This window comes from Lissotriton helveticus, chromosome 3_1 (genome assembly GCF_964261635.1).
Source record: "Lissotriton helveticus chromosome 3_1, aLisHel1.1, whole genome shotgun sequence".
Lineage (NCBI taxonomy): Eukaryota > Metazoa > Chordata > Amphibia > Caudata > Salamandridae > Lissotriton > Lissotriton helveticus.
The window spans coordinates 1,961,301,982-1,961,374,070 of NC_136061.1; the positions used below are offsets into that span (position 1 = coordinate 1,961,301,982).

Sequence of the window (72,089 nt, forward strand, 5' to 3'; positions counted from 1 at the left end):
AGCATCTGAACCAATCAAACATTCACACCCAGTCAAAAGATCTGGGTTTGATCCATCACCGTTCTTTAGCCCACTCTGCCACCCCAGTTCAGACATGGCTATATGCAAATCAGTCTGACCCTGTCCCTCATGGGAACAGTCCAGCCCGAACTACCAAGCCATGCCTTCCCTGGATCGGAAACAAGCTTCAGAGGACCGGTTTCTGGCATTCCAGCCGTCTTCAGCCCGGCTTGCTTGAATCCAGTGGCAAAGTGAGCAAGGGACTTACGTCTGAGCATACCCTGCCACACTTATGGCGGCCAAAGCGGTACAAAAGGGGGTGGTGATGGACGGAGCATCTGAACCAATCAAACACTCACACCCAGTCAAAAGATCTGGGTTTGATCCATCACCGTTCTTTAGCCCACTCTGCCACCCCAGTTCAGACATGACTATATGCAAATCAGTCTAACCCTGTGCCTCATGGGAACAGTCCAGCCCGAACTGCCAAGCCATGCCTTCCCTGGATCGGAAACAAGCTTCAGAGGACCGGTTTCTGGCATTCCAGCCGTCTTCAGCCCGGCTTGCTTGAAACCAGTGGCAAAGTGAGCAAGGGACTCACGTCTGAGCATACCCTGCCACAGTTATGGCGGCCAAAGCGGTACAAAAGTGGGTGGTGATGGACGGAGCATCTGTTATGTTATGTTATGTTATGTTTAGGTCTCTTTTATAGCGCACGGCTACCCCAAGGGGTGTCCCGGCGCTTTGGCAAAGAGAAGTGCGGGAAAAAAACACAACACAGCAGCTCACGGAGGTCCACCAACAAATCATACTGAGAAGAGCCAAGTTTTCAGCTCCTTTCTAAAAGCAAGGAGACTGTTTAACTTTCTTAAGGAAACAGGAAGCTCATTCCAGCAGCGCGGGACCAGGTATCGGAAGGAACGCCCTCCGATCCGGGCAAGTTTAATCGGGGGAACGACGGCTTTGGCCAACAAGGCCGACCGAAGCGACCTCCTCGGGACATAAAAAGCCAGGCGCTTCTCCATATACTTTGGACCAATGGAATGGAGGGCCTTAAATGCCAGGGTCAGCACCTTAAAGGTGATTCTTTTGACAATGGGCAGCCAATGCAGTCTCCTTAGAAGTTCAGATGCTTTTGCCCTGCGTGGGAGACCAAAAATGGCTCTAGCAGCCGAGTTCTGCACAATCTGCAATCGGGCCAGCAGATATTTAGGCAGCCCGATATACAGGGCATTCGCGTAGTCTAAACGCGAGCCAATCAGAGACTGCACAATGATTTTTTTGTGCTGAAGAGACAGCAAAGGAAGAAACTTCCGAAGCATTTTCAAAATGCCAAAGCATTTCCCAGATAGACCGATGATTTGGGGTCCAAAAGAAAGGCTGTCGTCACATTGCACCCCAAGGTTTTTTGCCTTCACAGAGGCCACATCAGGCGGAAACATGTCCTGGGGCCACCAGGTCTTCCAGTTGGGATCTGGCGGACAGCCAAAAAAAGCAGCTCCGACTTGTCGGAGTTCCATTTAAGACTGTACCGCCTGAACCAGTCGAAGACCGCGCCCAAGCATTCCCGGATCAGGCCGCCATCAAAAGCCTCTCCCTTTTTAGATGTAAAAAGGAGCTGGGTGTCATCAGCGTAGGATATGATCTGAACCATCCTCTGGGATAGTCTGATTAGATAGGCCAGGTTTTGCAGATGGTAACTGCCTAAAGAGACGGGCGAAACCCTCCTTTTTTGTGTTGGTTTTTTGGTAGTCTGCCCTTTCTCCTTTGCACTCGCCTTTGTTTGGCATTAGAAGTTACTCCTGGTTCTGCCAGCTCTTGATCCGAGCCCTGAGAGAGTCCTGTTAGTGGTTCCTGTTTCTTAGAGGTCTTGTCTTTTTTTTCATAACCTGTACTAATAAGGTTTGAGGTAAAATTTGTCAGACCTGGATCTATCATGTTATTTGTAATTGATCTGTGCTTGACCTCAGCAGAGTAGATAGCCTTTTGACTGGGCTCGATGTTTTTCCGTGATGGATTAAACCCAGATCTGTTGACTGGGTGTGAGTGTTTGATTGGTTCAGATGCTCCGTCCATCACCACCCCTTTTGTACCGCTTTGTTCGCCATAAGTTGGCAGGGTATGCTCAGGCAGGGTATGCTCAGACTTGCTCTCACCGCTCTTTCTGTACTATAGCGCCAAGACGCCGCGGCATTCGAGCGCTTTATAAATATTTCAGTCAGTCAGTCAGTCAGACGTGAGTCCCTTGCTCACTTTGCCACTGGATTCAAGCAAGCCTGGCTGAAGACGGCTGAAATGCCAGAAACCGGTCCTAGGAAGCTTGTTTCCGGTCCAGGGAAGGCATGGCTTGGCAGTTTGGGCTGGACTGTTCCCATGATGCACAGGGTCAGACTGATTTGCATATGACCATGTCTGAACTGGGATGGCAGAGTGGGCTAAAGAACGGTGATGGATTAAACCCAGATCTGTTGACTGGGTGTGAGTGTTTGATTGGTTCAGATGCTCCGTCCATCACCACCCCCTTTTGTACCACTTTGTTCGCCATAAGTTGGCAGGGTATGCTCAGACGTGAGTCCCTTGCTCACTTTGCCACTGGATTCAAGCAAGCCGGGCTGAAGACGGCTGTAATGCCAGAAACCGGTCCTCGGAAGCTTGTTTCCGGTCCAGGGAAGGCATGGTTTGGCAGTTCGGGCTGGACTGTTCCCATGAGGCACAGGGTCAGACTGATTTGCATATGGCCATGTCTGAACTGGGATGGCAGAGTGGGCTAAAGAACGGTGATGGATTAAACCCAGATCTGTTGACTGGGTGTGAGTGTTTGATTGGTTCAGATGCTCCGTCCATCACCACCCCCTTTTGTACCACGAGTGTTGTGTCGATGTCATCCCCTGCATTCATAACTCCTGCTCCCCTACGGTGTATATTCCCCCTTGTAACTTGATGTGCCTTATGGCTAATATCCCCAAGTTTCCGCAGTGCGCTTTCCTGCTCCCCAGCCACACACCGTACACATGCTGGCAATGACTCCGGAAAGCAGATTTCCATGAAATGCGGGCACTCTCGGCCCTTTTGCCACTCCCATTCTGCGCTTGGCAATTTGGGATGCTTAACCCCCCTTTTTAGGTCTCGCCTGTTGAAAGCAGCGCATGCGCTGCTCTCACCATGGAGAGGACCTTTTGGAATCGATTCAGCCAAAGCTGAATGCACGCGCGTCCAACTGGACAAAGATGGCTGCTTTCGCCATCCGCAAAGCTAAACATGCACGCGTCGGGACAAACAAATGCACGCGTATGTGGACAGCCCGACGCCATCTTTATGCACACGCGCGTGCATTTTTTGTCCCTACGCGTGCATGGCGGCCTGCTTTCTCTTTCCCAGACAGGTTGGAAGGCCCCGCGGCAGTGCTGAGGAATCCGCCACAGCGCGCGCAGCCACCGCTCGACCTCAGGAGCTGGCGTGAGGCTTCCTGCAAGCATTGCTTGTTTTTTCTTCCATTTACCTCAGTCTTCCCTCTCTTTCCTATCACCCTCTGCTCCTGTACCGCTTCCCCTTACCCTTGCTTCTCTTTCCTGCTGTCACTGCACCCCCGGCACACTCGCTCCACCTTTTCCCCCCTACTTTCTCCTGCCTGCACCAGTATGGGTTGAGCAAACACCCCACCCTTTCCTCTCGCCCACCCTTTCCACTTGTGGATATAAATCCGGGAGGCGAGTCCGGAAGTTGGTTCCCGCAGCATCTCCTGCCAGGACCTCTCCTCCTTGTCCATCTCGGCTCCCTCCGTACCATAAGCAGCAGGTCCTCCAACGTCAATGTACTCCACCACCGTGTCTGGGGGTGGTATCTACCGGCCCCTGGGCTCCAGCCAGAGCGTGCAGGGGTTCAAGAGGTTCGGGCCCCTGGGCAGCTCTGCCAGCATGCATGCGGGGGCCCAGGGGCCAGGGCTCCTGGATCTCCGTGTCCAGTCTCCACCGTGAGCTCGGGCTACGGCGGAGGCACTGGGGGCTACGGAGAGGGTGTGGGGGGCTTTGACGGGTCCAGCAGCAGCTTCAACCTGTCCGGCTCCGTGGGGGGCCAGAACGAGAAGGGGCCATGCAGGACCTCAACGACTGCCTGTCCACCTACCTGGACAAGGTGCGCAGCCTCCGGCCTAGAACTGTCCACTACCCTTTACCTCAGACCAGTTTCTCACAAACTGTGCACGCACTCGGGAAAGAGGCCCCACTGTCAGACCCTGGAAGAGAAGTTAGGGAGAGCAGCCCTTACCCCTAAAAGTCCAGCACTAACCCGACCTGCACAAAAAAGAGCACGCACAGGGATTGGGCCTCCATGCCTCCACTTCCGCACTCTTAAGAAGACCTCAATCTAAACACTAGCCCCTCCCACCACAGCACCTACCTAAATCCATACCCACTCCTAGCCCTAATCCTACCAAGAAAATACATGACCGGGCTGCTCTGGCAAAAGCAAGGGGACGAGACTTCCCATTTAAAAATAAAAACAAAACTTCAAACCTAGCCATATTCAACAGTAACCTTAATCTAAACCCTACTTCGAGGAGAAAGGCCTGAGCCGCTAAGATATGCGCCCAAACGTCTGCACACTGGACGAGAATACGAGGCAAATAAAGCCCACCCCATAAAAACCCTGCTCCTACACTCTATCCTAAGCCAAAGGACTGAAACGTAAACCCCAACCGGCCCACCCTAACAACCTTTCCTACATTGGTAAAGAAGCGTCAGCGCCTCAGAACTAAGGCTCCTACTGAATTAATTTGGAGAAGCTGAGGCAACAAGTGAGAGCCCACCCTGACCATAATCCACAACCCTAACAATCAACATCAGTCTTGCAAGGTCAAACGTAACCTCTAACCCTACTTAGGCAAGAAGATGCTATTCACCCAGCAGTGGAAACCCTCTCACTAGCAGATGCAGGAGCTCAATGATTGGTAAGAGGCCAAGTCCCAGTGATGCCCCCAACAGGAAAGCAACTTCAATCACCACCTGAGACTGAGCATCAGTGAGTAGAGCCCTTAGTTCATGCTCCTGAGGAGAAGCAGCGGAGACTAGTAAGTGTAATTCACCTCAGGTTATCTCACTGCCCTCCTCACCTGGTGAGCCTCCCCCACTCCACCCTATTGCTCTGCAGCCTCGCCATCTCCACCCTATCGCTCTGCAGCCGTTCCACCAAGGAAGGGTGGCCCACTCCACCCCAGACCACTAACCCATCTCATGGGCCTATCCGCTCACGTGAGGAGTGGCCCAACCACCTCATCTCTCTGCCTGCTCATTAGGGTACAGTATCCACACAATTCTACTCATCCCCTGCCCTTTCCCACAGGCCACCCACCTGATGAGTACAGCCCAATCTGCCCTTTGCCACTGCTCCCTCCAGGTGAGAGTGGCCCAGGCACTCTATCCATGCCCATTGGGAATACCAGACTTTTCCTGTGTTTTAGGCTGGCCCACTCTGTCCCAAGTCACTGTTTCTTTGTATGCAACCTTCCCCCAAATATCCTGCTTGCCCTTTGTCACTCTGCTGTCCCTTCATCGGCTGACTGTTGCCCTCCACAGTACAGTTCTTAGGGTGTGCTGAGGTGTTGTTCTTTTGCACGTTTCTCCCATTTGGATGTGAGTTTCTAAGGAAACATCTCCCATCAACCCATGCGGTGTTGGTGCTGGAACCGACATGTTGAATGATGGCTCGCAAGTTAGTTTTTTTATCACCGTCGCCCTCCAGAAAGAATCTTTCTATTGTGTGTATGTACGCCACAGGTGTCCTTCCCACTGTGTTCTTAGTGTGTCCCCTTGCTTGTTCCCTTTGCTGCGTCTCTCCAGCGTCACACGCTGTTTCCATTTCCTATGTGTCCCTGCACTGCTGGCCTGCACCCGTCCTCGCCTGTGCTGCGTAAGTGACCTTGGGAGAGAGGTCTCCGTTGGATACATTGCACTCCCACACTGGGCCGCCGCCAGTCGCGAGAGGCCGAAGTGTAATGGGGAACACGTGACTTCATGCCGCTTCTGCACGCCATCTTGTCAAACATTAATCCTACAGCCCGGCTGGCAGCCTGGCAGGTAGGCTCGGAGCCTGGTGCACCCCTGCCCTAGGGTCAGGATGGCGCTGGGCTGGGGACAGCACAAGAGACAAGGCCGAAGTGCAATGGAAGTTAATATTAGCCCTGACACATGTTCACACTCGGTCCACACTGCAGGAGGCCTTGGCTAGAATGTTGCCGTGGGGCCATAGGTGGGTCTTGCCAGCCCCTCCTGCGCTCAGGCCTGCACCCTAGGATGCAGCCCTCCGAGAAAATGCCAGTGTGGCAGGATGCAGGAGCCTCCAGCAGGGCCTTCAGTGCACAGGCCCCACCCTTCACGGCCCCCATTCAACGTAAAGCCTGTGAATATTTGTAAACCGCTGCCTAGCATTCCGCATGGCTGGCTTGTCCCCATCATATTAGGTTTCACCACTTGCAGTAGGGTAAGGATGGAGTAGACCAACAGAGGTGCCCGGGGAGGGCAGAAGGAGAGAGTTACGCGGATGTTCAAGGCTCAGGCCTGAAGCCAGGATTGAAAATGCAATAGGTCTCGCCTTTGATTAAGTTAAAGCCATTTGCTTTGCTAATGGTATTGTATAGCAAAGCAAATGGCTTTAACTAAAGGCGAGACCTATTGCATTTTTAATGCTTGTTCATTTTCTTTCCCCTCGAGCTTTCCAACAATGTCCGTCTGGACCCCAGACGCCCACCAAGCTCTTTTGCACCAATTTTCCCTTTTTGGGTATCGCCTAGCGTTGGAGCACTTGAGCTCCTTGCTCTTTGAGGCGTCTTGTAATCGATAACATTTCTGTAGTGGAGTTGAAGCCACGCCTATCTTTTTGATTGGCTGGCGTCATCGTTTATACTTAACGCTGGCCTCCGATTGAGGCTTCTTTGTTACCGCCCTGTTTCCTTTTAGGAAGGCCCATCCCGATTGGATGTTTTACTTGCTGCATTATACTCTCTTCTTCATTACTCGGTGTAGGCACTTTTTTTCAATAAAGTGGAGCTGCTTTTACGTCGCTGTGCATCTTTATGTTGTGTTGATTCCTAGCCACGGAAGCGTAGACTGTCCACCTATTGCCCCAAAAATAAGATACGGACAGGTTAGTACGCTGCATGTCCACTGGGATGGGGCAAGCCATGAAACAAACAGGGAGCTAGAGGCGCACACGGAGGCAGAGCGAGAGAGACCGAAAGTCAGTAAGAGTGAGTGTTGTGCGCCACTACTCGCCAGTTTGACAGGGTGTTTGTAGTTCACTCTACTCTTGCTCTGCGGTGCGTTCCTGTACAAAGTGCAGTCTTACAATCACTATTATTCACGCTGACTTGCTCTGCCTTTACCTTTCTATCACACTCACATGTCCACTTGCGTTTCTGCATTTTCTTCGCCACTTCACATTTCTCCTTATCCCTGACCTCTTTTTCTTTTTTTTGAAAAACTTTTTATTAAATTCAAAACTTACACAAACAGAAAGAAGAAAACAAAACACAAGGCATAACATTACAGATGTGTCACTTCAGTGTCTGGGGAGGGAGTATACATGCAGTCCAATCGGCAGAAACATACATGGAGAGGGGGGGAGAGGAGACCAGGAGAAAGCAAAATGTCTAATTAACCGTGGAGGAAACATCAGGGTGGGAGGAAGACAGGTCGTTCTCCAAATCTGTGGGATGGGGGGTACATATCTCACCACGGTATGTGTTCCATTGATTCCAGATCTTACCCCACTTACGAGGTGTGCCACGGGCAACATATACTGTCTTCTCTCGAAACATGCACCAATCCATGTTTTGTTGCCACAGCAGAACCGTCGGTGGCCTCTGAGCACCCCACAATTGGGCTATGTCTCTCTTGGCAATCATATTGCCCAGGGTCACCCATCGAAGCTGCGCCACGTCATAGTCATTCGGCTCCCAGACATTCAGCAAGCATCTCCTCGCCTCAGGCATTGACTGCACACCCGTGACCTCACTCATTACCTCGTGCACCCGAGTCCAGTAGCGAGCCACCGCTGGACATTCCCAAATGATATGGAGAAACGTACCCACGAGACCACAGCCACGCCTGCATAGACCATCCAAAGAGAATCCCATGCGCACCAGACGGGGACCAGTCACATACACCCTATGAAGAATTTTGAGCTGTACAAACCGAAGGCGCGCCGGGATCGCGACTTCCTTCGGGGAAGAGATTGCAGCCTGCCAATCCTCATCGTCAAGTTCCAAACCATCACTGGTCCAAACCTTACGAAGGTGACAGAGGAAGTCAATCCTGTTGTTGATCAACTTTTTATATATGAGCGAAATCGTGCTGTCCGGGACGTATCCGTCCAGGATCCGATCCTCCAGCGGAGACGCCTCCGGAATATCCGTGCCCAAGGGAAAGACAGATAACACTGCATGCCGGATTTGTACATAGCGAAAGAACTCCCTATCATTCAAGTCATACTCAGCTTTCAGCTCCTCAAACGTCTTGACCCTACCCTTGGTCCACACATCATTCACTCTGCTGATACCGATCACATCCCACTTATCAAAACCCTTTGACTTCCAAAGGGACCCGAGCTTATCAGACGCGTAAAGCGGAGTCGCGCGAGTCGGTTTATCAGCCCAGCCCAGAGCCGCCGTTGCACGATACCACACCTGTACGGCTGTCATGGTAGGGCCCGTGAGAGTCTTGCAGACAGATCTCGTGTACAAAGCTCTGTTATATTCTCTGCCGGGTAGCAGCCACTTGTCCATTTCAAATGCCGGGTTAGGCGAAGGACCGTAAGTACCATGGTTAATCGCCCCTAGCTGAGAGGCCCAATAGTAACGGCGTATATCGGGAAGCGCAATGCCACCTTCATACCATGGGAGCGTCATCTTCGCAAGAGCAATGCGGGAACAGCCCCCCCATATCAATTGTCTCTGTAGACTTTCAATCTCCCGAAAGTAGCTAGCAGGCACCGTGTCGAGAGTGTTTTGCAGCGCATAAAGGAATCGGGGCAGCGACATCATCTTGAACAACGCCGCTCTTCCCAAGGGGGAAAGAGGGAGCCTACCCCACGCGATAACATCAGCTCGAAGGCGCTGAAGCGGGGGCAGCAGATTGCGTTCATAACGAAGTACAGGGTCCAAGGAAATAAAAATCCCCAGATACTTAAAACCTTCCCGCACCACCGAAATAGGACAGCCACGGGGCAAGAGAGGAGCCTAGCCCGAGAGAACGTAGACACACGACTTAGACCAGTTGATGACGAGGCCAGAGTTTTTACGGAAAGAGGTCAATACGTCAAAGAGGACGATCAACGATTTCCGAGGTGACGTGAGGTACAACAGGATATCGTCCGCATATAAAGATACCCGGTCCTCAAATTCCGAGGTCCATCTAATGCCTTTCAAAGATGGCTCCCACCGCAACCAGGCCGCCAGAGGCTCCAAAGCGAGGGCAAATAAAAGAGGAGACAAAGGGCAGCCCTGGTGCGTCCCCCTGCCGAGGGCAAACGGTGCAGAGACATGGCCGTTTACGACCACTTGTGCTAAGGGATCGGTGTAGAGCAGTTTCATCCATTTAATGAAGGTCGGGCCGAAGCCAAATTTAGAGAGGACCGCCCAAAGGTATGGCCACTCCAGCGTATCAAACGCCATAGTGGCGTCTAGAGACGCCAAGATGGCCGGTTCTCGCAGTGTCCCCGCCCGCGCGAGGGCACCATGCAGGCGCCGGAGGTTCAGTGCCGTGTTGCGGTGTGGTATAAACCCGGATTGGTCCGGGTGAACCAGGTCGCCTATGATAGTTACTAAGCGGTTAGCCAGCATCTTCGGTTCAGCATTAATCAGAGATATGGACCTAAAGGAAGTGCAGCGGTCGCGTGGCTTACCGTCCTTATGAATCACAACTATGGAAGCCAATCTTTGGTCAGGAGGAAGGGAACCCGTCTCTAACGATTCCAAGAACATCGACCGTAGATATGGAGCAATCGTATCCGGACGGAGTTTGTAAAGCTCAATAGGGAGCCCATTGCGGCCCGTGGCCTTCCCGGAGCGAGTCGAGCGGATGGCAGTCGCTACTTCCTCCAATGTGGGGGGCGCCTCGAGGAGCTCCCTTTCAGGGTCCGACAAACAAGGCAGAGAGATGTCTCGCAGAAGCAACTGGGAATCATGCTCGGGTCTGTCGGAGACAGGGGAGTACACATCCCGGAAATAGTCCGCGAAACACTCCACGATGTCTGCGAGGTCAGTGAGACTCACTTCATTCGCATTCACAATCACAGGGACCACACGACTAGCGCGCTCCCTCTTATCCAGCCAAGCAAGCAACTTCCCAGCTTTGTCACCCACATCAAACATACGTCCCTGCTGTTCCCTGCCCATTTCTTTCGCCGCATCAGTAACCAGTGCTCTGTAGTCGAGTTGTTTAAGACCCAGGAGGTGTAGTCTATCCGGGGTGACCTCGGATTCCAACTCCCCCTCAAGGACAGTGATTTCGTTCTCAATTCGAACAACCACCTCCTGTTTAACCCTCTTAACATTGCTAATCAAGGAAAGTGCTTGGCCCCGAATCACAGTTTTGTACGCTTCCCACAATGTGACAGAGGAGGATACGGAGCTCACATTCTCAGCCAAGTAATGATCAAGCGCTTTAACTAGTTCTGTCCTCACCCTAGGATCACGGAGATACCAGGGGTTAATCGGAGCCACTCGTCCCCCAGTCCCTAGCTTCGTGTCTACGACCAACCATAATGGGGAGTGATCCGATATACCCCTAGCAAGGTGTTTTATCTCCCTTATAGAGGAGGCCTGCGAGGAGGGCATCAACACATAATCCAGTCTCGAGAGACTGCCGTGGGCCCCAGAGTGGAAGGTGTATTGCAACTGCCCAGGGTGGAGCAGTCGCCAACAATCAGTGAGCCCCAGAGTATCTAAGAAGTCCCCCAACCAAGATTGAGACCTTGCAATTTCCCGGGGAGGGTAGCGATCGCACATCCCCGACACTACAGAGTTGAAATCCCCGCCCACTACAAGCTGACCCTCCGGGACTCCGAGGATTACTCTTCCCAGATCGGCAAAGGTAGTAGTCTGCAATCCAGGCGGAACGTAGACGGAGAGCAGGGTGATAACCCTCCCCTCCCAGCGCCCCACAATGGCAGCGTACCGCCCCCTATCATCAAGGATGACGTCGTCAACAGCAAGAGGGAGGGAGTTCCGGACCATAATGCCCACCCCCTAGAGCCAGAAGTGAAACCGGAGTGTGCCAGGAGACGATACCCACGCCTATTCATTGCGTGGCACGTATTGCCAATCAAGTGCGTCTCTTGGAGCAACACTACATCAGGGGAGAAACGTCGCAGCATTTGCAACACCACTCCCCGTTTTATCCTGTCCCCCAACCCGTTGACGTTCCAACACAACAATTTAAGTCCCCTACCCCCATCCCAGAATCCGACCCCATCCCCAACCCACACCAGACGTAACACCATATAGCAGGAGCTCATCAATACTATGCCTTGAAGAAAACAAAGAAACAAAAACTGCAACCCCCCGACCCCCAAAAAGACCCTAAACACTGTACCCCCCACCCTGCACCCCTGCGTGAGACTCAAAAGCCACCCCAACTTGCAGTGTGCCTGTCGCCCCAACATCCAACTAATCTACGAAAAGAACCCTAGAGGAGGAAGACTCACCCACCCCCCGCCCACACCCCGAAAAGACAAAACAGTTGCTGGCAATAGTTGCATAGCATCAAACCACAGCTGAAAGTCAATACGGCGAACCTGGAGCCGGTGTCGCTCCCTATTCCTGCTCCACCGGGCCGCCCTCCGCTCCTCCGGAATGTCCAAAGTGTTCAGAGTGTTCCTGCCCCGAGGGCAGCGTGTCGAGCCAGTCACTTGCAGCCCCGGGATGGTCGAAGAAAAATGTTCGATCATTGTACACCACACGTAGCCGGGCCGGGAAAAGCATAGCATATTTCATATCTCTGTCTCTCAACCTCCTTTTCACCCCTTGGAATCCGAGTCTTTGCTTCTGCACCTGCTGGGTGAAGTCCGGGTAGAAACTGACTGTAGAGTTTTCAAAAGCAATCGGGCCCGCCTGACGCGATGCTTGCAGAATCGCATCTCTGTCCCGAAAATGGAAAATCCGGGCAATGATGGGACGTGGGGTGGCTCCTTGCTTAGGCGGGCCTCCCGGTATCCTATGTGCTCGTTCTACGGCAAAGAATTTGCTGAGGCCTTTGGGCGCAAGGTGATTCAGAACAAGATCCTTCACCAGCAGGTCCACCGAAGAGGCCCCCGATTTCTCCGGGAACACCAACCAGACGGACGTTATTCCTTCGTGCACGGCTCTCGAAATCTTCCAAGCGCCGAGAGAAATAGGCATGGGAGGATCGCAGGTTGCCAACTTCTACCTGTAAATCGGAGACGTCAGTAACGAGGCTGGATGTCTTTAGATCGAGGGATTTGACCTTCTCGTTGGTTTTCGCAAGATCTGCCCTGATCAGGGTAACATCGATAGCAACCGTGTCCAGCTTGTGGGCCAGGGCTTCATATTGTTGACCCAATGTGGCCTTCATGCCCTCAATGGCGCCCATGACGTCTTTTAGCGACAAGTCCTCACCCGTCGAGGAATCCTCTCCGACATTATTCGGGGATTTGGTAGGTCCCCCCGGAGAGCCTTTGGCGAGAGTGTATCTGTCCATGACATTCGACTGTACGGAACCCCCACGGAGAGCCGGCTTGGTCTTGCGCTTTTCGCCCTCGGGCTTGGTGGCCATCTTAGATATCGTGCCCCGGAGGGTAGCCTGAGACCTGGTGAAAATGGCTACACTCTATGCGCCCGCAACAGTTTCAAAAAAGAAGATGGGCACTTCACACCATTCAGTGAGCCGCAGTAGGCCAGGTCGGCAATTGTTGAGTCATGGTTAGGTGGAAGGCGACCCAGACGGGCCGATCCAGACAGAGTCGGAGAGGTCGCAGGGCGAAAAACGAAACCGAAAGTAGACGACAGAGCCGGGGAGACACGGGCAATCCGTTGTTGTTCGATTGCTGTCCGGCTGGCAGGGAAACAGAGCCCGGGGTGGCAACAGGGAGCAGGCCAACAAAGTTCAGAGACTCGTAACTTCGGCTCCCGGAGTCCAAATCGAGATCCGAAAACAAATAAATGATCAGCAGGGCTGTGCCATTAACTACCCGTCCTCTAAGTCAGGATAGGGTACAGGATAAACGGCGGAGGTGGCGAAGGTCCGGGAGCCCTGTGCTCATGCGACCATCTTGGTTACGCACAAAGCTCCTCCCCCTATCCCTGACCTCTTAAAACAAATTCTCTGACTCCCTTGCTGTCCTCCTCACCTCTCTTGTCTGTCTTCTCTCATCCAGTCTTTTCTCGCCCACATCTTTCCTCACCTCCCACATTCTCCCTGCTCACTCTTCCACATCTCTCACCTTGCCTCTACTCCCTTCCCTTACATCATCCACCCCTTCTCTCCAGTCCCCTCTCACACCCTAACCTGCCTCTCACCTCTCTCCTTGCCTTCCAATCGGCCTTGCATACCCCCATTTCACATCTGTCAGTTAAAGTATGTTTGCCCTGTCTTCCAATACCTAATAATCACACACAGATAGTGCCTTGTCTGTCCAGGCTCTTCCCCTTCATTGGTATGCCCCCTCCATCCCCCCTCCCCCCGAGGGCCCCCCCAAGCACACTACTCTTTTGTCAGCTGCTTGGTAGTGCCACAGCCGCACTGGCCCAACCCTGCCTCGGGAAGAAAGTAAAAGGCACACCCCTAGACGCCAGAGAGCTTGGGTCGAGTGCACACGACATGTGACACCTCTGGTTGGATTCTCTTTATTTCAGGTGTTGAATACCCAATGAAAATCACAACACATGATTGAGTTTTGTTAAGAATGGCTAGTTTTGTCTTTAAAAAAACCTTTTTGTTTGAAACGATTGTTTCTTCCGATGGTGCAGGTGGTAATGTGACTGCCTCCCTATGGGACTTTAAAGCACAGATGGAACTGTCAAATGTAAAAGAATGGTAGGACAACTTTGCAATAAAAGTCGAATAACAGATATCAGTAAGTGAAAATCATGCTATTTACCAAATCTAACTGGCTTAGTAGATTCCGCAAGGACAGTGCACAGCGGGGTTTTAAGGTGTGTACGCACTAGTCAGGAAGAACTGAGCTGATTGGGGAAATTGATAACAGTAAGTGCCCTGCATGCACACTCACGGGGAAGCAAGCATACAGAGAAGTGTGAGTTACACAGGGATTTCCATTTGCACAAAAGTATTGTATTGTATTGTAATTCCATTTTTTTATAGCGCTTACTACCCCTGACGAGGCGTCGAAGCGCTTTTTCGGCGGGTAGCACGCTACTCCGGGACCCACAGAGGATTAGTGGTGAATTAGTGTAGTGAAACATGCAAGTACATTTTAAGTGGTGGATAGGTTAGTCAGTTATTTGGATTTGGAATGATAGCAGAAGGATAGAGTAGGACAAAGGTTTGTATTTATTTATCGCTCGCTTGTTGACGCATGCTATTCAGGGAGCCTATAAAGGATTAGTGGTGAATTAATATGGTGAAATATGAGGTAATTTCAGTGGTGGATATTAGTCTGTTACTTGGAATGAGAAGGATAGCGGATGGATAAAAGGGGAAGAAAGATTTGCATTCATATAGCACTTGTTACCCCTGATGGGTGTTGAAGCGCTCTTCTGGCGAGTAGCACGCCACTCCGGAACCCATAAAGGATTAGTGTTGAAAATTAGTATAGTATAAATATGAAGTAATTTGAGTAGTAGATATGTTATTCAGTTATTTGGGCAGTATATTAGTATAGTTGAATATGGAATATGGAATTTGAGAAGTGAAACAAGTTAGTCTGTTAATTTTGATTGAAAAAGGATAGTGGAGGGATAAAAGAGTGAAGGATTTTTTTTTTTTAAATCTTAGCAGTAGGAAGAGGCTTTTGGATGAGTAAAAATGAGTTTTGGAGGGAAGGAGTTAGAGGGGAGAGTTTAGAAATGTTTGTTTTAGGGTATCGGTGTAGTAAAAAGAGGTGTCAGATGATGCAAGGAGGGGTAGAGCAGGAGAGAGTCTAGAAAAGGTTATTTTGGCGATCATAGTAGTGGTATGGGGTTTGGGATAAATGAGAGAGTGGATGTAGAGGATATATTGATAGATCTATAGGATGAGAGATAGGGTAGTGCATTAGAAGGGGTAGTAGAAAGAAGTTCGAGATGAGTCAGAAAGGTTGGGCTAGAAGTTATATTGAGCGAAGTATAGGCGGAGAAATAGGCTAGTGCAATGGAAATGCTAAATTAGAAGAAAGTGATAAATATATAGATCCATAAGTACATTGAAAGTATATAGATACATAAAAGAAGTGAGTATATTTAGATTAAATATATTGAGAGAGGCACAGGATGAGAAATAGGATAGTGCATTGGATATGCTTTTTCAGGAGAAAAGTAACAGACACACAGATCCAATACATGGAAGGTACATAGATGCACAATGGATGAGAGGCGGTTAGAAGAGAGGTGCTGTATTGCTGTATCTGTGTTAGGTGTGGTGGAAGAGTGAAACCTTGGCATTGGAGTTTGTTCCTTTGTGTGCTTTGAAAGGTGGGTATATGTATATATTTTGTGATGGTAAGTATTATGAGGTGTTGCGCTCTGAATCTTGTTGTGCCGGTGTGTGTGATATGTTTTGCTTTTGAGGTGTGGTGAAAAGGGGTCTGATGTATATGTTTCATGCACCTGATTTGGTTGTGTAGTATTGTTTGTGAGAGGAGGTTGTGACGTAGAGGGGGTGGTGATGTGTTTATGTGTAAAGTGTATGTTGTGTGTAGGAGGGAATGAAGTAGAGGTGAGAGTGTTTATCTTAGACTGGTTTGTTTCAAGAGTTACAAAGTGTGGTGGTGTGCAGTGTGTGTGTTGTATGTTAGTGTTATTATGGTAGAAGGGAGAGGAGGGTGTTTGTTGGACAACTGATGGAAGGATCATTATATATTTGTTAGTGATAAAAGGTGGACTGTTAGGTGTAATTACGGCAGGGAGAGTGTGTCTGAGTGGGATGTAGTTATTTATGGTGTTGATTGGCGTTTTGTTAGTAATGAGTGTATTGGTTAGTGGTATAGGATAGAGTTGTGTACTGTTTGTGGGTGATGGTGGATATGTGTGGTAGTTGGGATAGTAGGGTGTGTAGATGTGGTTTGGTTGGGTTGGTGGTGCATGCTGGTACATTAATCTGTGCATAGTGTTGTGCGTGGTGTATATTTGGTGGGAGTGTGTTGCTCTGTTTGTGGTTGTGGATGGTGTGGGCTGGGTATTGTTAAATGAGAAAAAGGGCAGCATTTCTGGCCCTAGTCCCGACCAGTCTCGAACAGGCCCAAACAGGCAACTACCCTTGTCCTCTCTGCCCTTAACAGGCTCAAACAGGCAACTTCCCTTGCCAACTCTGGCCTTAACAGGCTCAAACAGGCAACTACCCTTGTTCTCTCTGCCCTTAGCTGAGACGCCCTAAGCCCGGCCTTTTTTGTAGCCCTAGTAATCAGGTGACCCCTTCAGCCAATGGGAACCCTAGCCCTAACACTATCCAATCACAACACTAGCCCTAACATCTAGAACCAATAGGAGACCAGGACCTTACTGCCAATCTTAGCCCTAGTCCAAGCACCCAATCAGTTCAAAAACCCTGATCTCTACTTCCAATAAATGCCTTAGCCCTACCACTAGTCCCAACCCAAGTCCAAGCAGCCAATGGTACAGGTAGCCCTAGTCCCTACTTCAATAGAAAGCCTAACCCTACTCTTAGTCCCACAACTAGTCCAACAACCAATCACACCAGAAGCCCTAAATAGCTACTTCCAATTAAAGGTCTAACCCTAGCCCTAGTCCTACTCTACTCCCAACAACCAATAATATAGAAAGCCCTAGTCCCTACTTCCAATAGAAATCCTAACCCTAGCCCTAGTCCCAACCCTGCAATGATTGAATCACAGACCGAGAAACCAATCAGAACCCTCAAATACCCAACCAATGAGGACATTAACCCTAACCCAATAGAAATACCAGATACAACCACCAATCAGTGTACACATGTGCCAACCACTAGCACACCATATAAGGTACCAGCAACCTCAGACAAGGTTTGCTGGCCAGGGAGTTGGAAGCTGATTGCTCCTGTTCAGAATCTCCTAGAAGACAGACAAGCTCAATCCACAACTTTGGACTTCAGCAGGTAAAGGCTTCACTAACTCGAAATCTAACAATACTATTTGAATAAAGCTTTACTCCCCCTGCTGGCCAGAAAACGAAGTGCACAGGCCCCAGTAAATACAGTTTAAACAGATCACAGAAGCACCCTCTGATGTAGAAAATCCCTGTTGCGGGGGGTGGGGGGGCAGGGAGGCTGGCCTTACTGGCTTGTGAACACAAAATGGAGGCTTGGGGTGCACTGTTTGAGCACACAGGCCTAAGCACAGAGCAAAGGAGACATTTGGAGGGAAAACAGATTTGTAATCAAGGAATGAGAGGGACAAACTACAGAGGTTGGACTGCAAATCCCACAATTCAACACACTATATGAAGGCAGTCATGGGCAGGGAAAACCACACATTTAAAACACAACACAGGTGATAAAATATGCAATTACAGGCGGGCTAAAACTACATTTTTTAACTGTAACAACCACAGGCATATACAGTAAACGCAGAAAGTGAAAATCGTTTTTTAAACAACTTTTTGTCTTGGGAAGAGACAGCACTAGTCTGTCTCCTTACCACTTCCTGGACTCTTCTCACTGCAATCTGGGGCACATGTAGGCTGCAACTCACAAGATGGAGGAGAATGATTTGGGGTGCACCCAGCAAGGCCTTAAGGGGCCTGGGCAGGTGTGAGAGGAGGGCTCAGACTTGCCCGGTAGCTGAATAGCCAATGGTCTGCTGGCCTGGGGGTGGGGTCTGGGCAGCTGCTTGCTCCTGTTCAGAATCTCCTAGGAGACAGACAGACAGGATCAATCCGCAACTTTGGACTTCAGAAGGTAAAGGCTTCACTAACTCGAAATCTAACAATACTGTTTGAATAAAGCTTTACTCCCCCTGCTGGCCAAAAACAAAGTACACAGGCCCCAGTAATTACAGTTTAAACAGCTCACAGAAGCACCCTCTGATGTAGAAAATCCCTGTTGCTGGGGGGGGGGGGGGGGGGACACAAAATAGAGGCTGTGGGTGCACTGTTTGCGCACACAGGCCTAAGCACAGAGCAAAGGAGACATTTGGAGGGAAAACAGATTTGTCACCAAGGAATGAGAGGGACAAACTACAGAGGTTGGACTGCAAATCCCACAATTCAACACACTAAATGAAGGCAATCATGGGCAGGGAAAACCACACATTTAAAACACAACACAGTTGTCAAGAAGATCATTGACCTTAATATGATGGGAAAGTTGTTTCGCTACACATGTTTCTGTGATTTTCGCAAGAAAAGGGAGGTTAATAATGTGGCAGAAGTTGTTGAGGTCTTTCGCATCAGCGGTGGGTTTTTTAAGAAGAGGGGTAACCTGTCCTGTTTTAAAGGTAATAGGAAGGGAGCCTTGATTGAGGAAGAGGTTAACCAGGCTGGTTGTTGTGGGTAATTGATGATATAATGTACAGGAAGCCAAGATAGTTTATCCAAGATGTAGGTTTATTGGAAGATCAATATAAGTTCCATGTAAGTCTCAAGTTGTATCATGAATATAAGTAAATAGTAAATGGATAGTCTATAGAAAGTCCCACCAGGAGCTAGATGTTAGTTGCTCAGCCCCCTCTTCTCAACTGTCATTCCACAGACACACAGGCACACACACATTCTAAACTCTCTGACATCACGCACTCTAACATTCCACATAGACTCCACATTCACTTTGGCTTGAGCAACTAGAAAGGAGTAGAAACCATGTACAACATATCCCCTTTTCTTCACAGGGAATAAACAGGAATTAAACATAATAATTTACAACTAAGCAAACATAACATGAAATATAAACTTGCAAAGAAGCCGACAGATCAAAAGGAAAGGGAGAAAGAAATAGGTGAAAAGAATAAAGGAAAGAAAGAAACAAAGTAAAAGGATAAACCATAAAACATGGCACATATCCCTTTCTTTTGGAGGAATCAAACGATGTGAATTTGAAAAAATTTAAATTGCAATAACATAGAGTAGATATCTCACTGCATTATACATATAATGTGAATGCACAACTAATAAAGTAACCTCAATACTTAAACTTATCAATAAAAACGCTAAGGCGTATTCATACCTGCACTTCCTTAATAATAACGCTAATGCGTTTTGAAACCTGTGCTTCCTTAATAATAACGTATACGTGTCTCAATACCTGTGCTTTCATCTATGAAGCTAACACGTCTTAAAATCTGTACTTTATTTTATGAAGCTAACACGTCTTTATACCTGTAATTTAATTTACGAAGCTAACACGTCTTTATACCTGTAATTTAATTTACGAAGCTAACACGTCTTAATACCTGTAATTCCTAAACATTGAAGCTAACGTGTTTTGATACCTATACCGTGTTTTGATACCTGTATTTACTAAATTGAAGAATAACGTGTTTTAATACCTGTATTATCTAAATATTAAAGTTTGTGCTATAATACTTGCACCATATACTTGTACCATATAATAATTATAGAATTTCATTGTGTCTTACTACTTGTGCTTTAAAGTTAAATAGTACACACCTAAAGTTACACAAACTAGAGTGCACTATTAATAAATTAATTTAAAAACATGGCTAAAAGAACAAAACTTACACTACTGGATGTATAGTGAAAGTAAGTCAGGCATCACATAAATATGTAGGTATTGAACAGTTAAAGAGTGTGCGCATTACTCTCACTGAATAAATTAATAAGAGCAAGAAGACCAGCTTCTTCCTAACAATATCCTACGAATAAAGATGTTATATGTGTTCAAGAATAATAAATACAGTACCTGACTACTTTATGAGAAGGCTAAAAGAAGCAGTGAATAATATAACATACAGCTAGAAGGAAAATTGTGTTATATTATAGAAGACTGTATTATTTGCTAAAAAGTTTTTGTTGATTAGATTAGATTATTCATGCTCAAAATTAATGTAGAATAATTAATACAGTTTAAAAAATGTATATTACAACACCGGTGAGCGAACTCTCTCACCCGAGTTGACAACTGTCTCTGCATTCGGTTAATTTCACGAATGTGTTAATGTCTGCGCAGGATAAATACTTTCACTCATGTAGAAGCGAGAATTTCAGGTAATGCGATGTAGTTGCACAGTCTTGTAAGCAATCCAGATTACACACTGCGTCTGGCCATGTACATTTCTCTTCCGACGACACTTCGGTTGTCCCACTGCGACCTCTCTTTCAAAAAGGCACGTCGCACCGGGTGGCTCAAGGCCAGTGCGTGCTCCTTCTGCCTCGCAAAACATCTTAGTAGCGCTGAAGCTCTCAAGTGATGTCAGAAGCGTAAGATGTGGCACAATGAAAGTTCGCGCGACAGAGGCTCAAGGTAAGAACGTGCCTTCAATTCAAATATCGCATGTATAACTGCTGCAACTTCAACGTACTCCCATCGCACTGAGAATGAGTCTATTCGCTATAATAAATGTGAAAAAGAACAAACTGAAACTGTCTGACCTGCAGCAAACTGAAGAGATTTTGATCCGCTCGTTGTTGAACTTGCCGTCAGTGGCTCCGCACGAACACGGGAAGCCCCACCAGATGGCGCTTGTTCCCAAAACTGTTAGACATCAAAATACACGGAGCTAGTTAGAAGTGAAGGTTCAGAAATAAACAGCACAAGTGTTGCCGTTTCTATTAAGAGACAAACGTGCACTGTAAACATCCTTTCCACTTTTCCTTTCCTCTTTTCCGCTTGGCAGTTTAATTTGAATTACTCAGTAGACTGACTGGCGTTGATTTTTAACAGTTAAAACGTTGTACAAGCACTTAATACACAAGGTTTCCATTTCCATATGCGATTTTCTTTTCCTGGAGAACACACAGTTTATAAACGATGTTCAAAGTCAGTAAGCCATTTCTTTAATAGTCTTTCGCTCTCCACTAAATGTGATTTATTCATAAATCTTCCCAGTAGCTGTATTCATTCACAAGTTTCTAAACGCTCTTGCAGCTCCTTGTCAACCTGAGATCGGCAGGTATTATTTCATTTGTAAAGTCAGTGGGTTGCTCTCAGTATCATAACAGCACCAGTTCAAATACGAGCAGCAACAAAACGTGGCACACTCCACTGTTCATAACACCATTTAAAGATGACTTCACCATGAACAAGTAAACTTAATCTGGCACTTATTTTAGAGTTTAGGGCGACTGATTTCGGGGTCACTGGTGGGGTTTTGTAGTGCCAGGTAGCTTAAATAAAGTTTAATATTTAAAGTCTTTTACCTTAATTCATTTCATTTCCTTCTATTTTCATTGCTTGTAGGTACCTTAGTTCGCTTAAAAGTAGTATCTTGCACGCTTCTTCAAACGTTGCCAAAATGTTGTGGGTAATTGATGATATAATGTACAGGAAGCCAAGATAGTTTATCCAAGATGTAGGTTTATTGGAAGATCAATATAAGTTCCATGTAAGTCTCAAGTTGTATCATGAATATAAGTAAATAGTAAATGGATAGTCTATAGAAAGTCCCACCAGGAGCTAGATGTTAGTTGCTCAGCCCTCTCTTCTCAACTGTCATTCCACAGACACACAGGCACACACACATTCTAAACTCTCTGACATCACGCACTCTAAAATTCCACATAGACTCCACATTCACTTTGGCTTGAGCAACTAGAAAGGAGTAGAAACCATGTACAACATATCCCCTTTTCTTCACAGGGAATAAACAGGAATTAAACATAATAATTTACAACTAAGCAAACATAACATGAAATATAAACTTGCAAAGAAGCCGACAGATCAAAAGGAAAGGGAGAAAGAAATAGGTGAAAAGAATAAAGGAAAGAAAGAAACAAAGTAAAAGGATAAACCATAAAACATGGCACATATCCCTTTCTTTTGGAGGAATCAAACGATGTGAATTTGAAAAAATTTAAATTGCAATAACATAGAGTAGATATCTCACTGCATTATACATATAATGTGAATGCACAACTATTAATAAAGTAACCTCAATACTTAAACTTATCAATAAAAACGCTAAGGCGTATTCATACCTGCACTTCCTTAATAATAACGCTAATGCGTTTTGAAACCTGTGCTTCCTTAATAATAACGTATACGTGTCTCAATACCTGTGCTTTCATCTATGAAGCTAACACGTCTTAAAATCTGTACTTTATTTTATGAAGCTAACACGTCTTTATACCTCTAATTTAATTTACGAAGCTAACACGTCTTTATACCTGTAATTTAATTTACGAAGCTAACACGTCTTAATACCTAAACATTGAAGCTAACGTGTTTTGATACCTATACCGTGTTTTGATACCTGTATTTACTAAATTGAAGAATAACGTGTTTTAATACCTGTATTATCTAAACTCTCTGACATCACGCACTCTAACATTCCACATAGACTCCACATTCACTTTGGCTTGAGCAACTAGAAAGGAGTAGAAACCATGTACAACACTGGTCCAATAGGAAAGAGTATGGGTGTAGAAGTCAATATCAATGTCAATAGGGATGGGGTCAAGAGAATGGTTGGAGGGCTTTGTTTCAAGGATGCATTTGAGGAGGGCATCTTCAGAGATGGCATCAAAGTTCTGCCAAATGACTAAGGATTTGCGCTTCTCTAGGGGGGTAGGATGAATGATGTGATCCACCAATGATTTCACTTTTTAATCAAATAATATAGCGAATTCCGCTGCTTTCTTTGGAGAATCCTTCAGCTTGAGGGTTGGGGGAGAGCAGTTAGGATTTTTGACCAGATCGAAACGTTTTTCTGGGTATGTTTTTGGCTGAGAAGAGGAGGGTTTTGAAGTGTGATGCTTTTTCAAGGAAGAAGTGTTTGTGGTCCTTGGATCTTGCTGAACGTAGCGTAGAAAGATTAGTGGTGGATGGAGCTTGTCTGCATTGTTTCTCCAGGATTCTCAGGTTCTTCCTTCCTTCATAAAGGGATTTTTTGAACCAAGGTGCTGAGGGAATAAGCCTTTTCCTTTTGCTTTAAAGAGGAGCAACATTATCGATTTCGACTGCAAGGACTGAGAGGCATTGGGAGGCGAGATCATTGACGTCCAAGTTAGGGTCTAGCCTTGGAAGTGATATCATAGCAGAAACAGAGTTTCGAGGTCAATGATTTTGGTATTATGGAACCAGGTAGTAGTCCTTTTAGGTTGGCCAAGAGTTATAGAGTGTGATGGGTGAAGAGAGAAGGGGAAGAGGAAGTGGTCAGACCAGTCTACATGAATAGGCATAGCAATAGTAAGCATGCCTGCTTACTATGCCCATTGCTAAACCCTGCGACTTTTCTTTTCTGCTCACTAACGTTTCCCCAGCCCTCCCGGTGGTGCCAGGTGTCAGGAAGATGCAGGATCCTCCTCCCCTGATACCTTTATACACTCCCAGCTCTCACGCCCTATTTTAATCCCTGCCCACCTTGTCCTTCCAGCCATTGCGCTAAGTGCCGGGGAGGGGGGGGTTGAGACTCGTCTGTGACCTTAATTTCCCGGGGGCCGTCATTGGCACCTCCATAAAGCGAATTTATGGCCCTGCCTCTAAACCCCTTCTCCCACTGAAGCCTTTGATCCAGTCTTCTGCCCCCCTACCCTACACTTCGGAATCTGGTATACCTGAATCCTTTTTTGTGTCTTTCACACTAATGTTTTTGCTTCTATCTTTGATCCCGACTTTACACCTTGATAATTCCAGGAGCTCACAGGTCCATCTCCCAACCCTCCCTACCTGCACGTCGCTTAGACCCTCCCCCCCCCCAGGAAAAACTCTCTGTGACGTTGTGCGCAGTACACTTGAGGAGTTAGGGGCCTCCTCCAGGCTTCTAGTGTGGGGTTTCCTGTGTCTTTTGATGGGGTCAGATCGGGCCGGGGATAGGACGCTATTCAAGTTCCCGAAGTGACATTATACCGCGCATGCGCGACATTCAGTGTAAGGCACCTTCTCCTTCCTGCTAGGAGCTAGAACAATCCCAGGACACACTGCGCCATTCCCACGCCAAGCATTGCAGTACGCGCATGCGCAAGGTAGTGTCTATCTTGTGAACTGCTTCCGGGGTCTGTGGGTGGATACCACTCTTCTACGGGCCTGGTTTTAGAGTGGTCGCTCGAGCAAGCCCCGATCTGAGCCGCGTGCCTGAACAAACTTTTCCTGTGGCAATAAAGGTCCTTCATTTTGCGTCGTTTTTCAGTAAGTAGAAATATTTGTTCCAAATGAGCGTGGACGTGTCCATTAAGAATAAGTTATACGTGTTATACGTTATTGTACAGCAGACCTGAGTAGAATTTCGCTGTTTCAAGAGGTACGATGTTTATGATTTTTCTTAAAATATCCCTCCAAAACAAGTAAAGGGGCACACCATACTTGCCGTATTCACCACACAGTTTAAGAAGGGTTGTGTGAAGTGAAAGATTAAATTCACGATTCTAACTTCCGCTGTAGAATATTTGGAGAAAGCATACCCCCCCCCCCCCCCCCCCACCCACATACATACTACATGCCAACATTTTAGAAGAGGAAGGTGGGAGATAATCTGGAGAAAATATTTCCTCCATTAACGTAAAGGCAGTTTCCGGCAGGAAACCACCACAATAAAGTCATTTTTTAAAAATCGTGAGTCTCCAGCCTGTATTGGGCATGTATGCACATATTCCAGGTGGTAGTTTTTTTTGATGTGCAGATTTATATAGCGGGAACTCTACCCGAAGGTATTGGAGCATTTTACACAACCCTATTTATGTTACACAAGGAACCATTCTTTTTTGGTATGCGAAAGGTGCTGCCTCAAATGCAAGAAAAACTAGGAATACCATCAGTAGAAGGGGAAAAAAAACATTTTTTTGTAAGGATGAATAAACGTTATCTATATTCAAAACTCTGTTACCAGCTCATTCCTTATTTTCTCATAATATAACTTGGCTTTTTAAGATAAAATTGAAGGGTGACATGGATTGTTACTGGACTCATCAGACCCCGTGGGATGATAGCCAAGGTTCTGCAGGAGATCCCTTTGTGGACATTTTGGAATAGTTTCGTTTTAAGTAAAGTTACCTTGCTACACTGAGCTGTATGTAATTAGCTAAAGGCCAGAACTGATTTTTTTTTATCTTCCTGTCATGGAGAGGTGTAATGACGGACAAGATTTGTTTGTAGTAGTTTAAGGTCCGGTTAGGAAAGCTCCAGTAAAATAAATGTTTACAATTGGGGTATGTGCTGCGTTTTAAAGACCATCAGCCCTGTAACGGTGGCCGGAACTAGCAGCATAAAGCATTCTTTAGACCGTGATACTCATGGTGCAGACCACCAGCGGTCCGTGGATCTTGCAGGCAATGTCTTTTTAGGTCGAGCAGACTACTCTCAATGCGTGAGCATTGAGAGTCTGCTACAGACCTAATGTGGCCCGTATTCAGGAGAGTGGACAGCTACCAGACGCGCGCTTTGACGAGGTCAGATTTCACCTCGGGAGCGAGCGTCTGGTAGCTGCGCATGCGCAAATCAAATCCCTTGCTCACACACACACACAGGCAGCCCCCACCCCTCTGCATGCACGCACACACACAGGCGCGCGCATGCACACGCAGGCATACGACACACATACAGGCACACATACAGGCACACTATCCCCTACCTCGCATTCTCTCTCAATCACACAGTCACGCATGCGCACACACATTCCCACACGCGCGCACACTCTCCCCCTCCCCCACCCCTCCCAGGCATACACACAGGCACGCACGCACTTCACTTCAGCCCTGGGCCCCACTCACCGACTGCGCTCTTCCGGCGGGCTCCTCTCGCGCTCCGCGCCTCACGGAGCATCTCGTCTCCTCTTCACAATCGGGGCTCCCTCAGGTCCGAGGAGCCCCGCAACAGGCGCAACACTCCTCCTTCTCCCCGGCCCCCTCCTGGGGACCCGGGCTGATTCGGACAGGCAGGGCGCTCCATGCGCCGGCAGCTCGCGGACCTCGGGAGGCGGGACTTCCGGTCGGCCGCGACCGGATTGGCCGGCCAAGAGCTTCCGGGTCGCCGCGGGACTTGTATTTAATATACAGTCACCCTTCTTCCCTCATTGTCGTCCCCCTCCCCCAGCTGCATGCCTCCAGGACAACATACGCAGTAGATCTTGGATTTTGGCAGCACATTAATCATGTGCATCAGATGATGGCTTAGCGCGATAAGCTGAAAAACAGGTACGTGTGTGCTTGTTTTTATCAGCGATTGGCTCACTTGACTTACTGGTGTCGCAAAAGGATTCTTATCTTTATGAGCTCCGGCGGGATCCTCTTTTTCTTTTTTTTTTTTTTCTTTTTCGAAACAAAAGAGCTGCAATAAATCATGGCCCGCCCTCCCTGTCTGCGTCTGCAGCAGTCCCTGGCCCCTGCCTCTCCCCTGAGGAGAGGTCTTCCCCGCCTGACACCCCGTGTCCCACTCACAGCCACTTTAGCACTGTCTCTTGAGGTGGTGCCCTACGGGCGGGTTTCCCTTTCTCCCTCTAGCGCACGTCAGCCTCGCTCCATTGCCCCGGCTTCACCTCGTCTCCATGACAAAGTAGGATGTCCCTGCCCTCCACTACAGCTCTGCCTTGTTCGCGTTCTGGCACTAGTACAACCCCCAGCACACCCCAGGTTCAGCTGGATGTATTCCCGCACTGCTGACACGCTCTTCTTGGGGAACAGCCCTCACGCTGCGTGCCAAAGTTAAGTAAAGCAGCCTTTCCTCCCGGGACCTCCGGTAGGCATGTGTCCCACCTCCCGTAGTACACCCCTACCCAGAAAGCTGAGTGTGGCGCCTGTCCCATCTCCTCTTTCGAGGAGTTCCTCTGCGTGCTGTGTGCTCAGTGCTGCGGCCAGCACTGCACTTCCTCATGAAACTGTTCCTCTACTTCCCCACTCTGTCCCGTTGCGCTTCTAAAACTCCATTCTTACCCTCAGCACTCTGTTTCTTTCACAGTTCTTGTTCGTGGTTTTCCCGTCTCTGTCTAGTCTAGCCCCGTTTCTTATTCGCTCAACCAATTTCCCTTCGCTGTTATTTCTATTTTCCATCCACTCTATTTTCTTTTTTATTATATTTATTTTGCAGTTGTATATAGCGCCAACTCGGCCCAAGGGTATTAAAGCCTTTTACATGAGCTGTAGTTAGATTATGACCGAACACTGCCCGAGTTCCGCACCTCATGAGGAACGGAAGGGAAAACAAAGTGAACAGGCCCCACGAGTGTTTTACGGGGAGTCGGCAGCTGTGCAACACACAGCTCCAGAGGTGAAAGGGCAAACGAAGCAAGTGTCTGCTTGGAGAAGGGAAAGGAGACTGGGAGAGCGTGAGAAGCTTTACATGTGAGACGAGGTAGACTGCACAGGATACACAGAACATGCTCCGAGGACAGAGGGGTAGAGAGCAGCGGGTAGAGCGGTAGCTAGATTGGCCGGCAGCCATATGGTTGGGTTAATCTGCTGCCTGTCAGGTTAATCTGCTGCGTGTCATGCATGGGCGTGAGGTAGGCGAAGGGGAGGCATGAACCAGGTGACAGCGGCACTAGTAAGCAGCACTGTGACACCTAAACACGGGGTTAACCACTGGTTTTAATCTGCCTGTCCAAAAACCGGTTCCCTTCCCAGAAATCCCGAGGCCCACTCTCTCCCAGCAGCTTCTGAGTGAACACTGCGTCCTGGTGCCGCACCAGTTTGCTGCCATTTCTGAATCAATTTGGGACTGCAGAGATACTGAACGCTGTGTTTGGAAGCGACCACTTCTACTACGAAAGGGTGGCACAGGAAAAAGTAGGGGAAGAACTATTGCACGGTGTATTTGCACACATTTCTAGGAATGAAACTGTTAATGAAAGTAGTTGGGTGTCCGAATGCAGCATGTAACTGTGCCTGCCTCCGCCCAGCTGCCTGCAATGGATATGGGTTTCAAGTCAGTGATCCCCTTTCTGTAATGTTTCATTAAAATGCCGCCCCGTTATGTTGCATCCTCTGCGTGGTTCCCAGACGGAGTAGGAAGACGCTACCAGCAATCCAGAAGGATGCAGCTGCTGTCTAGTTTCGAAACTCTAAGAATAAGCACCGGCAGCCTGACTGTGATGCAGGCGTTTGTTTACACGCATCACTGAGGAGAGGAGCGGTCATCCCTCACTGCTCAACTCTCACAGTTTTAATTCATGCTAATAAAACCCTCCCCTCTGTCAGCCAGAGATTCTTTTGGCCAAGCAGAGAGGGTATAAAAAAGGTCTCTCATAAAGCTGTTTTATCATCATCTGTGCTTTTTGGTGACAGTGGCTAATTTTTAATTGAATATTGTAAGAAATGAGATTTGTTCCCCTGTCCTCTGTTTTGATAGTAAAAAAATACCCAATAATTAAGGTACAGAGGGCCCCTCACAGATCTCTAGGTTTCGCTGCCACTGTGCCTGCTGCACTAGTAATATCTACACTCCTTTGCTGATGGCACGCGACGCAGCTATAGAATTGCTGCAAAATGTTTAAGATGCGATTGTCAGATATTCCTTTTTATGACGGGCACATGCTGGTGAGCTTTGCAAGGGACAACCGGGGGTAACAGACATTGTCATTTACAACGCCATTACTTAATTAATGCTTCAGGAAGGGGAAAAAACAATAACATTTCAATGCCAATAGCTCAAAACAATGTCATTGCGAGACCTATTGCATTGTAAATGCTTGTTTTTAATCGAGGTTCGGATTAGAGGGGGCCACTGGACCATGCGCGATAGCAGCTTAACTAGGTGTGCTCCAGCGGCCCTCTTTTGTGTTAGCTGACCGCCTCTGTGACGTCACGCATGGCAGTGGCGGAAAGCAAGGGGCCTTCAAAAGTCATCTGTTGCGGTTTCACAGCCGACTTTTATGGGACCTTTTGGAAAGCTTCCTTTTTTGCCGATTATTCTCTGCCCGTAGCTCAGACTCTGTCTGCAGCTTGCTCTCCCTCGCCATTATGACTACCACAGCCTGCTTCACTCCTTGCAGAACTGCTTGATGGTCCATTCAAGGTAGGTTCGTTGAGTGCTTTCTGCTTGTTTTTCATTCATTTTTTACTGCTTTCTCCATCCATCCATCCATCCATCCAGTTTTCTGAGTGCTTTTTCCTTCCTTCCTTTCCGAGTGTCATTCCGCCTGCAAGTCTTTGCCTCTCAGTTTGGGTTATTCCCTGTTGCACTCTATCTGCTTTTTAGGTTGAGCTTCAGCACGCATGGGCTGTCTGTAAGACGCGTTGTAATTAAAAAAACAAAAACATTTTTCATGTCTGCTGCTTTTCATAGGTATTTTCCAGTTGTTGCTCTTCTTTGCTGCTTCCTAACTGGATTCTGCAGCCGATGGGTCTCTTCCGTCTTATGCTGAAGAGCACTGGCCAAGTACAGTTTCCTTTTGCTTCAGGGTTTATCTGTTGTTCGGGAGAACTTTTTCTCATGCTATCCTTCCCTGCACTACAAGCCCAGCTCCGTATCAGCATGCACTCCATAAACACTCTCCCGCCCCCATATCTATATCACACAGATACATACATTCATACATATATTTCATTGTTCCTTTAACTGTTAACTCATTGTTGATTTCACTCATTCACCCATGCCCACACCTGCAAACATGCCAGTCAGTATCAACTATGCCTTATGAAATGACTAGATTTGTTAACTTTGCCGGGGCTTGTTTATTTTTTCTTTATCGTTCTTAAATAACTGTCAGTCATTTTTTAATGTGATCTCGTCTTAAAAAGGCGATCTGTTAGTGCTTCTGTACATAACTCATAAATTCGTACCATGTGGACATCCTGTAATAATAAGAAAAAAAAATCCACAACGGCTGCCATTGATGTGCATTCATGCGCATATTGTATTGTAATTGCATTTATATAGCATGAGATGACCAGGCATATATATAGGCGCACAACAAGACTATGGCTTTTAGTATAACATTCACAGTAATGATGTATGCCTCAAAGCAAAGAATGGAAGGTCACCTCTCTTCCATACAAACCCAGAATAACAATTCCAGGCAAACAGTTCAAAATAGTTCCTTGCTGAGCAACACAATGAATACAATCCAAATGTTCGTGTATATCAAACGTTTTTTCAATCCCAAAATTCCATGTAGGAAAAGTAACTTCAATTATAACACCAAGGTACGTAGTTATTGTGCTGCATCAATCCAAAAGTTTTTGCAATCTCAATATTCCATATGGGGAAATTCACTTCAATTATAACACCAAGGTACGTTGTTGTTTTGCAGCATTAATCCAATTTTATTATAGACTTTCTTCCATCAATCAAAAAATTGGCAGCCAACACGTGTTTCGTCTGGCATTAATATCATGCCTTTCGACTTCTTCAGGGCTGCAAGCCAAGAAGATTACAGTAAGACACTATTTGCAACCTATAAAACTTCAAATTCTATCTTTTCTAAAGTTAATGGGTAAAGTCACCACCTACGTGCAAAGCCTACTCCCGATACATCATTGTAATTGAATTTAGTAAAGAAAAAAAGAAAAGAAGACACCCTGTAAAAAATGGTGCATACCCTGGTGTCAAAACAAGAAGAGACCCAAAGTCCCAAATCTGTCAGGGATAAATACAACATAATTTGTTTACCAGTTCGAATACTCTCTGTTCATACAATTTCCGTATACATAACCAAAAGCTGCGCTCTGAAACGAAAGGAGCCCACCCGTAGTCTCGCATCAGCCACTGAGTCACTTATTCATTAACTATAGTAATATACTCACTCAAACAAAGAAAATCGTAGCATGTAAAAATCTTCACTTATTTGTATCCAAAGTTATATCCAAAATCCAATAAATTCACGTTGGTTGTATCCTGAAATATAGTAATTATAAACTCCTCAGTAAGTGTCCCTTAACTGTAACGAAGGGAACACATAATGATCCACACTCGTCGTATCACTCACCTAATAATGTTCTTTCCAATGCCGACAAAAAAGAATCGCAAAGTATCGATGTCTAATGGCCAAGGACTGTCAAATATCCAGACAGATATCAGTATTCATGTACTTGACAGACCCTCCAGCTTATCGCGATTTGCAAAAAAATCGCGCGATCTCTGCAAATGCCGCGATATTTGGCATAAAGCCCGCGAAATTTGCCGTTTCCGCACCCATTTTCCATTTCATTTGCGGCGAGAAGAGAAGGAGCCAGGAGGTCGAGGATGCGCGAGGGAGAAGACCACGGCGGCCGAGAGAGGGAGAAGACCAGCACCACACCAGCAAGAGGGGGAGAGAGCACGAAGCGGCCGAAGACTCTTCCTCAGAGACTTCGCACCCGTCTGCCTGGACACGTAAGTGCGCCACCCTGCAGTGTCTGCTCTTGAGGGCACGCCTTTTCGTCACGGCGGCAACCTGTCCTGCCCTTCTGTGTGCGCATTTGAAAGAGCCCCGCACCCTTAACCTTTAGGACTTAAGCGATCTGAGAGAAAAGAGGATGAAGTGATCTGGTCAGGCTCATACAAAATTGCCCAAGCGAAGATACTATGATTAAATTCAGATTCAACTTGAATCTGCACACAGTGTGCATTCGATAGGCATCTGCCCAAGATAGACTTACTGTATACAATAGAAACATTTCACGGGGTAAAAACGAAGCAAGTTAATTGGACATTATATCGTATATTTTTCATGAAGATGGAATGTAGATTTAGGGCATTCTTACGTTTGGGGCATTTATTGTTACGTTTTCAATCGTGGCATAACTAGACCAAACGAAAGTTGGGCTGTCGTCGCAGATCATTAAGCAGACCCCCCAGGATATAGCGGCATGGATTGGCAAATTTAGCGGCATGAGGTAGTAAAAACTGTGAGCAACCAAAAATACATGAGGTAGTAAAGGTAATAGTGACAATCGTGAGCAAACAAAATACTTGAGTAAAAACTGTGAGCAACCAAAAATACATGAGGTAGTAAAGGTAATAGTGACAATCGTGAGCAAACAAAATACTTGAGTAAAAATTGTGAGCAACCAAAAATGCATGAGGTAGTCAAAAGTGCACAAGAGGAGATGAAAGTGACAAGTGTGCAGTTATAAGAGAAAACAGAGTATAATTTGAGGTATAGTACTGCAATAAGTGCTAGACACTCAGGCACAGGAACAAGCGTTACGTGGGCAAGGTCAAACAGTAAGATATCTGTGTTTGGTGTTGCAAAAACCCCAAAATAAAATGCCGCTAAATGCCGCTAAATTTCCATTTTTGTGCCGCTAAATTTGCCAATCCATGCCGCTATATCCTGGGGGGTCTGACTTGATTCTCGCTAAGGACAAGATAAATAAAGAAACAAAACCTCCTTAAGATATGGACCTAAAAACTGTAACTCGAGCTAAACTAAACAAGCATTCTATAAATAATGCTTACCTATCGTAACGAGCGTGTACGCTCTCTCTGGTGTCCGAGTCGGCTACTGGCATTTAACTCGGGCGCCATATTCTATAAATAGCCGGTTTCTAGACGTGGGTAACAAGGTCGCCATCTTGTAATGGTTAAGATCTCTATAGAAATAAAAGGATCTACCCTCCAAAAGCAAGTTTGGAAAATAATTATCGGTCTCTAATTGAACGTTTATGTCTTAATCTTTATACAAATAATAGTGCATTAGCTTTCAATGTCCGAAGCGATAAAGTTTCTTCAAAAATATTTCCTTTTCACGTATGTAACTCAATGAAACAACTTTTACAGACTCATTTCAATTTAGGTCAAAAAGTATTCTATTAGTTGAATTACTGACAGTATTTTCAAATTATCTGTCAAATATAAATTAAATGTCACAACGTGTATTCGAACCCGTATCCGGTCCATTTTACGATACCTCCGTTTGTCGAGTGTGGTCTAATCTCCAATCTAAAATCAGATAAGTCACTCATAGCAGCGCGAGACCCAAGGACTACTCCCAATCATTCCAGATGCCCAACCCCTGGGCCATACACGGAAATCACATAGATTGTGTGTATTTTAAATATACGGAGGAAAGAAGAAGCTGTTTGAAAGACAGAGAATGATCTCATTCACCTGATTATATTGTTATAACCGTAATTTCCTCAGACACTGTACATCACAATACATGAAATAAAATACAGATTATTTCAGGAAACAAAGGTTAAGTAAACAGAGGCAACAGTAGTTAGTTTTTGTGTATTTCAGGAAAAAACTGTATACAATTTAAATTGCAATATCGTTCATTTCTTAAAGAGCTCATATTTCCTATTTCAGATCATTAATCGCCCAAGAAAAATTGAAGTTCGGGGTCTAAGTTTAATCCCTCTTCAACTGCCCAGAGAACCATAATCCATCTTGCTTCTTTACGTCTAAGTTTCAGGGTTCTATTCCCACCTCGTCTATCTAGAGTAACATGTTCAATTCCATGCTAAGTAAATCTATGGTTGACTGAATCATTACCATTCTGGATAGCATGGGAGGCAATAGGGTACCTGGTATCCCCATTTTTAAGTGCGCGAAAATGTTCCATCATTCGGTCCTTTAATTTTCTGACTGTACTTCCTACATAAATTTTCCCACACGTGCAGGCTATAATGTAGATCACAAATGTTGTCTCACAATTTATGAATGAGGTAATTCTGAAGGTACCTGTATTATTGTATTCAAAAGAATGTATCTTTTTAGTAGCCCATCTGCAACAACTGCAGAACCCACAATAATAGAAACCCACCGGTTTCGTACGCAACCATTGTTCAGTTAATATAGGTTTGGTAGGTTTAGGGTAACTTGGGCTCACCATATTAGCAATTGTGGTACCTTTGTGAAATGTCAAACTGGGTCTCTCAGTTAAAAATGGTATCAAGTCACTGTCTGTTCGTAATAGATGCCAGTGTTTGTTAAGAATAGCAAACAGTTTATGGCTCCCTGTTCCAAAATTGGTAATCATCCTCACCTTGTTTGCACTTTTAGTTCCCACATTAGAGTTCTTGGGTCTCAATGTCTCACTTCTCTTAAGTTTAGAAACTCTGTCACAGGCTTTAGTAATAACCTCAGCTTCATAGCCTCTGTTTCTAAATCTTTTAGTCATATCCTTAATGTTAGTATCAAAGTCGGTATCATTAGATCAGTTCCTCCTGGCTCTCAACATTTCACCAAAAGGAATTGCTTGAATTTGGCTCTTAGGGTGGCAACTATCTGCCCGTAGTAATGCATTACAACTGGTTTCCTTTCGGAACATCCGACTACATAGTCTGTTATCTTGCACAAATAATTCTATGTCCAGAAAAGTAAGATGTTGTTTGTCAAATTGAGTGGTAAATGTCATATTCAGATTATTAGAGTTAAGATAGGAAAACAAGTTAAGTTCATCTGAGGAACCTCTCCAAATCAACAAACAATCGTCAATATATCTTCCCCAGTAATAGATATGATCTATCCAATTCTAACCTTTAGGGCCCCAGATCCACTCCGCCTCTAGACGTCCCATAAAAAGGTTCGCGAAGGACGGAGCGAATCTGGAACCCATAGCAGTCCCAAGTCTCTGTCTGTACCATCTATCATCACAAAGGAAGATATTATTTTGTAGTGCCATTTTCGTCATCTCTAAAAGCATCATAGTATGCTCTAGGTATTCAACCGGTCTTAGGTTCAAAAAATGTTCTAAAGCTTGAATGCCCAACTCATGGTTTATATTAGAGTATAAGGAAACAACATCTAATGTTGCTAAAATCATATCAGGTTCCCATGTTACATCATTCATGATATTGAGAATATGTTTTGTGTCTTCTATATGAGACAGTAGATTTTGGACAAACGGTCTCAAGTATACATCTATGAATTGTGAAAGTTTTTCCTTGGGTCCACCTATACCTGATATTATCGGCCTACCTGGTGGTCGCTGGCGATCTTTATGAATTTTCGGCAACGTATATAGGCACGGGGCCCTAGGACATTCCACTCTCAAATACCAGTATTCCTCATGGTCAAGTAATGAACGATCATACCATTCCTTCAACTTTGTGTTAATCTTGGCCACAGTCATTGGCAAAGGGTTAGTACTTAATTTCTCATAATACCTAGAGTCATTTAGTTGAGATAAAATCTCACTGTTGTAGTCTTCTTTGTTCATAACAACAATGTTGCCACCTTTGTCAGCCATACGTATTATCACATTAGATAGCAATGAAAGTTCCTTAAGAGCTAACCTCTCATCCTGTGTTAACTTACCTCCAAAATTTCTTTGTTTGTTGTTACGTTCTCTCCTTATCAGGTTATCTATATCCACAATTACTGATTTTATAAAAAGCATCAACCACATTTCCTGCTGATAATTGCGGTGTCCACTTAGATTTAATTTTAAGCCCACTAGTAGGCGCATAACCTGGATTAATATCCAGGTCCCTTAAGAGTGAGCTGACCGTAACTGGATCTTCCTCATTTTCAGTCAATGATAGCAGTAATTTAGTATCATATACTTCTTGTATGGTAAGATTGCTCATAAATGGTTTAAGGGATGATGTTTTATTGCTACTGTCATGTTTAGAAAAATGTTTTTTTAGTTTCAAAAGTCTTGAACTTATAAATTTTAGTCAAAAACCAATCCACACGTACAGTTGGACAATATCCCAAACCTTTCTTTAATACTGACATCATATTTTCTGATAAATCAACAGATGAAAGGTTAATAATCTCAATTTCATTAATATCTCCATTCATTTCCTCCAGGATCGTAGTCTCATCCCTGGTCTTACCTCTTCTGCCTTTGCCTCTGCTCCCTCTGCTTGTCTTTCTCCTGGGTTGTTCCCATATCTCCCCCTGGGTTCTCGATTTCCCATTCTGATCCGACGGACCTCCTCTAAAAAAGGATTCGGGGCTACACTAGCTGTTGTACTAGGGTCATTGTTCTCCTCATTTTCACTTGTCGATATATTACTTGAGGATGTATTTAATTCTGAACTAGTGGGTGTTAAACCCTGTTTAGTAGTTTGCCCTCTGGCCACCAGATGATCAAATTTACGAGCAAAGGGTGGTGGAGAGTGTTCTGAACGGTATTGATGGAATTAAGATTTATCAAGACAATCTAGTTTATGGGGTTGATCTAAAAGAGCATAATGAGAAATTGACCGTGGTCTTGAAAAAGCTTCTTGATGCTGGCCTCACCCTGAAGGTGGATAAATGCGATTTTGATGTTGGAGAAATGTAATATTTGGTGCACTTGGTCTCTGTGTTTCGGATCGGGCCTAGACCATCGTTGGTAGATGCCATCTCCAATCTGAACTATTCCAAGGATAAAGAAGAATTGGTGAAATTTTTGGGGATGGTGGAATTTTACAATATGCTTGTTCCCAACTCTGGGCAAAAACTGACTGCATGCGGGTTTGTTAAAAAAAGTATGGGTTTGTGTGGGGTCAAGCATGCAATGAGGAGTTTGATGAGATTAAGAAATAACCGAATGAGGCTCCTAGTCTGGCTAGTTTTGATCCTCCTAAGGATTCATATGTGATGATTGACGCTAGTTCCAAGGGGTTAGATGCAGTCTTATTACAAAATGTGGAAGGTTCTGCGAGGACTATTTTGTTCACTTCCGGACCTGGGAGGGGAGAGGAATGTAATTACTTGTGATGGAGAAAGAGGCGCTTGGAGTTTACTGAGCAATACATAAATTAAAAAAACTCTTGTGGAGTAAGTGCTTTGAGGTCATTTCTCGTCATAAACCTTTGAAAGAAGTCTTTGGGAAAAAGGTGTTGGTTTTTGTTTATCACAGGAAAAGGAAGTGGGTGGTTGCCTTGCAAGATATTGAATTCAAAGTCTCATACATACCCAGTTCTTAAAACATTTTGACAGACTGTCTATCCAGGCTGACTGGAACCAATGAGAGTCCTGATTTTGTCTGAGAATTGTGATATATATATTTTCCAGGAGAGGAATTTGATGAGGAGGTAAATGTCTGCATGATTAATGATGGGCGAGATGGGGAGAGAAACAGGAGTGTGAGGAGAATCTCAGAGGATTTTGGCATGTTAAAGATGATTTGGCTGTAATGAATGGGATATAAATGCGTCGAAGTAAATTGGTTGTTCCTGAGAGTTTGAGAAGCAAATTGGTGGCTAATGTCCATGAGGATCAGAGAGGCATACTTTTGGCCAGCTATGGTTGTACCTATATAGAGAGTGGTACGTGATTGCCCTCATTGTCCTAGAAGTGACAAAGTACTGAAGTGCAGGACTCCACCTATGGTGATCAGAGAACCTAACTTGTGGACATAGCAATAGACATTTTTGGTCCGGGAAAGTTGAAGTCTCAGGATCGCTATGTCTTAGTCTGTCTAGACATGTTCTCAAGGTGGCCAGTGGTGAAGATAGTCAACTCTGGGAACAGTAGCGGTAATCAAGTTTCTGGGGGATCTGTTTGAAAGAGAAGGCTTTCTTGCATCCATTTTATCAGACAATGGTGTTCAGTTCACTTCCTGTAGTGGAGTACTTTTTAATGGCAAAGAGGTATCTAGCATAAGAAGGCAGCTTGTATCCTCCTGAAAGCAATGGTGTGGTGGAGAGGTTTGTAAAGGTTCTTAAGGAAGCTATGCAATTGGCAGTAGTCTCTGGAAATGACTGGGAAGAGGTTGTAAGAATAAAAGTGAGAGTACAGGTTTACTTCACATTCCTCTACGGGGGTGCCTCCTTTTAGGTTGTTCAAAGGAAGAGCTGCCATCATGGAGGTTATTCCGTTGTGGGTGGAGTCTAGAAGGAAAGAAGCTGATAGTGGTGTGGATTGCACAGGTGCAAGGAAAGAGAGGGAGACAAGGAAGGAATTGTTTGAGGAAAACAGTGAAGACAGTTGTGGGGGTTGGTGGGTGATTGTTCAGCGTCAGGTTACCAAAGAAGGGACTGGGTAAGTCCAAGTTTGGAAAGCTCATGAAGATCATTAAGCTGTTTGACAGTGTTGCCTAAATCAATGACCATAGGATATGGAATCTAAATAGGATTGCCAAATATCACCCACAAGAAATGAATGGTGCGGAGGTTTCTGTGACACAAGAAGAAGAGGAGATCTCTTCGCACGATGACTCTTCATTTGCAAGATTGTGTCCACTAATTTATTTGTTTTCTTTGATTTGCTCCATCTTTATTTCTCAAGATTATCTTTGTTTTGTTAATCCTTTGTCTTCTTAGGTTGGTGTTATTAGGGGCGGGCGGTGATGTGGTGTTCTAGACTAAGCATCTCCTCTAAGTTCTGGTTGCCATGGAGATGATGTAGTAATTTAGAATGTAAGCACTTGCAGGGAAAATGTTGATTTATTGAAGTTTGTCAGTTGGTTCTTGCTCCTCTGTGGGTGAGGTCTCTAATCTACTCCCTCTATAATAAAACTTACTACAAACTTCACCTTGAAGATTCACAGTTTGCCGATTTACTCTATGGGCATCACCTCAGAACGACTTGTGAGAACTTCAAACCAAGGTACAAAGTTGTAGATCAAATCAAAGAATGAGAGCCCCTTGCAACTGATTCACCCAATTGACTCTTCAGCTGCAATATAGCAATGACTCTTAATCTGCTCTTCCCTCTGCTGGGTCTACACTGGCCTCACTCCTGTTGATTGGTTGTTCGGCTTAGTAGTGTTGTCTCAGGATATGTTATTAGAGTTAACTTGTCCTAACCATCTACGAGGACCAATTGTTGTGTGTGTTACCATTTCTTTTCCAGCTCTACAATTAAGGAACCTCTTCAAAGGAATCCCTTTTCACATAAGTTATTTTCACTGTGTAGTATGAACTAATTTGTCTGTAATGTGAAATGTATGTGTCTGATTGGCACCACTAATTATGTAGTCTTTTTTTTTCAGCGTGGTAACGCCTGAAGACCTTTACATAATTTGTTTGACGAAGAAGAGGTCTTGCACAGAACCCAACTTCCTGTGCTGCGCTTGTTGCAGCTGACCTCCAAGGTACGAACCCCAGGGTTTAAAGTAAAAAAAACTGATGCTAGGTAATTTGTAGGTCTCGTGACCTATCAATGCGCATGCGCATTGAGAGAAGCGAGACTATAGGGCTTTAAACAAAGTTGACCTTAAATGCGCGTGCACAGCATCAAATCGCCATCTGTTCCCCAGCAGCACTCCTCCCACTCATTTGAAGTGAAGCTTAGCTTCACTTCAAAGGCCCCTGCCGCTCTCCCCGCTCCGCCCCCTGCTGCGGCCGTGTCGCACTTCTCCTCCCCCCTCCCCACTCCCCTCATTAATGCCCTCCATTTGTCTCTCCCTATCCCTCTTACTTCACCTTTTTCTCTCCCCTTCCCTCTGCTTCGCCATCTCTTCTTTCCCTCTCGATTCCCCGTGTTTCCTCCTTTCCCCCGCCTCACTCTCTTCACTATGTCTCACTCCTTTCTTTCTCCCCTTTATATATTTTTTCCATTCTCTACTTCTCTCTGTCCCTTACCTCTGAGTTGTCCGCTCTCCCCTTTCTCTCACCCGCACACCCCTTCCCTCCCTCCACTCGTCTGTTCTCTCCCTGCCCCCTTGTTTTTTTTTCCTCGCACAAATGTGAAAGCACTGTACAGCAGCAGAGAACAGGCTCCGCTTCCCTTGTGTCGTGTTTCCAGTGACTGCGGTAGTGTCCCTTACCTAATGAATGAGTGCTAAAATATTAATTGTGCACAAATGCATCCCGGACGTTCCTATGGCAAACGACCAGAATTAACGGGCAAGGCAACAGGCTGTTATGCAGGCACATAAGTGTTTCATTATTAGCCAACAGTGTGAAGTCCAACATTATCAAGTGCAAAAATAGTATTTTACAGCATGCGGTGCACATATTCGCCGTAATATAAATAAAAGGGCTACATGAGAAATATATTTTAAGATACATCTTTACCAAATGTGCAGCTCACAATGTAATGTCCCAGTCCTGCTATATGCACGTGCACTCCTTTCTCCCTCTCTCACGCTGCCTAGTCCTCCCACCCCCTCCCTCTCCAGCGCGCGCTCCACTCGCATCTGCCTGCTGCTCCCCCGCCCACCCCCCCACTCGCCGAACCAGCAATTCACACACAGCAACGCCACTCACACACGCAACCCCACTCATCGACGCAACCCCACTCATCGACGCAACCCCACTCACCCACGCAACCCCACTCACCCACGCAACCCCACTCACCCACGCAACCCCACTCACCCACGCAACCCCACTCACCCACGCAACGCCACTCACCCACGCAACGCCACTCACCCACGCAACGCCACTCACCCACGCAACGCCACTCACCCACGCAACGCCACTCACCCACGCAACGCCACTCACCCACGCAACTCATCCACGCAACCCCACTCACACACGCAACGCCACTCACACACGCAACGCCACTCACACACGCAACGCCACTCACACACGCAACGCCACTCACACACGCAACGCCACTCACACACGCAACGCCACTCACACACGCAACGCCACTCACACACGCAACGCCACTCACACACGCAACGCCACTCACACACGCAACGCCACTCACACACGCAACGCCACTCACACACGCAACGCCACTCACACACGCAACGCCACTCACACACGCAACTCATCGACGCAACGCCACTCATCGACGCAACGCCACTCATCGACGCAACGCCACTCATCGACGCAACGCCACTCACCCACGCAACGCCACTCACCCACGCAACGCCACTCACCCACGCAACGCCACTCACCCACGCAACGCCACTCACCCACGCAACGCCACTCACCCACGCAACGCCACTCACCCACGCAACGCCACTCACCCACGCAACGCCACTCACCCACGCAACGCCACTCACCCACGCAACGCCACTCACCCAACGCCACTCATCCACGCAACCCCACTCACAAACCCAACGCCACTCACACACGCAACTCATCCACCCAACCCCACTCACACACCCAACCCCACTCACACACCCAACCCCACTCACACACCCAACCCCACTCACACACCCAACCCCACTCACACACCCAACCCCACTCACACACCCAACCCCACTCACACACCCAACCCCACTCACCCACGCAACGCCACTCACCCACGCAACGCCACTCACCCACGCAACGCCACTCACCCACGCAACGCCACTCACCCACGCAACGCCACCCACCCACGCAACGCCACTCACCCACGCAACGCCACTCACCCACGCAACGCCACTCACCCACGCAACGCCACTCACCCACGCAACGCCACTCACCCACGCAACGCAACTCATCCACGCAACGCAACTCATCCACGCAACCCCACTCACAAACCCAACGCCACTCACACACGCAACTCATCCACCCAACCCCACTCACACACCCAACCCCACTCACACACCCAACCCCACTCACACACCCAACGCCACTCACACACCCAACGCCACTCACACACCCAACGCCACTCATCGACGCAACGCCACTCATCGACGCAACGCCACTCATCGACGCAACGCCACTCACCCACGCAACGCCACTCACCCACGCAACGCCACTCACCCACGCAACGCCACTCACCCACGCAACGCCACTCACCCACGCAACGCCACTCACCCACGCAACGCCACTCACCCACGCAACGCCACTCACCCACGCAACGCCACTCACCCACGCAACGCCACTCACCCACGCAACGCCACTCACCCACGCAACGCCACTCACCCACGCAACGCCACTCACCCACGCAACGCCACTCTTCGACGCAACGCCACTCTTCGACGCAACGCCACTCTTCGACGCAACGCCACTCTTCGACGCAACGCCACTCTTCGACGCAACGCCACTCTTCGACGCAACGCCACTCTTCGACGCAACGCCACCCTTCGACGCAACGCCACCCTTCGACGCAACGCCACCCTTCGACGCAACGCCACCCTTCGACGCAACGCCACCCTTCGACGCAACGCCACCCTTCGACGCAACGCCACCCTTCGACGCAACGCCACCCTTCGACGCAACGCCACCCTTCGACGCAACGCCACTCTTCGACGCAACGCCACTCTTCGACGCAACGCCACTCACACACCCAACGCCACTCACACACCCAACGCCACTCACACACCCAACGCCACTCACACACCCAACGCCACTCACCGACGCAACGCCACTCACCGACGCAACGCCACTCACCGACGCAACGCCACTCACCGACGCAACGCCACTCACCCACGCAACGCCACTCACCCACGCAACGCCACTCACCCACGCAACGCCACTCACCCACGCAACGCCACTCACCCACGCAACGCCACTCACCCACGCAACGCCACTCACCCACGCAACGCCACTCTTCGACGCAACGCCACTCTTCGACGCAACGCCACTCTTCGACGCAACGCCACTCTTCGACGCAACGCCACTCTTCGACGCAACGCCACTCTTCGACGCAACGCCACTCTTCGACGCAACGCCACTCTTCGACGCAACGCCACTCTTCGACCTAACGCCACTCTTCGACGCAACGCCACTCTTCGACGCAACGCCACTCTTCGACGCAACGCCACTCTTCGACGCAACGCCACTCTTCGACGCAACGCCACTCTTCGACGCAACGCCACTCTTCGACGCAACGCCACTCTTCGACGCAACGCCACTCTTCGACGCAACGCCACTCTTTGACGCAACGCCACTCTTTGACGCAACGCCACTCTTCGACGCAACGCCACTCTTCGACGCAACGCCACTCTTTGACGCAACGCCACTCTTCGACGCAACGCCACTCTTCGACGCAACGCCACTCTTCGACGCAACGCCACTCTTCGACGCAACGCCACTCTTCGACGCAACGCCACCCTTCGACGCAACGCCACCCTTCGACGCAACGCCACCCTTCGACGCAACGCCACCCTTCGACGCAACGCCACCCTTCGACGCAACGCCACCCTTCGACGCAACGCCACCCTTCGACGCAACGCCACCCTTCGACGCAACGCCACTCTTCGACGCAACGCCACTCTTCGACGCAACGCCACTCACACACCCAACGCCACTCACACACCCAACGCCACTCACACACCCAACGCCACTCACACACCCAACGCCACTCACCGACGCAACGCCACTCACCGACGCAACGCCACTCACCGACGCAACGCCACTCACCGACGCAACGCCACTCACCGACGCAACGCCACTCACCCACGCAACGCCACTCACCGACGCAACGCCACTCACCCACGCAACGCCACTCACCCACGCAACGCCACTCACCCACGCAACGCCACTCACCCACGCAACGCCACTCACCCACGCAACGCCACTCACCCACGCAACGCCACTCACCCACGCAACGCCACTCACCCACGCAACGCCACTCACCCACGCAACGCCACTCACCCACGCAACGCCACTCACCCACGCAACGCCACTCACCCACGCAACGCCACTCTTCGACGCAACGCCACTCTTCGACGCAACGCCACTCTTCGACGCAACGCCACTCTTCGACGCAACGCCACTCTTCGACGCAACGCCACTCTTCGACGCAACGCCACTCTTCGACGCAACGCCACTCACCGACGCAACGCCACTCACCCACGCAACGCCACTCACCCACGCAACGCCACTCACCCACGCAACGCCACTCACCCACGCAACGCCACTCACCCACGCAACGCCACTCACCCACGCAACGCCACTCACCCACGCAACGCCACTCTTCGACGCAACGCCACTCTTCGACGCAACGCCACTCTTCGACGCAACGCCACTCTTCGACGCAACGCCACTCTTCGACGCAACGCCACTCTTCGACGCAACGCCACTCTTCGACGCAACGCCACTCTTCGACGCAACGCCACTCTTCGACGCAACGCCACTCTTCGACGCAACGCCACTCTTCGACGCAACGCCACTCTTCGACGCAACGCCACTCTTCGACGCAACGCCACTCTTCGACGCAACGCCACTCTTCGACGCAACGCCACTCTTCGACGCAACGCCACTCTTCGACGCAACGCCACTCACACACCCAACGCCACTCACACACCCAACGCCACTCACACACCCAACGCCCCTCACCCACCCAACGCCCCTCACCCACCCAACGCCCCTCACCCACCCAACGCCCCTCACCCACGCAACGCCACTCACCCACGCAACGCCACTCACCCACGCAACGCCACTCACCCACGCAACGCCACTCACCCACGCAACGCCACTCACCCACGCAACGCCACTCACCCACGCAACGCCACTCACCCACGCAACGCCACTCACCGACGCAACGCCACTCACCGACGCAACGCCACTCACCGACGCAACGCCACTCACCGACGCAACGCCTCTCACCGACGCAACGCCTCTCACCGACGCAACGCCACTCACCGACGCAACGCCACTCACCCACGCAACGCCACTCACCCACGCAACGCCACTCACCCACGCAACGCCACTCACCCACGCAACGCCACTCACCCACGCAACGCCACTCACCCACGCAACGCCACTCACCCACGCAACGCCACTCACCCACGCAACGCCACTCACCCACGCAACGCCACTCACCCACGCAACGCCACTCACCCACGCAACGCCACTCACCCACGCAACGCCACTCACCCACGCAACGCCACTCACCCACGCAACGCCACTCACCCACGCAACGCCACTCACCCACCCAACGCCACTCACCCACCCAACGCCACTCACCCACCCAACGCCACTCACCCACCCAACGCCACTCACCCACCCAACGCCACTCACCCACCCAACGCCACTCACCCACCCAACGCCACTCACCCACCCAACGCCACTCACCCACCCAACGCCACTCACCCACGCAACGCCACTCACCCACGCAACGCCACTCACCCACGCAACGCCACTCACCCACGCAACGCCACTCACCCACGCAACGCCACTCACCCACGCAACGCCACTCACCCACGCAACGCCACTCACCCACGCAACTCATCCACGCAACCCCACGCCACTCACACACGCAACTCATCCACGCAACCCCACTCACACACCCAACCCCACTCACACACCCAACCCTACTCACACACGCAACGCCACTCACCGACGCAGCGCCACTCACCCACGCAGCGCCACTCACCCACGCAGCGCCACTCACCCACGCAGCGCCACTCACCCACGCAGCGCCACTCACCCACGCAGCGCCACTCACCCACCCAACGCCACTCACCCAGGCAACGCCACTCACCCAGGCAACGCCACTCACCCACTCACCCAGGCAACGCCACTCACCCAGGCAACGCCACTCACCCAGGCAACTCCACTCACCCAGGCAACGCCACTCACCCAGGCAACGCCACTCACCCAGGCAACGCCACTCACCCATTTGCTAAACCAAAAGGTCAAACTCTTCTATTGCGAGACCTATTGCATTTTCAATGCTTGTTTACATAGTAGTTAAGGGCTTTGTACGTGGTGTACATAGTGGGTGGGATAGTATAATTTGTAGATGTATATAATCATTTTGGAAGACTGGAGTGTTGAGAGTTCAGTTGAGGACAATGAAGTGGCTGATTTGAACATTCTGCTCCAACATTCCAAAGTTTGTCTTTGTTTCCTCCTTTTTGAAGAAAAAAAAATTATCTGCCCTTGGTGAATGGAATGTGATAATAGCCTTCTGCCTTGGCTATACCGGTTGTTAAAGGCCTTCTTCCTCGTTATAGGTCCCCGCCTGTCTAGGCCTGTATCTCTTTTTCAGGGCCTTCCGCAACGGAATAGCCAGAGATTAGGCTTTGTTAATAAGTTGTATGGCACAAAGGAACATTGTCCAGGTATAATGCTAAAGTACCCAATATATGCATTTAAAGAGAAATGTGAGATAAATTTGCATAATCTTACACATTGTATTTTAATTTTACAGGTACCTGTAATATTGGTAAGAGACGATGAATACAGTAGAGCAGCTACTTGCAAAGCCATTCCTGGGACTGAGTCGTGAAAATAAACTAATGATAAAACGATTAGGACCTGACAGGCCAGACCTGCAACTACACCAATGTACCCAAGACAGAGGGAAGATATACAAACGTACTTTCTCAAACACCTGGTACGCGAAAGTTGATTGGCTTACAGGAAGTACTTCCAAAAATTGTGTGTTCTGCTTTCCCTGCTTGCTGTTTGGTGGTGACCTTAAGTGGGCACGACAAGGAGTGACCGACTTGAAGCATTTGTCAGATAAAATAAAGAAGCACGCACACTCGAAATGTCATATGGAAAACCTGACAAGGCTGGGAATGTTGGGAGATGCAACCATTGAAGCCCACATAAGTGACACATACCGAAGAGCAATAATGAAACACAATGAAGCAGTCGATAAAAATAGACGCATATTGTCAACATTAATTGATTGTATTCGTTTCTGTGGTACTTTTGAACTTGTGTTACAAGGGCATGATGAATCTGAAAACTCCTTAAATCCTGGTATGTTCAGAGGCCTTGTAGATTTAAGTGCAAGCTTGGACCGTGAAATGGAAGCACGTTTAGCAAATGTTGCAGTGTTAAAGGGAACCTCTAAAACCATACAAAACGAACTTCTTGAATGTATGCTCGAGATTGTAAGAAGCTACATTGTTCAGCAGTTAAAAACAACAGACTTTGTGGCTATTCAGGCTGATGACACCACTGATGTGGCCAATAAAACACAGGCCGTATTAATCTTTCGCTATATTGAAAATGACATTAAAGTAGTAGAGAGATTCTATGGTTTTATACATTTAAAAGACTCCATTGCAGAAACTGTTGCTACAGCTATGCTCACTGAACTGGACGTGATTTTTCCAGAGCACTCTGAAAAGCAAAAACTAATTGCACAAAGCTACGATGGTGCTTCAGTTACAAGGGGAATTTTTGGTGGAGTACAGAAAAAAATTCAAGCTGTGTACCCTAATGCTCATTATGTACACTGTTACGCCCACCAACTAAATCTTATTATACAGCAAGCAGTAGGCAGGATCTCTGAGGCCTACATTTTCTTTTTGGATGTAGCCAGTATTGCAGCTTTCTTCTCAGGTTCATCAAAAAGAACTAAAATACTTCAGGACATTGTGGAGAGTAGGGTTCAAAATGGATCTGCACCTTGTTTAAACTTTAACATGCGCACAGTCAACCTAATATATGAATATAGGGTTGATCTGGAGAAATGTTACAATACCATTGAAGCCAGTGGTGACTTTGAATACAAAAGTCGAAGTGAGGCACGTGGCTTTGCAAGAACACTACAAGACAGAGAGTTCCAGTTTTTTCTGTTTTTGTTTCATGAAATAATGTCTCTTGTTGACAAATTCCATAACCAGCTACAAAAACGAGATATAGCGACTGTATTTATACAATGGGCTACAATTCAGTTTATCACCGGTATGAACAAAGTTGGAGAGGAGATTGACAGTTTAGACAGCAGACTGCCAAAAGATTCTATTTTTTCAAACCGCAGAAAAAACATCAGCAGCCTGACCCTAATTGCAAAGGAAATATGTGACACTATTGTTGAGCATGCAAAGGAACGTTTTTTCTTTACAAAGCATTTGGTGAGTGCCACATTACTACAAAGTGACCAGTTTGCAAATTATGATATATCTTTCCCTGAGCAAGCACTGCATGAAGCTGTTGAAGTTTATCCTATGCTCAACAAAGAAGATCTAAGAACCGAGTTAACTGTACTATATGGAATGCATGTCTATCGGCAGGCTACTGGTGCCATTTCTCTGCTCGCTTTAATTCATAAACTTAATATGGAAAACACCCTTACAGAGACAATGACTTTACTAAAAATACTCCTAACTACTCCCATGACAACAACTGAGTCGGAACGATGTTTTCCAACTTTGAAAAGAATTAAGACATTCTTGAGGAGCACCATAATTGAAGAAAGACTAAATGCTTTAGCAATGCTATCTATAGAGAGAGACCTTGTTAAGCGAATCCCAGACTTTAATATTCAAGTAATTGAGAAGTTTGCAGCTATTAAAGATAGGCGTGCTGATTTCATCTACAAAAAGTGAACACAAGTGTTAATCCTAACATTTCTATAATGTTGGCAGTTTGTGACCTGCTCTGTAGTACAGATATTGGAGTCTGTGAAATCAGTGATGTATGCCAGGCTTTCTCTTTTGCAAAATGGATGCTCTGAAACTTAATACTGAACATTTGAGACATTACAGATTCCATATATTTGTTTTAGCAGCACCTATCTCATTAAGTTGTGAAGGTTGATACTGCCGTCTATGCAATAGCTATCTGGTCCAAAAAACGTTTTTGTTTTTTATTACATTGTTCTGTAGGTTTGTTGATAGTTGTAATTGCACTCATGTACAACATGTGGGTCTCCCAACTGGTGAATATAATGCAAAGTAACATTCGTTAAGATGTATCGCCCCAGAGAATTGTGTGCTGATTAATGTATGTATGTACTTGTGTAGCTGGAATCTGCCCAAACATGCAGGAAAGTTCTAGTCCTGGTCAAAGAAAGGGAGCTATTCAGTCAACTACTGACAGGACTGGTAGCTTGTTAGTGGTTTGTTACTGTATTGTGATCTTCTTTCAACAAGTGTATCTTCAAATCTTTCCTACACTGCAACAGGTAGTGTTGGATGTGATGTTGATTGATACAGGAATTTTGTTCCTGAGCCTGGGCTCATAGATGGAAAATGTCTGGGCCCTTATTTTTTTTCCTTTTGTACACTTAATCTGCAGTGATACTGACCTAACTGCAGGATTGCGAGAGCTAGCAGAGATGGTGAGTGTTCCCCCAAGATAAGAGGGGTGCCTCGGATCATGTGGCTTTGCTGGTCCACTAGATCATCAATGTTTGTAATAATGTACCTGGTTTTGATGTAGTGGACTGAGGTGAGCTAATGGAGTTGCAGCAGATTGGAGGGGTGGGGGTGATGTGATCATATTTCTTCATCCCTTGCATATATCACATTAAGCGCCTTGTAGGGCACCCTTTATGGTTTGTCTTGCTGTCTTTGTCTGTCCAGTCCCTAAAATCTCACTAGCTTTTATTTTCTTAGTAGACTTAAACTGCAAGTTAATCAAATAAAGAAATCTTTGAAGTACTAAGAGTTGTTATCTCAATGGCAATTTGATGTTTTCTGGTGTTAGAACAAAGCAGCTATGTCCATATCCTAATAAATGTCTGTTCGAGGCATGTGAGCTGCTGAATTAATATCTTAGCATAGATCGCCGCCTAGTGTTGAGTCCGGATGTTTGCACCTTGTTGTCTTGGAAGAGTCTTCGAAGTATCACGAGATAGGTGACTCCTCCCCTGGACTACAGTCCGCATGGGCATCTTCTCCATCTTCAGATTGTTTTTCTCCGCCATTGGGTTTGGATGCACTTCGAAAACTCCAACTTCGAGACCGAAGTTTTCCAACTTTCTAAGGCCAAAACCCTTCTACCTTAGTCGGTATTGTTTCTGCTCGGTATCCCTCGACTCTACAACACTTTCCATCTTTCTCCGGTCGTCGACGCGGGCCGCTGGGCCTTTTCGACGCCACGTGGGCCTCCTGCCAATGGAAAGGACCCCGTTCAAAAGATGCCCACAATGTGGATCCAAATTTCCACATAGTGATAGGCACCTGTTGCATACTGTATGCTTATCTCCGGAGCACAACGAAGAAAACTGTCCAGCTTGAGCTCAGTTCCGGTCGAAGAAAACTATCCGGAACCGAAGAGCTGCGCGACAAGAGATGCAGCGAAAGGCGCCTGAACCGGAAAACATCTTCGATGATAAACAGGAACTCCCAGAAGTGGCAGACTCCGACCTCGAGATAGTCACCGTCGTAGACCAGTCGGACTCCGATGACCAGATCACACCGGGGCAAACCATGAGTACCAAAGCCCCTCCTCCGCTTACACCTCCAGACACGGCTCCGGTCAAAGCATCGCCTAAAAGCCTTAGCTGAGACCGACATACAGCTTCAGAAGCCCTGCCTTCCGGCTCGGCTCCGAAGACCACACCCAAGCCTTCCGGTACCCCGGGACCGAGCAAGACACTTCCCAAAAAAGTCGTCGATCCGAAGAAGACCGTCGACCCGAAGAAGGTCGTCGATCCCAAAAAGGGCTCCGACCAGAAGGCAGTCGACCCGAAAACTGCCATCGAGCCGAAAAAAGCCATCGAGCCGACAAAGCCTGTCGAGCCGAAGAAGGCTTTCGAGCCCAAGACTACAGTCGAGCCGAAAAAGGCAATCTAACCGAAAAAGGTCCTTGACCCAAAAAAGACCGGCGAACGCAAAGAAAGCCGTTGAGCCGAAGAAGGTCGCCGAGCCGAAAAAGGTCGTCGACCCAAAAGATGCAGCAGAGCCGTGAAAAAAGGCAGTTGAACCAAAGAAAGTCGTCGAGCCAAAAAGAGCACTCGAGCCGACAAAGCCTGTCGAGCTGAAAAAAGCTCCACACCCCGAGAGTCCTTGAGCCTCACCACAAACCAAAGACCCACAACAACAGACTGTATATAGACCCTGATACAGGACATATAACAGTTTACAATAAGAACAAAAGAATATTGGACACTGAAACCCCTTCTCCTGTTCCTCCTAAGAAGAAGGACTTTGGAACCTCTCCTTCAAGACTTTTTACACCTCCTACTTTCACACCTAACATGCCTTATATTCCATATTCTCCTACACCCTTAGATTATGATGAAACAGAAGACATGGGGGAAGATCCTCAGGATGACTTTATGCAACTTTATGATCAGCGAAACCAGGATGACACATGGAGTGACCCTACTGACCCATATGATCCAACACCCATACCTGATCCCTCTCCATAATCCACAAAGCCATCCCCTACTGAGGACACTGTCGTTTTTAACCAGCTAGTGGACAGGGCAGCTCAGTACACATGCACACTGACCCTATAGAGGAAGATTTCATATTTTGACATCTTCCCAACATCAGATAAGAGTGTACATATTCGCCCTATGGAAAAAGGAGTACTAAAACACGCGCCAGACCTATTTAAAGACCCAGCCAGAGCGTGTGTCCTCAATCCACGGATTGAGAAAAAATATAAACCAGCCCCTACAGAACCTTCTTATATTAAGGCTCAGCTACCATTAGACTCACTAGTCCGCTCTAATGCTAGGAAACGGGCGAATTCACAAACAACTGGTGATGCTCCCCCTCCTGACAAGGAGTCAAAAATCCCAGAAGCCTCAGGTAAGAGTGGCCTCCCAGGCAGCAAATACCTGGAGAATTGCCAATACCCAAGCACTCCTAGCACGTTACGACAGCGCACTACGACCAGCTGGAGGGATTATTACAACACCTACCAGAACCTTATAAGGCAAAAGCAAACGACCTAATACAGGAAGGGAAATTTATCACGAACGCATCCATAAAATAAGCCCTAGATACAGCTGATACAGCAGCTAGGTCTGTCAATACTAGCGTATTACTACGCCGGCATGCATTGCTCCGCATTTCGAGTTTTAAGAATGAAGGGCAATCAACAATACTTAATTAACCAAGATTTCTTGTTTGGCCCTGCTGTAGATACCATCTTGGAGAAGACGAAGAAAGATACTGAAACCGCTAAGTCCATGGGTGCACTACAGTTCCAACTATCTAGGGGCTCCTTTCGTCGCTCCTCCTTTCGAGCATCAGGCAGAGGTAACACATCCCAAACTTCCTCATCATTCAAAAGCACCACACAAGGCACCTTTAACAAAGGCTCCAATAGAGGAGGTTATAGAGGGAACAATAACAAGGGCAGAGGACGTGGTGGTAACAACACCAGAGCCTCCACCGCCACTAAACAGTGACTTGTTCACACTCCCTCCAGACCGTTTAATACCAGTCGGAGGGAGAATAACACAATTCCTACCAATGTGGAACTCCATCACCACAGACAGGTGGGTGAGACAAATTATCCAGTATGGTTACTGCCTGGAACTCATTTCTACTCCACCCAACATACTGCCCAAACACCGTCCAATGTCCAAAGAACACATCACGCTGTTACAACAAGAGGTGCTCTCCATGCTACAAACGGGTGCCATAGAGCTAGTCCCACTACAACATCAAGGGACAGGAGTATATTCTCTATACTTCCTCATCCCCAAGAAAGACTGATCCCTCAGACCACTATTGGACCTAAGACCTTTGAACCAATACATACTCTCGGAGCACTTCCATATAATCACTTTACAACAAGTGCTCCAACAAGGCGACTTCCTCGCCACACTAGATCTAAAGGATGCTTACTTTCACACATCCAGCTCACAGGAGATGCCTCAGGTTCACAATAGAGGGTCAACACTATCAATTCAAAGTTCTCCCCTTCGGGGTAACTACAGCACCAAGGGTTTTCACAAAATGCCTAGCAGTAGTAGTAGAACACGTCCATGTGTTCCCCTACCTCCACGACTGGCTCATAAAAGCCAACTTATACGCACAGTGTGCCAGCCATACCTCACAGACAATCCAGCTACTGCACAGTCTAGGGTTTTCCATAAATTACTCAAAATCACATCTGCAACCCTCCCACATACAACAATATCTGGGAGCAACAGTAGATACCTCAGTGGGGAAAGCATATCCAAATCCAGCCAGGATAGCCAACATACAATCTCTCATTCAAAGATTTCAGCCACAACACTCCCTGCCAGCTCGAGTGTTCATGCAGCGTATAGGCATGATGGCCTCCTGCATATTCATCATCCATCATTCTCACCTTCGCATGCGTCCCCTACAAGAATGCCTAGCCCGGCAATGGAATCGGGCTCAAGGACAACTAAAAGACCTATTGTTGATGGACAGTCGCACTTACAGCTCTCTGCAGTGGTGGAATCCACAAAACCTTTCCAAGGGGCGACTGTTCCAAGAGCCAGTTCCACAAGTAGTATTAACAGCGGACGCATCACTAACAGGTTGGGGAGCCCATCTCCTTCAATATACAGTCCAAGGTCTCTGGACAGTCAAACAAAAGACACTACACATCAACCTCTTAGAGTTACTAGCAGTATTTCTAGTGATGAAAGCCTTTCAGAAATACTTGTACAACAAGGCTGTTTTAATCCGGACGGACAACATGACAGCCATGTACTACATCCAAAAACAGAGGGGACACACTCTGCAGCTATCTCACCTAGCACAGAGCATATGGTAGTGGGCGATTCCACAAAACATTTATCTCCTGGCAGAACACCTCCCAGGAATAGACAATCAGATAGCAGATCTACAGAGCCGACACAGTCAACAAGTACACGAATGGGAGATTCACCCTCAAGTTCTTCAACCATTCTTCCAAGAGTGGGGAAATAGATCTGTTTGCCACAAACGAAAACTCAAAATGCCCGTCCTTTGCCGCCAGGTTCCCACACCCGTTCTCCCAAGGCAATGCGATATGGATGAACTGGTCAGGCAGATTTGCGTACGCTTTTCCCCCAACCTCACTGATTCCATTAGTGGCACGTAAACTAAGGCAACAGTCACTCACAAGGATCCTGGTTGCTGCCACATGGGCAAGACAGCCATGGTACACGACACTGCTGGAACTCTCTGTAGTCCCCCACCAAAGGCTGCGCCTTTCGCCACAACTGCGAACACAGATCCATGGAGAAATCAGGCACCCAGATCCCAAACCGATGAACCTAGCGATCTGGCTCCTGAGGTCTTAGAGTTCGGATATCTTAACTTGCCTCCCGACTGCATGAACATTATCAAGGAAGCAAGGCGTCCCACTACCAGAGCATGCTACGCAGCTAAATGGAAAAGATTTGTAATCTATTGTAATAATAATCAAATCAATTGGATGCCTCCATCCAAAACCTAATTTGTTACCTGCTACATCTTCAAAGATGTAACCTAGCATACTCATCAATAAGGCTACACCTTGCTGCTATAGCAGCATATCTTCAAAACAGACAACCTGTCTCCCTGTTTAGAATACCACCTATCAAAGCTTTTATGGAAGGACTTAAAAGAATTATCCCTCCAAAGCATCCACCTTCTCCAGTCTGGAACCTAAACATAGTACTTACCAGACTCATGGGACCTCCCTTCGAACTACTTAATTCATGTGAACTACAATTCTTAACATGGAAGGTGGCTTTTTTAATTGCCATTACCTCCTTTAGACGAGTAAGTGAACTACAGGCACTAACCTTTCATGCAAATACACCACAATAAGGTAGTACTCCGTACAAACCCTAAATTTATGCCAAAAGTCATCTCCACTTTTCACATCAATCAGTCCATAGAATTACCAGGTTTCTTTCCAAACCCGCAATCAGTAGCTGAAAGAGCTCTACACACACACTAGACGTTAAGAGAGCTCTGCTATATTATGTTGACAGAACAAAATCATTCAGAAAGACAAAACAACTATTTGTTGCCTTTTCACCACAACATAAGGGTAATCCCATTTCCAAGACAGGAATAGCCAGATGGATCGTTAAATGCATTCAAATATGCTATCAAAAAGCAAAGCGCAGTTCCCCCCAAGAGCACACTCAACGCGCAAAATGGGGACATCCATGGCTTTAGAAGTAGGCATTCGATACGGTCTCCCATAAGATTCTCTTGCGCCGCTTGGAGGCGGTGGGGGTGATAGGGCCAGCCCTGGAGTGGTTCCGTTCTTTTCTTTCTGACCGAGCATTCCAAGTCATGGTCCCCCCTTTCCTCTCCCATGCCATCAAGCAGGGGGTTCCTCAGGGCTCGGCTTTAAGCCCGGTTCTGTTCAACCTCTGTTCAACCTCTGGCGGCGGTAGCAAGAGACCATGGTTTGTCCATGATTTTGTACGCTGACGATACTCAGATGGTGGTGGCCCTTTCTGAAGATCACACTCGGGCTGCCGCACAGTTCCAGGCTGGTCTTGCAGCGGGCACGCAGTGGATGACCACGAACTGCTTGCAACTCAATGCCAACAAATCAGAGGTACTATTGGTAGGGGAAAGATAAGGTACTGTGGAGCAAACACTGGTGGCCTAATTCCATGGGTGGTGTCCCCACTTCTAAATCGGCAGTAAAAAACCTGGGGGTCTGGTTTGATACCAAGCTGGATTTTCGAGAACATACCAAGAAGATCGCTGGTTCCTGCTTCGGTCTTCGACCTATACTTGGTTTCTTTGACCCGCCCACCCGCCAGCTGATAGTCCAAGCTACTATCTTTTCCAGGCTGGACTATGCTAATTCACTTCTACTGGGAGCCAATAAGGCGGAAGTCACGTGCCTCTCAAGAGTGCAGAACGCAGCTGCTTGTGTTCTCATGCGGCTCCCTAGAACGTGCTCTGCGACAGATGCTTTGCGGCGGCTGCACTGGCTGCCTGTGCCTCGGAGGATTCAGTTCAAGGCCCTATGTTTAACCTTCAAAATTATAAAAAAATCTTCCCCTGAGATTTTGTCCAACCTACTGATCCCCTATGTACCTACTCGCCAGCTACGCTCGGCCGAGCACTGGCTTGTCACGGTGCCCCGGGTGAAGCGACTTGGAGATGGGGGTCGGTCCTTTCGCTACCTTGCTGCCAAATTATGGAACTCTCTTCCTGTGCAGATCCGCCGCTTAGACTGCCTTCTGTCTTTTTGTAAACCTATTAAAACTTTTCTTTTTCCCAGGGCCTAGTCTCTACTCTCATGGCCTAGCTTCTGCACTCTGTTGGCTTGACTTGAACTGCTGGGATGCCCCTTCGCTGAGGCATCTGTTGCGCTATATAAAATTTCCAAATAAATAAATAAATAAGAAGACATATGTAGGGCAGCTACATGGTCTACCATACACACTTTCACTAAGCACTACTGTGTTGACGTGCAAGCTAAGCAACAAGCTGCTGTAGGCCAGGTTGTCCTCAAAACTCTTTTTAAACCACTGCAGCTGGTACAGGTGACCACCGCTAGAGGAGAAACTGCTATACAGTCTATGCTAAGATATGAATTCAGCAGCCCACATGCCTCGAATGGAAAATGCTACTTACCAGTATGCATCTGTTCTTGGCATGTAGGGCTGCTGACATTCATTTTGCCCACCCTCCTCCCCGTTGCCTGTCACAGCTGCAGGGTTACCTTCTTAACATACATTTACATGATCATCTCTTACTGTTCTATACTCCATCTTTGCCACAATGGCGAAAAACAATCTGAAGATGGAGAAGATGCCCATGCGCACTGTAGTCCAGGGGAGGAGTCCCCTATCTCGTGATACTTCGAAGACTCTTCCAAGACAAGACAACAAGGTGCAAACATCCGGACCCAACACTATGCGGCGATCGTACTTCATAACTAGGCTATGAGAAGAAAATGTCTAACACGTTCTTATAAATAGATCGGAGGCTCACTCCCTGATGTGTGTGTGTGTATATGTATATGTGTGTGTGTGTGTGTATGTATATATATATATATATATATATATATATATATATATATATATACACACACACACACCCACACACACACTTGCATAGTTAAGGAGAAGCTAATGTTGCAATTTTTGATCAAAACATAATTAACATTTACATTTTGATTTTTACAATATCTGTACTTGTTATAAGATTGTCAATATGGCATGAAGATTTTCAGTTTAACCAATGTGATTCAGTCCAGTGACTACAATGCGACAAGCAAGGTAATTAAATTTTCCTACCTGCACCCATGGTTCAGTTTGCACACTACAGTAATTGTTGGGCAGTTGTAATTCAGTAAGCTATGGAGGGTTGTCAAGTCTACACTTTCAAAGTGCTTTTATAAACCTTGTTTACTCACATTTTCTTTTTTTATGCACCATTTGCCCTCTTCTTATCAAAATTAGCTCGCGGGAAGGCCCCATCGCCACCAAACTTCCCTTATGCCTGATGGACTCGCTTATTCCAAATGGGGTATCGGAGCGCTTTACAAGAGGTTACGAGAGAAGAAACAGTAAAACAGATAACAGAATCTACAGAGGAACATGATGGGAGGGACCCTGCAGGAGGCAATCGCCAATCCCATGCCACCTGCTATATATACATATGCAAGATCCTAAACGTCCAGCACTTTACATGATTATTGTAAATGTGGCCGGCTAGTAGAATATATGAGCCTAGAGCAACATTTGTTTATTAGTAACACTTTGACTTTTCTTTTAGGTCTTGCCAAGGCAGCACTTGTGCTGTCTCTTCGAGGCATGCTGTATTCAGGTAAGGACTAAGCTCCACTCATTTTCCGTCCATTTTTTTTCAATTGCTCCTGTTACTGCCCTTTCTAAATCGTCACTTGATTCATCAATAGAAGGCTTAGTAGTGTCTCCTTAGTACCGCCTTTTCTACTTTTTTTTAAAAAAAATCTTTATTTTGTTTTAAGAAGAAAGGACATAGGAAAAAAGAAAGCGACAATTCTGCACAACTTCCCACACAGGGGGCAATCAGAGAGGCAAGTCGCCAGGCCGGCAAGGGCAGTGGCGCGAGCAGCACTCAGCCCGGAGGAGCAGACCATTAGGCAGTAGCTGGTGCAGGCAGGGTCGTAGGGAATTACAAGCCAAAGGTCTTAGCAGGGAAGATGCACAGTTAGTTAGTAGACATTCTGAAGGAGTTTGCCCGCTGCTTAGGACCTGTGCCTGCCTCATTGTCAATGCAAGTGTCGCAAGAACAACAGTGAACAAAGAACAACCCACTCCACCCCTACCCCCAGTGGTGGTGACCGCATTCGTTCTGACAATCATTCTAATCACAACTTTCACATCTGAAATAAGTGGAGGGCTCGAATTGTGGACGGACAAACTGCTGATGGGAGTCCTCTGGAAAGGAAACGTACCAAGGGGCCCCAGCGGAACAAAAAGTTCTTAAAGTTGCCTAGGAAGATGCCCGCTACCCGTTCCATGCTCAGCAGCTTCCACTTCTCGCGTACCACAGGGAGATCGCCGGAGCCTCCGGTTTCTTCCAGGCTGCAACCAGCGTGAGTTTAGCAGCACCGAGACATAACCACAGTATCTTTTTGTCTGCACGCGTCTGGTATTCGAGCTCCGGGTCTCGAAGGCCCAGCAGGACATGTGCCATTGAGTCGGCCACAGGGTATCCTAGAATCTCTTTAATATGGGATATAATCTCCTCCCAGAAGGGGCGGATGATCTGGGAGTCCCACCATATGTGGCGGAAATCACCTAGGAAACCGCAGCCCCTCCAGCATCTATCAGAGGAGGACGGGAAAATGCGATACAACTTGGCAGGATACTGGTACCAGTCCATGAGAGTCTTAAGATGGGCCTCTTGAGTCCACCGAATGGTTATGCGCAGCGATGTCACGCAACAGGTGCGACCACTCCCCATCCGAGATATCTCGCCCAAGGAGGTTCCCCCAAGTACCCATATAACGGGGGCGAGGCGACACCGCGGAGGTAAGCAGCAGGTTATAAAGGAAAGAGAACTCCTGTCATGGAGGAGGTCCGCAGCAGAAAAGCCTCAAATGTGGAGGGGGGTCTCGTGGCAGCGTCATTAACTGCAGGGGACGTGGCCCAGTGGAGCAGTTGGACATGACGGAAGCGTTCGGAAGGCGGCACCCCGTAGTCCCGCATACAGTTGTGAAAGGTAAGGGGAGTATGGCCGTGGAACAAATGCGTGAGAGCACGGCATCCTCCCTCTCTCCAAACGTCGAAGGGTCCCTCTTGCAGTGCCGGTGGAAAGGCCGGGTTAAAATGAATTGGCGTGAAGGGAGAGGGGAATGTAGTCCAGCGATCATCGCCGGCCAGTGTGTCCCAGACTTAGGGTAGTGCCGGTGGGAGTACTAATGTACGCGTTTTTGGGTCTGTCTCCTTTGGGTTTCCACGCCAAGTCCCAGATCAATCTGCCCGCTACACTCCTGTTCATGTGCAGCCAGTGTTTCTCCGAGAATTGTTGGGACCACTCGACCAGGACCCGCAACTGCGCCGCCTTGTAATATAAGAGCATGTCGGGGAGGCCCACCCCTCCCTCCCTCCGAGATCGCGGAGGGTAGCAAAGGAGAACTGCGCTCGGCCCCCCTGCCAGACAAACCGCAGCATCTGAGTCTTGAGACGCCGGAAGAAGTCAGCCTCTAGTGGGATAGGGAGTGCCTGAAAAAGATATAAGAATTTAGGGAGAACGACCATTTTGAGGGCGTGGATTCTACCCAGCAATGAGATGTATTTTGGTTTCCAGCGCTCCAAGTCTACTCGGACCTGTGCCAGTAAAGGGGGAAAGTTTGCAGAGTACAACTGCCCAATCGAGGGAGTCAGCCGGATCCCCAAGTATAGGATAGAATGGGGGGCCCACGACAGGGGAGTGATTGGCCGCAATCTGTCCACCTCAGCAGGGGAGAGCGTATGGTTAAGGACAAAGGACTTGTCGTAATTGACTTTGAAGCCGGCCACGTTTTCGAAGCGCAGCAGAACCTGCTGGACGTAGGGGAGAGAATGGGCCGGGTCCATAATAGAGAGGAGAACGTCATCAGCGAATAGGGTAATCTTGTGCTGCTCTCCCGTGAACGGGAGACCCCGTATCCTCTCGTGCTCCCGAACAGCTAGCGCTAGCGGCTCAATACTCAAGGCAAAGAGCAGAGGGGAAAGGGGGCAGCCCTGCAGACAGGTGGCCGTTCACCGTGACTCTCGAGCGAGGGGCGCTGTAGTTTGCTCTCACCATCGAGAGGAATTTAGCCGAAAAGCCAAAAGCGGCCAAGGTGTGAAAGAGGAAGCCCCAGTCCACTCGGTCAAAGGCCTTTTCGGCGTCAAGACCCACCAGGACCGCCGGGATCTTAAACTTATGGGCCTTCTCAATCAAGTGGATGACTCTTCTCGTGTTATCGTGAGTCTGGCGACCCTTAATAAATCCAGATTGATCTAGATGAATGTGCGCCGGCATCAGGTCCTGGAGCCTTCCCGCAATGACAGAGGAGTACAACTTGGCATCGATGTTGAGAAGGGCTATCGGGCGATAATAGGAGCACTTAGACGGGTCTTTCCCTGGTTTGGGGATAATCGAGATCACTACCTCAGCCAACGATCCTGACGTCTCCCTGGCATCCGCCATGGCGTTAAAAAGGGAAACCAGGAAGACGCTCACTTCCGATGCGAAAGTCTGATAGAACAAAGCAGTATAGCCACCTGGCCCTGGTGCTTTGTGTGGCTTCAGGCGTTTAATAGCCTCCAGGACTTCCTCCTTTGTAAACGGGGCCTCGAGCAGTTCATTCCACTCCTTGGAGACCCGGGGCAGCGGAAGACCATCCAGGTAGGTCCGTTGACTCACAGGGTCAGAGGCCTCCCCTCTATAGAGCTCCGCGTAAAAGCGCCCGAATAGATCGGCCTTGACTCCGTCCCGATGGTGTAGAGTCCCCGGCGCATCTTGGATGCCCCCAATATACTCCCGCTTTCGCTTATCCCGAAGCTGGCGGGGCAAGTGTCTCCCTACTTTGTTCCCTTGGGAATAGGAGAGGTGTCGAAGTTTGAGCAGAGTAAACTCCGCCCTGTTGTTATAGTGAGCCCTGAGCTTCCCCCTGAACGCCGTTAACGGGCGAAGAGTCAATCGAGAAGGGTTTCGTTTATGGGCTTGTTCAAGAGTTGCGAGTTCCCCTTCCAGCTCCTCACGCTCCTTACGTCGTAGTTTATTAAGATTGGCATTGAGGGCCAAGCAAGTGCCTCTCATCGATGCCTTAAAGGCATCCCAGGTGTTGAATACCGACGTATCGGATACGGGATTCAGATCGAAAAATTCTCGCATGGCCTTACGAAGCCCCTTACAGGAAGTTTCATCCCGAACAAGTGAGGCCGGGAAGTACCATTTCCGGAGACAGTCACCCCTCGCCGACCAGTTTAAGCACAGCACGAGTAGGCTGTGGTCCGAGACAGAGAGCGGGAACACGAGGGCCTCGCGGACATCCCCTCTTAAGAGCTTGGTTCAAAAAAATATGGTCTAGACGGGCATAAGTGTGATGGACGTGGGAAAAGAAGGTGTAGTCCCGAGACTGGGGATGGAGAGAGCGCCATCCATCCACCAGCCCCAGTTCACCTATCAGGCGCTGCGTTTCAGTGGAGAACACTCCAGCATCGGATCTTTGAGTATGAGAGCTATCCATGTCATTTTGCCAAACTAGATTGAAGTCCCCCAGCAAGAACAGGTCACCCTCCATAAAATCATCCACTTTCTTCAGCAGGTCTTGGGGAAAGTTATTTTGACCCACATTCGGAGCATACACGACCACAAAGGTGCACATTCTTTCATACAGCAAGCCCTTGACCATCAACCAACGACCCTCCCTATCGCTGCGCTCGCCCATGGGCTGAAAGTGCAGGGCAGATCTGAAGAGAAGGGCCACCCCTCTATGGAAATTTGGGTATTCGATCTAGCGCTAAAGACCTGCTTGCTTCGTTTCTGTCTAGCCGTACACAAGCAGTGACGCTGGGACCATTTAAATCACCAGAACTTGCCCTACCCTGTGGTGTTCCCCAAGGCTCATCTCTAAGTCCGACACTATTTAATATCTATGTGTCGGACTTAGCAAGAGTTATTAAATCTTACCAGATGAGCCTCACCTCCTATGCTGATGATACCCAGCTGGTGCTTGCTATTAACAACGATGGAGAACAGGTAGCGGCACGTTTTCAAGAAGGTATGTCAGCAATCAAAGACTGGATGAAGACCAATTGCCTCAGGTTGAACTCTGAGAAGACGGAGGTAGTCATCTTTGGGAAGATCTCCCCACAATGGTCATCAGTATGGTGGCCTTCATCCTTGGGAGCCTTACCAGCGCCATCAGCAAGGGTCAGAAATCTTGGAATAGTCTTTGATGAGAAGCTCAATTTTGTGGCACACGCTAACCAAACTGCGGCAAATGCTCATCACAAACTCAGGCTTATACGAAAGATCATCCCATTTCTCTCGGAAAGCGCTGGTAAAACGGTGGTGAGCACTCTTGTGCTTTCTTCTTTAGATTACTGTAACGGCTTATTTGCCAATGCACAAAACCGGGTAATCTCCAAACTGCAAATGATTCAAAATGCGGCAGCAAGAGTACTATCAAGGACCCCTAAATTCAAATCAATCAGTCACATTATCAGAAGTTACCACTGGTTAACAATCAAGAACCAGATTACATTTAAATCATTTTTTTTTTTGAGTTTTCAAAAATATATGTTTATTTGTACCAATGTTATTTTTTTATATTATTTATATATAATTTTATATTTTTGGTTCCAAAAATTTACAGAACAATGTATCACAGAGACAGATTCTCAATATAAAAACAGTGTATCAAAAAAGCATTTGCAATGCAATTGCGATGGAGATGATCAATATTCAGCACTTAGTTGGTCCATGGTCCTTACTGAAGATATACAGGCACACTTCCACATTCATCCATTGCCTATTTCTATATAGATGCACTGTCTAATTTTTAACATAATTGTATAAGAGTTCCTACATCATAAGGACAGACCAAAAAAGTAACATCCATTCAATTGTTGTCACATAGTTTCATAGTTAAAACATAATCATAATTTTCATAGCTGAAGAATTTTGTGTCCTCATTTGTTCTACATCAGAGCTTCAGAGGTAAACGTCATGCATTGCCAGGGTTAACCCAGCGAGCTGCAGCTCACATTCTCCTGCTTCAGAGGTAAATGCCATGCACTGCAAGGGTTAACCCAAACAGCTGCAGCTCACATTCTCCTGCTTTCACTTCCGCTTTTCTACACAGTTCTCTGGCCACTGTCACAGAACAATTAATGATGCATAAAATGAAAAAAACCACAATCCCTCTGTTTGACTTTCAAAGCTATCCATAACCAAGGGCCGAAGTTTCTCCAAGAACAGCTTGCTACTTATCGTCCGTCAAGACAACTCAGATCAATGTCACTGCACCAACTTGCAGTACCTCGCACCAGGACGGTTACCTGGGGAGACAGATGTTTCACGGTGACGGCAGCCAGACTCTGGAACTCGCTTCCGTTAACAATTAGATCGAGTCAATCCCTTCTCCAGTTCAGGAAACTGCTGAAGACGTGGTTGTTTAACCAGTAATGAGTCCATTTAGCAATGCTGCCACCCTCAGAGACCCTAAGTGTAATCTTAGCGCCAAGACGCCCACGGGCATACGTATGCGCTTTACAAATTGTAATAATAAATAAAATAAATAAATAAATAAATATGCTTCGTGGAGGCTGACGACCTGTAAATAAGGGGGAAATTCTTATGTTTGAGGCGGAGTTCGTCCTTAGGCGCCAAATGAGTCTCCTGGAGGCCCACCACATCTAGCTGGTGATCATGCACATATCTCCAAACTTTCTCTCGTTTTTGCAGGGAATTTAAACCTTTCACGTTCCATGTTCCTATAGTAAGTGGCATTACACAATGAAGACTTCACCCCTGCCATTCTCATGCAGTAAAGAGACCTCTCATTCTCCTCCGCCCAAGACCACCAAAAGGCACTACGTGCCCATGCATCCCAACACGCACAGCCACAGACAGCCCAATCCAAGGGAATGTATGGTAGACCTCACCCCTCCTGGCCCCCCCCACCCCCCTCACCTCTCAGCCATACTATTCCCCACGAGCCCAGACCTGCCGGGTTGGAAGGCAAAAACACATCACACCACCATTTGACATCCATCTGCATACATACTTCTTGGTCACCACCACTGTACCCCCATCCCCAATTCCCCCACCTCCCGCAAGAGCCCCCCCACAAATCACCACCCCTCCCAACCCCTCAATCCCCGCCAAAGAACAACCGAACAGAAGGAAGCAACAGAGAAGTTCGAAGGAAAGTCTCGCCATACAGGTCAGAGGGATCGCCAGTCCCAGGGCTTGGTAGACTATAGGTGCCCTCAGAGCACGGGGACCTGGGTGAGAGTCAATGGCCCCCCAGTGGTCCGGACCGGGGTGTCTTCCCAAAAAGTTCATGAGGACCCACGGTACCTGAATCGGAGGTACCCCTCCGACGCCATCTATTCAGCCATACCGGGCTCCGGCTGCTCCAGAGCTGCCCTAGAGCTGCCCTGTGATGAAGCCACCGTCACAGAGGCCACCGCTGCTCCCCTCTCCTGCAGGCTGGTCGTGGGATCTGGTCTCCTCAATGCGGTCTCGTTGCCCACTCTCTGCCAGGATGGAGAGCGTCGTTTCCGCCGCGATGGGGAGCCCCCGCCCCTCGGGGAGGGGGCCGCGTCCTCCAGACCCAGGAGGTCCTTGGCAGCCTGCAGTGAGCGAATCTGGACCAACCTGTTCTGCCATCTGAAGATGAGTCGAAAGGGGTGGCCCAAAGAGTAGGCCACATTTTGATCGCGCAGAAAAGTGGTGACAGGCCGGAACTCGCGTCTCTTCTGAAGTGTCGAGGCCGCCAAGTCTTGGAACAGCTGAGGACGATGGCCCTGAAACTGCAAGGAGGGAATCCCACGTGCTTTCCGAAGTATGCGCTCCTTCAGTTGGAAATCGTGGACGCAAACCAGGATATCAGGGGGGGAGCTCCACCAGTCCTCGGCAAGCCAACTCTGTGGACCCTGTCCATACGGACCTCGCTGAGATCTTCCTCTCCCAAGATCTGCAGGAAAAGGGCCTCCACAGGCGCAGCCGTGCTTGTGACGAGCTCAGCTCGTCATGAGGCACAGTGGAGCTGCACTCATGACGAGCTCAGCTCATCACGACCACACCTGTTTTGGAACCTTCAGCACAGCGGGGAAATTATCCCCGTGTGTGAACGTTCCAAGGGTCATGACGAGCTCAGTTTGTCATGAGTGCAGCTCAACCGTGCCTCATGACGAGCTGAGCTCATCATGAGCATGCAACAGGTTAAAGAATTTCTGAGGTTTCAGCAGTAAGGTTCTAGAGTATCTACAGCCACCAGATAACTCAAGTTTTTGATCGTGGTACCTCTGGTATTGAAGTGTGTGGCTTTATGCGTCATCCAAGCAATTTTTCTTTTTACTCATTCCTTGCCTTATATGGGAGACAATTCATAGCCTGTAGATCAGGAGTGATGTGGTTGTATCTTTTAGATATTTTGATGAGGCTTGCAGCAGTTATGGTAAGCCCTTAGAGGAGCCAGCGCTGATCTAGGTAGGCCGCATAGGTTGCACTTCCATAGTCCAGTCTAGAAATCACTAGTGCTTGTACAACTGATTTAAAGTCGTTATGGGGTGGAAGGGTTTTAATTTCCTTAGGATGTTCATTTGGAAGTTGCCACCCTTAGTGGCCATACTGATGTGTTTCTGCATGTTAGTTCTCACCAAGGGTTATTCTTAAAGATCTCATGAAATCTGTGATGTGTGAAAGGTAGATAACAGTTGTTAGTTGCTTCAGCCATTCTCTGATATCCAAGGACTGTTTAGGTTGGGCGATTTAGAGGAAGTTAGTTTTTTGAGTGTTTAAAGTGGTTGTGTGTCAACCAGTTTTGTGGTTTTAGCAGAGTTGTTAAGAGACTGGCTATCTTCAGTGGCGAGATATTCAAGTACAGTTTGGTGTCGTCGACATACATGTGATAGTGGATGTTGGATAGCGTCACAATTTCAGTTAGTGGCTCCATGAACAGGTTACAGAGGGTGGGTGCGAGCGTTGAATGCTGTGGGACTCCTATTGTGACAGGTGAGTAAATAAAAAGAGACTGATGAACCTTGATTTGTTGTGATCTGTTGTGGAGTAAAGATGTGAACCAATTCAGGACAAGCACGAATAAAAACTTTACAACAAATGGAGTTGAAAGGACCACTGACTAGAGGAACTAATGCTAGCTATTTCCCTGACAGTGAAAAGTATAACCCCCTGAAACGGATGACCTCCCGATTCAGTTTTATGCCACCTACGGATCTAGGCTTGCCACTTGATTACTACTGGTTCTGAAATGGGAAAACAACTGAGGCTACTAACCTAAACAATGAGGGAAGCATTGCAAGTGGTGCTTCCGAAGCCAGGATGAAACTCCTTGTGTGTGTGGGCTCTTATTGCCCTCTGTCACTCTTGAACCTTGACTATAAAGTATTGGGGAACGTGCTGGCAAACAAAATTGTATATGCAGTGGTTGACCCAGATCAAAATGGCTTTATCCCTGGCAGAAATACTCATCTCCATTTACGCCATCTGTTTAGGATTATGGATTGGGCAAACCTAGTGTTAAATGTGAGCCAGTCGTTGCTGTTAAGGGCCACCACCTCTCATTTTTGAGCATCCTCACTTTTCATCATCAGACATTTCCAGTGACCAAGAGAGAGTAAACACAGAAATGGGAAAGACTAAAAAAAAGTAAAGTCACTAAGGGAAAATGCAGGAATATACTGTCATGACATAAAGGGACAGGCAGTGTCTGGCAATGGATTAAAGAGGCCTGAGGTGGCTACGGGGCTACGCAGTCTTGGTATTTGATGTGCTGCCTTTTAATAGAGCCAACCGTGCTTCTGAGCCATGCTTTTGTTCCTCATTCCTTCCATCAATTGTGTGTCTTTTGCTTTCTCGCCCTAAGTGTGCCAGGTATGCCCAGACGTGGCTCCTGGGCTCACTGTGCCATTGGAATCAAGCTATCCTGGCTGATGAGGGGTGAAACACTGAAACCGGTCATAGGATGCTTGTTTCCGGTCCAGGGAGGACCTGGCTTGGCAGTTTGGGCTGGACTGTTCCCATGAGGCACAGGGTCAGGACTGATTTGTATATGGCCAGGTCTAAACTGGGGTGGCATGGTGGCCAAATGAATGATGGATTTAATCCAGATCTCTTGACAGGCGGTAAATGTTTTGATTTGATCTGCTTTCCGTCCATCAATTGTGTCTTTTGCAAGCTTTGGGCACTGTCACTGCTTATTTTACAAATTAAGCACTGGGCCAAACCTAATTCTGTTAATGGTTGGGTAGCCTAAGACCTTGAAAAGGCTTTTGATGTGCCGGGTTGGCTGTCTGACAGCAGGGCAGCATGAAATAGGATGGTCCCTGAATTTCTGGGCATTGTAGACAATGCCATTAGCTGGAGTACGCACAGGCAATACAATCTAGGGGGCATTTTGTTTTGGAAAGGGGGGCTAAACCAGGGTGTCCCCTCCCTCCTATAAGGTTTGTCTTGGCCATGGAACTTCTGGTGTCCCTGTTGCTATCCAAAGACATTGATCAGTGGATGACATGGATCCATCTCAAATGTGATTGGAAAAATATTGACCCACTTTGCACCTGGCTCGGCTATTTGGGACCACCTCCTAAAATATCTAAGGAAGTAAGAAACCTTGGAAGGTGCCCCCGAAGGCGATGTAGAGTGAGCCTGATTCTAAGTCTGGTAAGGAGGATTACAGATCTAATTCGATATTTCAGCGAAGTGGGCTGAGAACTCCTCACTGCTTGGGATTGAGTGCAAGAGTGTTAAGAGTTGATTAGAGGAGTGGTTCGATTGTTGATGATTTTGAAAAGTGTTTTGGGTCTGTTTGCTTGGTTATGCTATGATCAAAAGTGATCATATTTGGTGCTGCGTATATGTTTGTTATGAGCGTTTCTTGTCTTCCATAGCTGTTTGAAGTTAGCTAGGGAGGGACAATTTCTCCAAGATCTTTCAGCAAGCTTAAGTTTACATCTTTCCTCATTAAGGGAGCCATTGAACCAAGGTTTTGAATGTTTGGTTGGGATTTTTTTGAGATGAAACAAAGTAAGTGCGTTTTAAAATATCCATCCTCGAGTCAATGTAGTGATCATTTTGTTCATCTAGATTTGTCATGTTGGGGTGCGGTGGGAGATTATTGCTCATGAGGGTAAAATCATTTACGTTGCTGTTTCTCAGATCCCGAGACCATTGTTTTTTACCATTCTTTTTTTGTACGAAGTTGTCCTTGTCTTATCAACTCCAGGAGATGGTGGATCGTGTGGAGTGTACATATTATCTTGTTGTTCAAAATTTCGAGCTCCAGGTGTTCGTAGTAGGACATTGGTGTTTAGTGTATCTGTCTCAAGGAGGGACTAAAGACTAGATCGATGGATGCAGGCAATGCTACCCCTGATTTTAACTAGTGTATGCATTCTAATGATGTCCTAGTCTGGGCTGGGGGGCTAGAATGCCCAGGATTGGTGTTGAGGTGTCCTTGAGCCAAGTTTCAGTTAGGATCAGGTCTAGTTCATGTGAGAGTTTGAAGTCTGCAATTTCAGCTGCATGTCTTCACTGATCTGCAATTAATAAGCATCGATTTGATGTGAGATGTGGTCACTACTGTTTCAAGGTGTGATGTTTGGACAGTAAGTTTTCCTTGCTCATAGATCTGAGGCCGACACTGGGTTCCCTAAACTGATTGGAGGGAATAGTATAGATATTAAATGTTGAGGGAGCAGATTTAATATGATCCAATTTGTAGGATAGTCAGGTGATCGGAAATCCTATTTGGTCTGGAGTGATTGTTAGTATATGGCAGAGAGTTCCAGTGAGAATTCTGTTGCCCCTGGACGGGATTTCCCTTCAAAAGTATTTGACCATTGTGAAGAGGTTAGGTTGATTAATCTCCAATATCGTACTGAGATCCCCCTACTTCTCCATTTTTAAAATGAAGTGAAATAACATCTGGAGGATCTCTTTAACTAGTTAAAGATTATTCTTGATGTCTGCCAGCTTATCCTCCCTATTGAGACGGTTTAGCGTGTGCATGTGAGTCCTGGTGGTAGCCTGACCATGTGATCCATCCAAAAGGAGAGAGAAAGTAGGCACAGAGGAATCTCATAAGCGAGGAGGAAGGTGTTGGAAGAGTTGGCGGCCGATTGCTGTATCAAGGATGGTGTATCAAAGGTGGGGAGTGAGAGATGGGTAGGAAGAAGTGTCAAATTGATACCATCACTAGGTGAGTTGGGTTCGAAGTCCATGGTGTGTAGGATGTAGCACTGCTAACAATGCATTGAGGTTCACTGCGGTTGTTAGAACTTGCTCTTGTAGCGAAGAAGTTACATTGTTAGCCATTGACAAATTATTTATGAGGATTAAATATTCAAACTGTTCTAGGATTTGATGACTGAATAAGAATGATCCCATTGTTGTATCAGGCAATGGCGAGATCAGCTTTGAAGATTGGAGAGTGAGTAATGGATAGTGTAAAACTGTCAGGTGTTTTCTTTATTGATTTGGCACAGAGCATGGACGTGAAGGCTTGTAACCAGTGGGCTCTTCTGTTCATGAAGAAGATTAGGTCTGTAACAACAATGCCGTTAGACGTACACTGACTACACAAATCTTCAGCAACATGTCCCAAATTCTGTATTTTACTAATGTATTTTCACCAAACCATCTCTTCCTGCAAGAGCTTCATTATGCAAGTATTTACACATGGACTACAACACTGAGTCTGTCAAGACCTATTTCTGTTTTGAATTTACATACAAATCCTGATTATTATTTTCATAGCCTAATTTTCTCTACTTGTTTTCTAATTTTCAGGAACATGTACCTGAAGATCTGTCCACTCAAGGATGTTTAGATCAAATCTATAAAAGTAACAGTTTACATTAGTCACAATAGTTGGAAAATAATCTTTTTAAGTATTTTGAACAATTAACTATTCTTGTAAGGCACAGTATCTTGCCATCTGATCTGCATATTTATTTCCTAATGTGACCATGTCTTTTCCAGATTTTTGGCCTATGCACTTTACAACAGATACTTCTTTTGGCATCGGAATTGCATCCAACAAATCCGATATATACGCAGTTTTTTAATTAAATTTTCTGAAGGTGCCAAAAATCCCACTAGTGGCCATAGCTGTCCATAATCATGAACACAAACTGGCTATCTTATAGATTGCCACTTTCAAATTTTCTGATAAGCAGCAAGCTGTCGTTACGGCAGTCAGTTCTGCCACTTGTGCTAATGTCCGATTTGGTAGAGAGGATTCTTCGTGTCTCTGTGATTGAACATACCACATAGGCAGTTTTTAGCCCACAATGCTGCTCTTTTAGATGAGAACCATTGACCATGCCAGACCTGCTAATTTCAATGGGATTTCTTTTATGTCTCTTTTTGTGCATAATTCTGTCACTTTTATACAATTGTGCTGAACTCAATCAGTTTGATCGTGCTTGTCTTCACAATTCTTGTCTGAAATTAAAAGTAGTGTTGCTGTATTCAGGACATTGCATCTTCAAATGGAAATGTTCTCTGCTGCAAGAATGGTCTGCGCATACCGTGCCAATCTATTATTAGTTATGTGCTGGGTTTTTGAGCTTGTTAAAAGGATCCCTACTGAAATAGGGACAGAGACTATTAAAGTATGGCCCATTACAATTGCTTTACTTTGTTCAAACAAACTTCTGCAACCTATTTCAGAAATTCTGGAAGACTTGCAGCCACTGGTTCCGATACCCTGGAAAGGTACACCAGTGGTCCTCCATGTTTTTAAATGAGAGTTGGAAGTGGACATCAATCTTTTTCATGAGGACTAGAGAAAACATATTGTAAGAAACATCCAAACCTCCTCCTTGGTGGTTGGTGGACCCCATTTTAAAACTGCAGAAATGCATTCTTAAGAGACTTTCCTCACACCCTTTTTAATATGTTCAAGATAAATGACTTTTCCTTTGCAATTCCTGCATTTGATTTGTGGATACTATATGCCTGTTTTTCAGCCAAATGGTTCAACAAAGCAAACCTCTCTAATTTAACATAGTTTTTTTTTGTCTTGAATGCAATTAGCAAGTCATCAATATAGTGAAATAGGATTGCATTGAATGGCAGTTTTAAACTCTACTTCTTTTTTTTTAGTGTGTGCAAGACAATTGGAGGAGTTTTATTATACCCTTGTGGGATTCTACACCACACATGAACTTTATTCAAAAATTGAAATGCGAAGAGGAACTATGAGTAATCATGTAATTAAATTAAATTTAGTCAATGACTATACACCATTCTGTTTCTGATGGAATTTTAAACAATATCACTGCTTGATTCAGTACCACTGGACAACAAGGAACAACAACTTTGTTTATCTTTCGGTGATCCTGGACAATTATCATTTGCCATTTGACTTTTTAACTCCCCTCACTGGGAAATTTCAAGGACTACCAAGCGCTTCTCGCAGAACCCTCTGCTCGACCATTTTCTCAATCACTTGTTTTGTTCCTTCTCTTGCCACATTTGTACGTTTGTTCTGCCTTATTTTAAGAAATATTGCATCTATTAAATGTTTATTTTCACCAGTTGTGGTCTTTTAATCAACACAATACCTCTTGACTATATGTCTTAAATCTATAGGTAGATCATCTTTTGTTAAAACTGAGTACAATTCAACTCTTGAGCAGGGCCGGACTGACTACCGGGCAGTTTGGAATGCTGCCGAGCTGGGGGCTGATTGTGTTCATGGAGACCTGCGTGTGCTTCGAAATAATTAAAGCAAAACAAATTTAGTTTAGCACCTGCAGGTCTCCATAAACAAAATCAGCCCCCAGCTCAGCAGCATTCCAAACTGCCCGGTAGCCAGTCCGGCCCTGCTCTTGAGTCTTCTGAGCTGATTAAAAAAAATTCTTGAGTCTCAGTTGCAACAATATCTGGTGTACAATATTTCACACAATACATCTTACAAAGGATCCCTTCCAACTAAATTTACAGAGCTCGAATCACATAATATAAATTGATGTTTATTTTCCGTCTAACCAATATTAACTAGAACATCTGCTGTAAACTGATTTATCATTGTTTATTGATGATCCCTACAACTTGGATTTCTCTTCCTAAGAGGTTAGGTTTGGGACTTCCGCAGAATGAACTGCAGAACAGATAGCCCGATATCAATCGGCCGTTGGCCTCTCTCAAAATATGTGGGCCACTCTAGTCTGCATCTTAAGATTGCTCCAATCAAACAATCATCCTCCCCCCCTCACACACAGTTATGAACTACTTCCTGGAATCTCCTCATTTAAAATCATATTTTTCTGGTACCCTGGAATATATATGCATTTTATTTCTTGTGTTTTCTTGCATTACTGGGGCTGTTGGCATGGGTATTTGAAACTATTTTTGACTGTGCACTCAATTCTACATATTCAATATTATATTACCTCTGTAACTGTTGAATTTCACTCAATTTTATTTTAATCCTGTTAGCATTTTGTCCACGCTAC

General features: G+C 47.1%; 1 protein-coding gene across 2 annotated transcripts; it reads left to right on the forward strand.

The window, feature by feature from the left end:
• The first annotated feature begins 24,250 nt into the window (after nucleotides 1–24,250).
• On the forward strand, nucleotides 24,251–49,189 carry LOC144824032 (zinc finger MYM-type protein 1-like). 2 transcript variants are annotated; one of them, XM_078683070.1, is made up of 3 exons: nucleotides 24,251–24,401; nucleotides 38,987–39,102; nucleotides 45,993–49,189. In XM_078683070.1, exon 3 carries the CDS (start codon nucleotides 46,018–46,020, stop codon nucleotides 48,127–48,129), a length of 2,112 nt encoding a protein of 703 aa, XP_078539196.1. In that variant the 5' UTR covers nucleotides 24,251–24,401; nucleotides 38,987–39,102; nucleotides 45,993–46,017; the 3' UTR covers nucleotides 48,130–49,189. The 2 variants fall into 2 exon arrangements, with proteins under 2 accessions (XP_078539196.1, XP_078539195.1); XM_078683069.1 differs by having other exon boundaries at nucleotides 39,001–39,102.
• Nucleotides 49,190–72,089: the final 22,900 nt, after the last annotated feature.

Excerpts from the sequence above, each read along its gene's own strand:
- LOC144824032 (XM_078683070.1), top strand. The coding sequence starts at position 46,018 with ATGAATACAGTAGAGCAGCTACTTGCAAAGCCATTCCTGGGACTGAGT.